The 72,089-nt window shown below is 41.0% G+C and overlaps 1 protein-coding gene, 1 long non-coding RNA gene and 1 pseudogene across 3 annotated transcripts; 1 reads left to right on the forward strand and 2 right to left on the reverse strand.

Moving 5' to 3' along the window:
- The first annotated feature begins 10,961 nt into the window (after positions 1-10,961).
- MYB (MYB proto-oncogene, transcription factor) lies at positions 10,962-45,970 on the forward strand. 2 transcript variants are annotated; one of them, XM_045499715.1, is made up of 16 exons: positions 10,976-11,112; positions 15,878-15,995; positions 17,998-18,069; positions 19,525-19,617; positions 19,869-20,089; positions 21,817-22,051; positions 23,314-23,394; positions 23,859-23,963; positions 25,495-25,749; positions 26,898-27,260; positions 28,786-28,928; positions 30,165-30,279; positions 30,372-30,497; positions 31,353-31,463; positions 33,421-33,528; positions 44,584-45,970. In XM_045499715.1, the coding sequence occupies exons 1-16, from the start codon at positions 11,090-11,092 to the stop codon at positions 44,698-44,700; spliced, it is 2,286 nt and encodes a 761-aa protein (XP_045355671.1). In that variant the 5' UTR covers positions 10,976-11,089; the 3' UTR covers positions 44,701-45,970. The 2 variants fall into 2 exon arrangements, with proteins under 2 accessions (XP_045355672.1, XP_045355671.1); XM_045499716.1 differs by lacking the exon at positions 26,898-27,260 and having other exon boundaries at positions 10,962-11,112.
- A 13,068-nt stretch (positions 45,971-59,038) lies between these two features.
- Positions 59,039-59,570, reverse strand: LOC123609824 (annotated as a pseudogene).
- An 8,985-nt stretch (positions 59,571-68,555) lies between these two features.
- On the reverse strand, positions 68,556-71,717 carry LOC123609826. Its single transcript, XR_006717977.1, has 3 exons — positions 71,170-71,717; positions 70,295-70,416; positions 68,556-69,384 (listed from the first exon to the last, which is right to left on the reverse strand). It is a non-coding gene; the product is annotated as an uncharacterized LOC123609826 (long non-coding RNA).
- Positions 71,718-72,089: the final 372 nt, after the last annotated feature.

Genomic DNA, 72,089 nt, shown 5'->3' on the forward strand with positions numbered 1-72,089 from the left:
CATTGGGGTACAAGTGCCCCTATAATGCTAAGGGTTTTGATTATTAACCTGGAGGTAGGTTGTTTTTAGGGTAAAGGAGACATCAGCAGAGGCTGTAGGGGAGGCATGTGTAGTCTGAAAACAGTTTGCAGATGACCCTCATAGTGTGGTCCAGAGCCGCTGCTCAAAGCAGGATCTTAAGCCAAGGATCACGATGGCCAGGTCTGCGTTTACAAAGTTTTCTGCCTGACAACTGGGAGGAGAATGGCTTTGAAGGAAGTTCACTCAACATCAGGGAGTCGATAAATGTCTGAACTGCAGTGGTGGTAGAAGGGATTAAAAAAGAGAAATTATTTGGATAAATATCAAAGAGTCAACTTAGCAGCACAAACTCAAAATTGTTTGATTGTATCTCGGGGCACAGGAAATTTAAGGTGACTTCCAAATCCCTGGTTTGACCCGCTTGAAGGACAGCTCTGCCATTCACTGAGAGAGAACACCGCCCATCCGAACTTGTCTAATTTCAAAACTTTGCCTGGCATGCTCTTCTGAATGAGTCAGTCTATGCAAAACCTGTTGACAGGCTTCAAAAGGATCCAATAAATCCATAACATGGCACAAGACTGTATACACCAGCACACGGGAACCGTATCGGGTTTTGGGATCAATAAAAATCTGTTCCCGTGTTACATTTTCAAAGAAACCTATTGACTATGAAATGCTTTGGGGATTTGAATGCACATTATCATCACCAAAGTTCTGCTATTCACATACCTAAAGGCAGCTCTAAGAACATTGCAATGAGATTTTTTAAAAATGTTAAACCTTAGTAACACCTACTTCTTATATATTCATATACCACATTGCTAATTAGAAAGTATAATAATCTAAAGATAAAAAAGCATCTTCGTTCTCAAAGCAGTTTGCATATGTATTGCCTTTTAATTGTTCTATTAGGATATCATTAACTCTCTGTTATTTAACAGAAAGAAAAAGCTCCAACAGGGCTTTCAGAAATGAAACTGTATGTAATCTAGACTAAAAACAGAAATTAAAACTTTTATGGGAGAACTTTGATGTACCTGATATTTTTCAAACCAAACACTGCTTTTCAGTTACAAAAGTTCTCTCAGTCAGGCTCTACCCTAGAACAGGACCAGATAGGCCTCCCGGGGCTCCCACAGAACTATCACTTTGAAAGTTTTTAAAAATTATTTTTTAATGTTTATTTTATTTTTGAGGCAGAGGGGCAGACAGAGAGGGGGAGACAGAATCTGATGCAGACTCCAGGCTCTGAGCTGTCAGCACAGACCCTGACATGGGGCTCGAACCCATGAACCTTGAGATTATGACCTGAGCTGAACTCTCAACTGACTGAACCACCCAGTTTTTCAAAATTTTAATCCAAAGGATTATAAATAATTTGACATAGTTTTTCTAAAGGATCTTTTCTTTACAAAAAAGTAAAATGTTTTGCTTAATGCAAATATTTAAACCAAATTAAAATAATTCTGGGAACTGATTTTTTCATAAGTCAATTAACTATTTTTGTTTGCTTCCTAGAACTATTACTAACACTGAAAAGTAAATGAAAATTTGTAATCTTTATAGATGTCACAACATTGTCATACTGGCTTTACACTTTTACAAACTTCTTTTATATTTCTACCAATACATTTAAATGGAAAGAGAAGAGTCGCGGTATATTTCATCCTAACAGGTGGACATTTTAAATTATGTAGTTCACTTGCTGTGAAGGGCCAAAGAAAAGTAATAACTACCCTAAAGCTATTTCTTTCTTCCTGCTCTGGTAGAGCTAAGAACTTCATTTCCTTAGAATGCGGGTTCAGATGACAGAGAAGGAGAAAGACAGGGAGGGAGAGAAAGAAGAAGGAAAGAAAGAAAGAAAGAAAGAAAGAAAGAAAGAAAGAAAGAAAGAAAGAAAGAAAGAAAGAAAGAAAAGAGGGAGGGAAGAAGGAAGGAAGGAAGGAAGAAGGAAAGGAAAGAAAGAAAGGAAGAGGGAGGGGGAAGAAAGGAAGAGAGGAGGGAAGGAGGAAGTAAAGGGAGAAAGAAATAGGAAAGATATACCAGTGATTAGAAAAGATGCCAGTTCTTACCAAATGGTTTTTACAAAGATTAAGAAAGCTTCTCATATTTGCTGGAATTGAGCTCTCATTCATTTTATGACTAGTTTCAAAATGGATGGCTACTTGAGGTAAAGAAATAGAATTTAATATTGTAAAAAAAATATTTAAAGTAAATAAATAGAGATAAACTTACAATGATAGAGCAGGAGAAGAAGGAACAAGATCCAGAAAAATGATATATGGGGAAAAAAAGAAAAACAGACTTTGAAAGAAAACAGCCCCAGAGGCAAGTTGCCAAAAGGACAATAATGTTCACAAATATTAGAAATAAAGCACTACTAGGGCTCCTGGGTGGCTCAGTCGGTTAAGCGTCCGACTCCAGCTCAGATCATGGTCTCATGGCTCATGGGTTCGAGCCCCGTGTGGGACTCTGTGCTGATAGCTCAGAGCCTGGAGCCTGCTTCAGATTCTGTGTCTCCCTCTCTCTCTGCCCCTCCCCTGCTCACACTCTGTCTCTCTGTCTCTCTCAAAAATAAACATTAAAAAAAATTAAAAGAAGAAACAAAGCACTACCATTAAGATTAAAATGTTGGTGTTGATATAATTTGTAAGGTTATCAACCTTTGCCTGAGGACAGAATTGAATCCATGTGAGGGATTCGCAACTTGAGAAAACTTACAAGAACATCAAAGTGTAAGAATGAAAAGTCAGAGGCTACCATAGAGCTGGGGAAAGCAGTCAGGATTTGGAATAAAAATCTGGGTTTAAACAATCCCAGCTCTTCAATGTATTATCTGTGTGGCCTTGGGCCAATCACCTCACCTCTCTCAACTTCAGCTACCCTCACCCAAAACTGGAAAAAAATAATATCTAGGGGGGAAAAAACCCAAAAAAACACATGCAGAAAGACAAGAACTGCCATAAGAATTAAATGAGGTAATGTATGGCAAAGCTTGTTACAAACTCTAAAACCCAAATGCAAGGCATTAAGTATATTTTAGACACACACACACACACACACACACACACACACACCAGCTCCTACTAATTCCTCATCCATTGTTATGAGCATCGCAAACATTTATATGCATACATGTGCTCAAGACCCTGCAGTAGGAACTGAACATGTAGAAAGATAGAAGGTACTGTCTCTCCCCTCTGGTCTTGTTTATAATCAAGACTCAAGATGAGATGAGTCACATTATAGAAATTAAAGACAGATAAATAAAGCAAATAAATAACAAAGGGAGGTAATATAGGCCATATGCTCAACACAAGGCAGGAAAGGTGGGCATCAACACAACTCACAGGTGGGAGCAGTGATTGTGGAGCAGAGAAGCCTAGGAGAAGTTCAGAAGGAAGGCCGGGCTTCAGCGGGGCCTGAAGGATGGGGGGCGCTTAAGTAAGCAAAGAGGAGGAAGGAAAGCGTTGCAGTCAGGAGGCATGGTGTAAGCAAAGGCCCTGAGATTGCCAATGGCTTTTTGGGGAGGAAGCAGAGTGAACAGAGAGCATGGTAGAAGACAAGGCTAGAAGGTAGCTTGTGTTGTAAAGCAGAAAGACATTCAGCCAGTGCGCCCCAGTCAAGCTATACAGGTTGCCTGTGGCTACGAGCATTGTGATTGGTTGGTCTGTGAGCCATCCCAATTATTAAACACCATCAGCCCTGGGGGTGAGGCTGTGTAGGCACAGAAGCCAAAGCAAGCTCAAGACAGAAAATGCCAAGTTAAGGAGTTCAGATCTGATCTTTCCAACATCGGGGGCCAGGGAAGGATTTTTAAATATATGACTAAATCGCCAAAAGGGGTTACAGTGAGCTTGTGGGGAGTGAGGTGAGAGTAGGTCTGTTGGGGAGAAGGAGCTCAGAGAGGAGAACATTAGTGAAGGGGCGTCCGTGCTAGTTTATGCTGAAGTCATGATAATCTAGAAGGGGGTGGTGACAACCAGCATGGAAATGAGGCCCTGAATGTGCAAGATTTCTTGAGCAAAGGCCCTCTTCTGTCTGCAAGCCCATGCCTAGCACAGTGCCCAACACCGAGTAAATACTCTCCATGTGTTTACCAAAAGAAAAGAAAAGAACTGTGGAAACACTGTAAAGTATATAGAGGTAAAATGGGAGGCCCAAGTATTTTAGGGAGAAACAGAGTGTTAAGGACTGGAAGTACTTTTTTTTTTTTTTAATTTCAGAGACAGAAAGAGCGTGAGCTGGGGAGAGGGGCAGAGGGAGAGATAAAATATTAAGCAGGTTCCACACTCAGCACAGAGCCCACTTGGGGACAGACCCCACCACCCTCGGATCATGACCGGAGCTGAAATCAAGAGTCCGTGGCTCAACCAACTGAGCCACCCAGGCGCCCCTGGAAATAGTTTGAAGCTTGCTACTTCAATCTCCACATTTGGGAAGTTTGGAATAGGAGGCCCAGAAAGGTTGTGTTCTGCCTGTACATCCAAGGAACCTGGCTTGGATACATTGTTACTTAGTTACTCCAGTAAGCCTGTAGGTGTTACACTGTTTTGTTGGTGTTTTTGTTAAGATTTCTATTAATAAAAGCTTGCTATTTTGTTGACTGACTTTGAAATCTGCTGTTTTACTTTTATAACATATGTGGGGGAAGTGTAGAGAAGGAGGAGGAATTGGCTAAAACAGTTGTGAGAAGATACGGGAGAAAAATGACTTCTTTAAACTGGTTTTTAGGACTTTTCCTCAAAGCTTGGAACTTGGGAAAAAAGTTACCAATTTCCTAAAGCAGAAGGAGGTAAGGCCTTCATCCCTCTCATCCGCATTTTTCAAACTCGGGTTCACTTCCCATAAGCAGGGCACCAAAACAAGGCAGGGTCCATGACCAAAATGTATTTAGAATTGGATAGGATGGGATGGGATGAGATGGAATAGAATAGAATAGAATAGAATAGAATAGAATAGAATAGAATAGAATAGAATAGAATAGAATAGATCAGATTGCATGGTTGGTAGAATGAGGTGAATATTGTTTTAGGAAACTTTTTTCGTTCTAAGTGGCAATGTGTGTGTGTGTGTGTGTGTGTGTGTGTGTGTGTGTGTGTGTTGGGATGTTAAATGGGTTTCTGTGAGTCGAAGTCAAAAATGTTTGAAAGCCACTGCCCAATAAATATTTTTTCTCAAAGTAAACGAAAACCTTCTATAATCGGTTGACAAAATACAGAATTCTATCAAAAGAAGAAAAGACAAAAACATTTATTGATGCATGTCTAAAAATAAGGAATTTTCCAACAGGTCTCTGCATCTAGTCCCCTACACTCAGTCTCAACCTCATTTTTTAACTTCTCCAAAGACTTTCCCTTGGCCATCTCTCTATACAAATTCACATTAGCAAATCCATCATACAGTGCAACAATTGCCTTCATGCAGATAGCTCTTAAATATAGGATGTATCCAGTGTCGCCCTGGTAAATGTTTAACAACAGGTTTTCTGGGGGTTGAGGAGTCCTTACTTGTAGCATTTTCTTTTTGTGGTATAAATACTCCAACCATAGCCAATCCCAGCTCCCATGTGACTTTGCTGAACACAAAATTGGGAAGATATGCACATTAGTATACGTTACATAGTATTTCCATCCTGCATACGTAATAGAGAAACTAACCTCCAGAGCATACACGCTAGTGAATGTAGGAAAATAATTAGGAGATTATGAGTTTTGAATATTTATTACCTTTTGAAATACAATATATTCATGGGCGCCTGGGTGGCTCAGTCGGTGAAGCATCCAGTTCTTGATTTTGGCTCAGTTCATGATCTCACAGTTTGTGGGTTCTAGCCCTGCATCAGGCTCTGCACTGACAGCATGGATCCTCCTTGGGATTCTCTCTCTCTCTCTACTCTTTTCCTTCTCATGCTTTCTCTCTCTCTCTTTCTCTCTCTCCTCTATTCCTTCTCATGCTTTCTCTCTCTCTTTCTCTCTCTCTTTCAAAATGAATACATAAAAATTAAAAAAGAAATACAGTATATTTAATTGTAGGTTTATAAAATTTAATTAGTAATCATGTCTGTGTCTAAGAGCTGGCTCACAGAATTTTGCCTGAGCTCGCCGGCAGGCCCTGGTCCCACACTCTCTGCCACCTGCTGAACAATTATAGCTGAATCTCTTCCATGAGAAACCTCAAACTTAACATACTGAAATCTAAACTCACTTTCCTCTTTGAATCTCCATAATGCACACTTCTCTTCCCCTCTCGACTTCCCTATTTCTGTGAATGCTGCCTCCAATAGCCACCCAATCAGTTGCTAAGTTTTGAAGGTTCTGCCTGTGCAATGATCTTCTGATCTGCCCCCTCCTTTTCTTTCCAGTTAGGGTTCCTGTCCTAGTCCGGACCAATTAACTGAACTCTTCCCCTTCATCTTCTTCTGACTACAGTCTATCTGATCATAGTACTAGATTAATCCTCCAATGGCACAGCTCTCAAAATGTAGCTCTTCCATTCAAAGCATGCATACTCTAATCTGACCTTCAAAGCTCTCAGTGCCCCAGGTGATCTGGACAGCTCCTTGTTCCCTGTACTTGGAATATGCCTTGTGATTCCTGATTGCGTGCTTTCGCTGACAGTTTTCTCTTCCTCTGGAATGCCCTTCCCTCATCATCGAAAAGCTTGTATCTTTTATTCAAGACTCAGTTCAGATGGCAATGAAAGTACGCAGGTTGTTTGTCAGAGGAATATATAAGTTTATGAGAATCTGGAGGGTGGAAACGCCCAGGGAAGTGCCAAACCCAGAAATCATTTAAAGATAAAAGTGTATTTGGGCACTATTTAATATAGATGCCCTATGAAACAAATTGCACTAAAGTAGCACCCCCCTGTTGTTATTACGCGAAGCTTTGCTGTGAGCAGACGTGAGGTTTTTTTCTCAAACCTATGGATTTCAATTATACATGCTGCAGCTGTCATTCATTAAGTGAGACGATCAAGAATTGTCTGCATTTTAACCATTTGGTGTTTGCTGTAATTATTTCCCTCTTAGTGCTCTAAAGGAAAACGTGTTGAGACCGTGAGGAAAGGGGGGAGGTGGAGACATGGAGCCCCAGAAGCCTGGACTGTCACTACCATTGATAAGCCTCATTCCTCTTTGGGACACTGACCACAGCTGCTAAAGATCCACCACAGGCTCAGGATTTCTCAGCAGTCAGAAGCAAAAAAAAAAAAGCTGAAATGTATACCTATTACCCATCTTTCTTCCTTCAGCCATTCCCAGATGTCTAGTGTAAAACAAAATGCTTTAAATGCTTGCTTTCTCGAGGAGCAGCATCCTAATGATGGTCAGCAAGTGGTAAATGATTCTTTCAAGTTTCAGATCTGAAGCTGAAGTTTAGCAGTAAAGGAAGAAAGAATAGGCTGCCACAGCCCTGCGGTCACTGGCACCAACTTTCTCATGGACTTAAATTATTCTGGATTAGAGAGGGACTGAATCCTTAGCCCAGGAGAGGTGAAAGAGAATGAGGTGGAAGAAGGTGGTGAGAAACATCTGGCAAAGGTAAAGGCGTATTGAACCTCCTGTCCTCTCTCTTGATTTTGATCCAAGACTGTCAATGAGTAGTCTAGAAACCACTTCTGGGGGTGCTGGGTGGCTCAGTCCATTAAGTGTCAGACTTCAGCTCAGGTCATGATCTCACGGTTTGTGAGTCTGGGCCCCAAATCAGCTGTCATCCCAGAGCCTGCTTTGGATCCTCTGTCCTCTTCTCTTTCTGTCCCTCCCCTGCTTGTTCTCTCTCTCTCTCTCTCTCTCTCTCTCTCTCTCTCTCTCAAAAGTAAAGAAACATTAAAAATTAAAAAAAAAAAACAAAAAAGAAAGAAACCACTCTTATGAAAATCACTTGGGTTTCATAACCACTTGGGTACTTGTTTAAAGTGCAGATTCCTAGGCCCTCCCTCAGACCTAGCCGCTAGGGGAACTGCCTAGGACTGAATACTTTTCATGGGAACACTGAGGGTTTCTAATACACACTAGAGATTAAAGATCACTGTTCTAGTGTTGGCCAAGTATGGCCTGCAGGCTGGATATGGCCTTCAAGCTAAACACGATTTGACATTTTCAAAAAATTGTAAAAGAAAGAGGAGGAGGAAGAAGAGGAGGAGGGGGAAAGAAAAGAAGAACACACAACATAGCCCACAAAGTCTAAAATATTTACTTTCTGGTCTTTTGCAGAAAAGTTTGCTGAGCTCGGTCTAACGCAATGCAAATACAAGGCTGTAAATGAATTTAGCCCTATCCCAGCTCAGCCACAGCTAAAACAACTGATGTAGCAGATCTTAAAAAAAAAAAAAAAAAAAAAAATTAAGAGTGATGAAATATATAAAGTTCTCATCTAAAACTGCATTTGTAATCATTATAAGTAGAGGGAGGAAATGTATACTTGTAGTGAACATTCCATAATGGCTCTGAAAATATATTTTCATCTATATGAGAGTTTATGATAACTCTATTTGACTCTAGCCTTCCATATACTTACCAGGTGGCAATATATGCCAAATTAGCCTATTAAGAATCATTGCAGGTATACTCTTTATTGGCCTACGCTTGTCTTATGGTACACCTATGAGTAAAAAAATGTACGTCCCCAAATGTCTAGGGAATGAAAATATAATAAACTCTCAAAACATATAGAAAAATGATGCACAGGGGCGCCTGGGTGGCTCAGTTGGTTAAGTGTCCCACTTCGGGTCAGGTCACGATCTCACAGTTCCTGGGTTCGAGCCCCACCCCCTCCTTTCTGGCTCTGTGCTGACAGCTCAGAGCCTGGAGCCTGCTTTGGATTCTGCGGCTTCCTCCCTCTGCCCCTCCCCAGCTCATGCTCTGTCTTTCTCTGTCTCTCGAAAAGAAGTAAATGTTAAAATAAATAAATAAATACATAAATAAAAATTTTTTGAAAAGGAAAATGATGCACAAAGTGAACAAACGGAATAAAATTGAATTTGATACCTTTCTCCTAAAAGGAGTTTAAGAATCACAGAGCAATTGCACCTCCTCAGAATCTTGGGAAACAGGTTATGAACTCATTTGGAGAAGTGTTCTTTTACTCTGTGCCAAAGAGGCTCAGCTTTTGGGAATCAGATTCATAAAGTAATCCCAAAGACACAATGCAATTCCTTTCCGAATGATTTCCATATGTTTGTTCTAATTTTTTATTTTTATTTTTGATGTGTAGAAAGAAACTTTACTATAGAATCTACAAATAAATATTCGCTTTAAAAATATATTAACTTGCACCTGACTTGTCTTTCAGAATTGTGAGCTATCTCACAATAATATTGTTTCATTGTTATTTATTTTTCTCACCAAGAAAGTAATGTTAAAACCTTGCTAGGAACTAACATTTTCTGATAAGGATTTAAACTATATTACAATTTTTAAGAAACAAAGTTTAAAACACCAGATAAAGTATTGAAACCTAGCATGCTTCACCATTTAATAAAATTATGACTCATTTCTGTAAAAAACTGCTTTTTTAGTAAGAAAAATGCTTTCTGAGCTAAGTTTAAACTGCCGGGGCACATGGGACACCCACAAACCCAGTCAGCAGAAGTCTCAAACTTCTATAAGATTAAAGGAAAAATAAATTAGTGTGTACAGAGAATGAAAAAAAAAAAAAAATCCCCAATGGTACGAGTCTATAAACGGAAGTAAAACTAAAACTCCCCTAAAATCCCCCAACCATCAATCCTTATAAATTCAGCACTCATCTTCTCCCTTGATTTCTTCAGGAGTCCCTAGTGAAATGCACACAAAAGTCCTCAGTGATTTTGATCTCGGAAAACAGAGTCCCCAAACTACGCTAAGCATGGCTGCCGACCTCCGTGTCCCAAACCGCTTAACTTTTAAAACCACGCAAGCACACGTGGGGCTTCCTGAGTTCTGCTAGGGTTGGGCGGTTTGGAACCCCGTGGATTTTGCAGGTGTGTAATCCAGGGCGCGCTGTACAGGTGGTGCGGGGGGGGGGGGGGTGCGGGCAGAGGTGTGTGGTGGGCGCCGCCGGGGCCGGGCAGGGTGGGTGGGGCCGGGCGTGTGCCCGGGTGAGAGTGAAGTGCTAGTGACAATACGGAGGTGGCGTGTGGGCTCCAAAGCTGGGAAAGAAGTAAAAGCTCCGCCCGGATGCCCCATATGGAGGGGTGATAGCCGCAGCCCCGCTCGTATTTAAGTGTCCTTTGTCACTAACAAGTTAAATTAGAGATGTTATCTTAAAAACCACACACACGCACACAGCCAAACGTCCTATGAAAATACATGCTCGTGTCCCCTACTACACGCCCCCCCCCCATTCCCCCATCTGCAAAGAACTGAGTTTTACACCCTGCCCCAAATCGAATCCCGAATGCGGGAGCGTCTCCCTCCCCCCGGCCCTCGCCGCCCCCACGGCAGTGAGTCAGAGCCCGGCGAGCTCGGGCGCTGGCGCCCGGAGCACGCCGAGTGGGGCGACGGTGGCGCGGCAGCCGAGGACGGAAGGCGGCAGGAGCGGGACGTAGCTCGGGCCCGCGCGGCCGGGGCCCGGGAGCGGGGTTTGCGCAAGAAAAGGCGCCTCGGCGGCCCCCGGCCGCCCCTCCCCGGCCCCGGGCTCCCCGCCCGCGCGCCTCCCCGGCCTCGCGGCGCGCCAGGCGCAGCGCGACGGCGCGAGAGCCGAGGGGAAGCGGCAGCCCCGCCGGCCCAGCAGCCCGGCGGGCGGCAGCCAAGGCGACCGCGGAGGCGGCGGGCAGGGCGCGTGCGCACTGCAGGGGCGCCAGATTTGGCGGGAGGGGGAGTGTCCAAAGCTCTTTGTTTGATGGCATCTCTGTTTACAGAGTTTACATTTTAATATCAACCTGTTTCCTCCTCCTCCTTCTCCTCCTCCTCCTCCGCGACCTCCTCCTCCTCCTCCTCCTCTCTCTCCTGAGAAACTTCGCCCCGGCGGTGCGGAACGCCGCTGCGCAGCCGGGGAGGGACGCAGGCAGGCGGCGGGCAGCGGGAGGCGGCAGCCCCGTGCGGTTCCCGCGGCTCCCAGCTGCGCCCCGCGCCCGCCGCGCCATGGCCCGGAGACCCCGACACAGGTAACGGGGAGCCCGGGCGGGCGGCCGCGGGCGGGGGCGCGCGGCGCACCGGGTGCTCGGAGAGCAGGTGGGAATGAGTTCCCGGACCTCCTGCGGGGCTGTCAGATCCTGCGAGGACCTAGAACCTCTGCCTCGGCAGAAGCCGCTCGTGCAACTGATGAATGGGAGAACCTATTCGGGAAATATGTCAGGGCGTCAGGAAGCATGCCCTGAGGCTCATTTTGCAAGTTGCACGGGGACCCATTTCTGTCTAGGGGGCAAAAAAGCAGCACGTTCCAGCCTGGGGCAGAGCGGTGCCCACCCAACCCCGGGGAGCCCACTAGGTCCCTGGCTTGATGCCGCGGGCGTCGGCGAGCTAGTCGCTGCGTAATTGCTTGATGCATTGCGTTATGTTTGGACTTGGAAGTGCAGAGCATATGGCAGATATAGGGAAAATGCCGGATTGTTTAGTAGCTGCAGGTAGTTCCTTTAAATTTCATTCATTCTTTATGGAGGCGAAGCAGAGCGGCAGCTGACAGGCGGCTGGAAAGATTTTGGGGAGGAAAAGGGTCGCTACATTTGCAAACTGCTTTAAGCCAAGGTTTTGAAGGCTCTAATCATTGTACTCTGGCAGGCTTTTACTTCTTATGCAAACACTTTACACGCACACGCGTCCGCGCCGCACATGTCCCCGCACTTGGGGAGGCTCGCCGGGACGATGGGTGAAGTCCGCTAACAGTGAGGCCGCGCGGAGGGGAAGAGGGAGAGGAGGAGGAGGAGGGAAATACTCGTCCGAACTGTCAGTCGCCGGCACTCCCGCTTCCCTGGTCTCTAGGGGGACTGGACGCGCCGGAGCTCCCTGCGAGCCGCCGGGTGCGCGGACAAGCTCAGCGGCCGTCGCGGTTGCCACTCAACGGGGAAGGAAGGAGGCGGGCAGCACCCAAGGCCGCTGCCGCGCAACCGGGACGCAATCCCCGCGGCCTCTTCGCTGGGGCTAGAGGTCCGGGCGCGGCGCGCACACGTGGACGCGGCTGAGGTTGCCGCGCCTCCCCACGCCCTGCTCCCGCCGTCTTAGGTCTCCGGGGCAGACGAGGGGTGATGGGCCGACCCTCGCTCTGAGCTTCTTGGTGTTAGACCCTGGGGGCAAAGCAAATCCAACCTCTTTTCCTTCGGGTTGTTTGTTTTTCTGGTACTTATTTGTTTTTGAACCGGCTGTCGCTCGTCCCCGCGCAGCGCTGGGAAGTTGCAAACAGCGTGGGTGTGGGCCCTGCCCCAGCACCCTCGGGTCGAGTCTGGCCAGGCGGGAAGCAGCGCCTAGGCATGGCTGGGCGCGGGAGAAAATGGGAGGCCACCTGGAGGGCCCCTGGGCTCCCTACGCCTCGCCTAAGGCCCCGCCACGCGGGGCGGGGGTGCTGCCCTTGAAGTGGTTTCTCCTTCGCCTTTGGGACTTAACAGCGGAACAGCCAAGGCACCTATATTTTTTCTTTTCTTTTTTTCTTTCTGAGAGCAGAAACTAGGAGTAGGAGAAGAAGGAAGCTGGGAAGGGGTGCTGGGAGGAGGCGCGGTGGAGGCTCCGCGCCCCGCGATCTCGGCTGGGCGGGTGGGGCGGGGCCGCGCAGGTTCCTTGCAGCTCCCAGGTAGCGGAGAAGGGTGGCGGCCTGGAGGGGCGGGAGCCTTGAACCTGCCTGAGGGGAAGAGAAACCCGGCTGCGGGCTCGAAGCCGTTTCTTGCAGGGCGAGCGTCAACTCGGCAGGGATTATTAACCAGGTCAGCGAAATGAGTCTGAACCCCTTTTCTAGAATCACAGTAGCGGCCACAAGGCACTTCCTTCCACTCCCCTCCCTCTTCCCAACCCCCAACACTTCTTTTCTTTTTCGTTTCTTTGCACGGTTTGTTTCCTTGACAGAATGTAATATTCATAGTTGTACTCTTGTAACCACACCAGGTCTAGCAGGTGGGGAGTCAAGTGCATCAAGCCTGAAATCAGCCTTTGAAAGTGCTCTGACTGTTGGGTCTGAGCAGATAAAGGAAAAGTTATTTCAAGTCCTTAGTAGAAATTAACCGTGCTACTTAGCCTACCAGGACAATTTAGAGCAAGGACATCGCATGCAGAGCTGAAAAGCCAGCCCGGGTTCCCAACCTGCTGATGGACCCAGGAGCGGACTGTGGGCCGCCCCGGGTTCTCCCTGCTGCCCTTGTGGCTTCTTCAGGACCTACGGAAGTTCCACACCACATTTTCCCCCAGGACTTCGGTTTTGCACATCTCTGCCTCTGTGCTGAATTTGTAAGAAGCAGGGAATATCTGAAATCATCATTTATTAGCACTGGAAAGTACCTTCCTAATAGAATCCAAGTCCTTAGGTATAGGCGAGGAACTGAGGTCCTGAGAGAGAGGAAGTGATTTGTCCGAGTCATGCAGGGAGGTGGAGGCAGAACTGGGACTGGCACCGTTGCCTCCAGACCCCTGGTCCTGTTTGATGCCTACCCGCTCTCACCTGACATTGGCTGCCCCCTATGGGCGGCGGTATTTGTTGCTTGTTCCTGAGAGGTGAGCTGTTTCCAAGAGAAAGATGCCCAATTACTAGTTTGGAAAATGTAGTTCTCACCTCTGAAAATGTGATCTCCAGATTTAACCAAACCTAACACTTTAAAGTAGATGGATTACCCTGGTTTTCCTGGTATTCCTGATATTTTATAAGGGGGCCACTTCATTTGGGGGCTTTTCAAGGAGTTCCCTATGACCCTTTTGAAAGATGCTGACCTACAGCTCTGGGAAAATATTTTTTTTTTCATCTTCTGCTGCTGGTGGGATTTTTTAAAGGGAAACTATTGCATTTATTAATCAGAGACTGTTTAGAGCCTCTTGTTGACAGTGGGGAACAGGAGTAGACTCTTGTTTAAAAGAATAGACACTAAATAAAAATTGACTATAGATTATAAACACAGCTCTCTTTTGTAGTGGCATTTGGAGTTTGGATCACAGCCTACTTGTCACCATGCATCCTAGACTTTCAGATTGTTTCTCAAAATGATAGTTTTAAATTATGAGAACCTCACAGTCAGGATTTTTGGAAAGCACTTTTGCTTGACTTGTAAGGGTATATATTATATACCTGTATTATATATGTATAATACCTGTAAGGTATTATATTATATACCTGTATTCTATATGTATGAATTATACATATTCTGTATATATCGTGCACTTGTATTATATCTATACTTGTAAGTTAGTTTGCGAAGGCAAAACCTGATATAAATATAAATTTCCTTTTTAAAAATAATAATTTGCATCATAATGCTGCTTTATATCATCATTTTTATCGTTCTCAGTTTGGTGGATTTCTCAATATTACAATGGAAAATTTTACTGAAGTTTCTTTTTTTTTTTTTTTTTTAATTTTTTTTTTTTTTCAACGTTTATTTATTTTTGGGACAGAGAGAGACAGAGCATGAACGGGGGAGGGGCAGAGAGAGAGGGAGACACAGAATCAGAAACAGGCTCCAGGCTCTGAGCCGTCAGCCCAGAGCCCGACTCGGGGCTCAAACTCACGGACCGTGAGATCGTGACCTGGCTGAAGTCGGACGCTTAACCGACTGCGCCACCCAGGCGCCCCTGAAGTTTCTAGGATAGTATAATTTAAGATATTTAGGATATGTGTGTATTACATTAATTTCTTAAGTAAGATACAATTTAAGATAGCATGTCATACGTTGTATAAGTAAAATTATAGGTAAAAGTAAACTGTAACTTTTGCTGGCTGTAACATTACTGCCATCTATTTAGTATATGATTAATAAACCTGAAGTGTAGAATTATTTCAAAAGTCATCAAAACTCATAATTTTGTCTACTAGGTAAAAGAAAAGCTCTCTTCAAAACACTAATGCATTCTTTTTAAAGCCATCTGGGGGAATCCCTCAGTTTTGAATCAGGTATATCTTAAGAGGTTTCAAATACCATTCAGTCAGAAATAGAAAAAAAACAAAACAAAACAAAAAAGTCAGTAAGAGTCTGACTACCAAGTGGCCTAATTATTCATTTAGTTACTTAGGAAACAATATTGTAATCACGGCCACAGGTTGGGTCAACTGTGCTGGAGTTTGGGGCTGTTGGATATTTTAATGCTTTTTGGATATTTTAATATTTTAATGGATATTTTAATTTTATGAAACCGTCTGATCACTTGATGGCCTTATCCTTCCTCAGGTTTTTTAAATCCTTTCCTCTTACATTCTCTTAATCTTCTAATCTTTAAGGGATGACTATAATTGTATTGTTGGGTGTATTACTTCTTGAATTTTTTTTTTCTCCCAATAAAACACCAGTACCACTGGAGTAGCATGATTGAGTTGTTTATTTTATTGGAGAAATATTATTTAAGTGATGTGGTGCATGCCAAAGATTTTGAGTGTGTACTTATGTGAAGGACATAGGCTCTTGTTTCTTTGATTGTCCTTAACATTAAGTTTTAAACTTAAACCTCCATTGGTTGGAAGGTTGCCAAATGTGTAACTTGTCACTGGGCTGACAGTCACAGCAGGTTTAAACATGCAGAGCAATAAGAAAGTTCCAGGTCCTTTGCCGTATCTGTGGATACCAATAACAGCAGAACCAGTTTACAATACTAGAGCAACAGAATGAAGAAAGCAATCTTGTTGTGCGAGTTTTCAAACTTTTATCTTCGTAACCTTTGAAAAGATTGAGTTTTCGTGTAAGTTTTGTAATCCAATAGTTTTAAGTCTTCTGGTTTCAGTCCCCGTCTGCCCATTTTTTATTTCTGCAGCATATACAGCAGTGACGAGGATGACGAAGACATTGAGATGTGTGATCATGACTATGATGGACTGCTTCCCAAGTCTGGAAAGCGTCACTTGGGGAAAACTAGGTGGACCAGGGAAGAGGTAAATAATCATGTTATCAACACATGGGATAAACCTAGAGTGTGTCAATTTATGAAGAAAATGTTACAGCTAAACTACAGGTGCTCAAACTCATTAGCATGCTGAACTCGCAGCACTCCCCCACGCGTGCGCCATACAATCCTCTTCCAAACTCTTTGTAGTTCTTTGAATTTCCCGTCCTCAGTGTATGTTTCATCTGTGTTTCTCTCTACCTTTTCTGCTCTTGCCCTTCTGCACAACTCCTTACTCCTTCTTCATCATCTGTGAAGACATCACCTCTTCCGTGAGGCCATCACTGGCTTCCCCAGGCAGGTTAGACGCATCCTCCAGGCATTGGCTACACATTCGTCCTCACTGCTGCTGTAACGTGTGCCTCCCCCAGTAGGCTGACTACAAACCTACCGAGGGCAGGGCTAAACGTCTGTTCGTTTCCGTGTTCCCTGAGCCCAGAATTGCTTGATACAAAGTGGGATGGTAGTAAGTATTCTCTGTACAAGTGAATGAATTGCTATGTCCAAAAACAAAACAAAAGTATGAAACATAATACTCCTATCTTGTCATAATGGATTATACATGAATGTCTGTTCTAACAGTGTGCAATGATGGATGGAGATGTGTCTTCTTTCCACCTTTCTCTTTCCGCTAGCTTATCAAAAGCTTGATCTTTGTAGAAATGGGAAAATACTTAAGGAGCAAAATTATTAATGTATGGGGAAAGTTACTTTTTCTTTAAAGTTTTCAAAAACTTTTGCGACTGATTGCAGAGGATTTTATGTTAGATTAAATGGTATTGATTCTTCTTCAGTTTCATTCCACCCCACTTCACTCACCAGAGCCCCAGTTGAGAGGCTCTGGCAGGATTGCTAGGGAGGTCCCTAGGAAATGCATCGTTTACCTATGGAGGTTGTGCTCTCAGATGATCCTGAGAGCTATAGAAGTTCTGTTGTTAACACTGGTTTCCTAATCCCTGTGTCTGTGTCCTTCTCGGGACTCACAGTGTGTGTGAAAGTTACCTTTGCAGAAAGGTGGGGGTTCTTTTTTACTTGAAGGAACATGCTTAGGAAGACACTTGTGAACTGAAAGATTTCTCCCTGACGTGTGGTGTCTTCTGTGTTCTAATAAGTTTGGCCTCATTTAAATTATGACTATGTTGGGGCGCCTGGGTGGCGCAGTCGGTTAAGCGTCCGACTTCATCCAGGTCACGATCTCGCAGTCCGTGAGTTCGAGCCCCGCGTCAGGCTCTGGGCTGATGGCTCAGAGCCTGGAGCCTGTTTCCGATTCTGTGTATCCCTCTCTCTCTGCGCCTCCCCCGTTCATGCTCTGTCTCTCTCTGTCGCAAAAATAAATAAACGTTGAAAAAAAAATTAAAAAAAAAAAAATAAATAAATTATGACTATGTTGATACAAAAATGCAATTACTTTCTTACATTATAAATACCTTCAAATGTAATTAAAAAGTGATCTTCTGTTGTTTGCGTGAAAGAGGTTGAACTAAGGAGATGTTAAAATAGAAATTGAACTGGTTCTTACTCAAGATCCTATTTGTTGCCATAGTTGAATATCTATTGACTCTAACATTTGGGTTCATAACTTTCTCCTATCAAGTAAAACTTTGAACAGTTATCATATACTAGACATTCAGTGAGCCAGGCATTGTACTAAATGTTTCGCGTAGCTACTTCACGTAATCCCCAAATAACTACCTCGACATCAGCATTGCTACTGCGTAGATGACAGTATTGAGGCCCAAAAAAGTCAAATGATATCCCCAAGTGTATGTAACTAGTCAGTAGCTTAAAGTCAAGTTTTAAACTTTGGTCTGTTTGACTCTAAATAAATCTATGCTCTAAACCAGTATATTAGATTAATATCTGTTGTATTTGGATATTTTTGAGTTTTTTTTTCCTAGATTGGATTATTGGATTGGTTCCCTTTTACTCTAATTAGAGCAAAGTTATACAGTAAATGAATGATATCCTAGGATTAACTTTAAATGTCTTAGGATGAAAAACTGAAGAAGCTGGTGGAACAGAATGGAACGGATGACTGGAAAGTTATTGCCAATTATCTCCCGGTGAGTTTGTAATTTTTTCTTCTATGAGAGGAAATCTTCTCCCCATGACTTAAATAAGATATTCAGAGAGAGGGTATTAAGACATTACACATTTGCTCATATACAAGAATCAGGGGGAGAACTGCCTCAACCATAACTTATGGTTTATATTTTAATCTTTGTATTTATTTGGGTGATATAAATTAGCATTTTGATGACTTGTGTACATTAGGATGACTGAACTCATGGTATTTCCAAGTTAGCTTTTTTTGAATTTCCTGTTTATTTCAGTAGCCATACTTTTGGTACCCTGGCTGAAAATTTTGGACTCCATTTTGATTTATTCCACTTCCCATCCCCTACGTCTAAGCAGTGACTGAGGAATCTGAAATTCCTTTGTCAGTCAGTCCCTTGTCTCCATCCTCCTTGTTGCTCTACAGAATTGCCCCCTTCCCTCTTCTCTGGACAATTATGGTGGCTTCCTAACTGGCTTTTCTATTTGTAGCTTTCCACTTTTATCATCCACCCCAACCACTGTTGGCAGATGGAGCCTCCTAAGATGCAGCTGTATCCTTTCAAAATCAACAGCAGTAACATATATAGTCTCACAAATTACGTACACTGCCTAGACCTGGCACATAGGGACCCTTCCACACGGCTCCAGCATACAGCTCCGGTTCACTTTCCTACTTCCTCTCTGTCAGCAGGTTTGGTTGAATTAATTTCTGCTTTACCCCCTTTGGGCTTTTGTCCTTGGTGATGCCACCTCCTAGAATGTTCCATCCATCCTTCAAAGTCCCTATCAAGAGCTTTTGCAGACACCTCCTAAGGAAACATAATTTCTGCTCCTGAGGAAAAGCTTCTGCTCTCAGCCCAATATAATTTTGCTTTGGTTTCTTCTTGCATATGAATCAAATTCTGCCTTCTATTAGTTAGTTACATATCTGTCTTTTTTTTTTCTTATAAGATTATACTCTCTTATAAGATTATACTCTCTCATCCTATCTTTATTGATTTTTGTTCTGCAGTATTAATACTTGAGGCCCTAAACTGAAGTGCATCTCTTAGTTTGAATGGGAGGCAAACTTTAATCATTTAGAGTAGGTTTCCATGGAAGCCCAACCTTCATGTGGAATCGCTAACAAGTCTTAGTTCATAGAGGCACTTCCACATGCTGAAGTTAAGGTTGAGTTAAATCGACAGCCATGTGTACAATATGAGGGTCCTTCAGTTCGCATGGCAGTATTATTTCACTTAACAGGTAGAGCTTCTAATTTTAGATCCAATTTTGATATATTCTTTGTATGTTTGTTAGCTGTAAGCAATGAGGGATAGGTAGGCTCTCCAAACATGCCCTAAAATGTTCCTGAACATGTTTCCTGTATATTGTCTGTGTATGATTCATATAATAACCAAGTCTTCGTGTGCTTATCGCATCATATCTATATGACAGTGCATACTTTATTATTTGTCTAGAATCGAACAGATGTGCAGTGCCAGCACCGATGGCAGAAAGTACTAAACCCTGAGCTCATCAAGGGGCCCTGGACCAAAGAAGAAGATCAGAGAGTAAGTTCTTTCCTCATTGGTGTGCGAATCACAGTTAAGAATATTCCCCAGACATCTTAATTAAATGTTTCCCAACTTGAAGAAACAGGTAAAGTGTACAAACAGGAAGCAGAGGACTCTATTCCCATATTTCCAATGAATGAAAGCAGAGTTTTAGACCCTTTCTAAAGATCTTGTAACACTGAAGAATGATTACACTGAGTCATTATATAACATTAAAACATAGGTTATTTTTGTGTGTTTATCTGAAGGTGATAGAGCTTGTACAGAAATACGGTCCGAAACGTTGGTCTGTTATTGCCAAGCACTTAAAAGGGAGAATTGGAAAACAATGTAGGGAGAGGTGGCATAACCATTTGAATCCAGAAGTTAAGAAAACCTCCTGGACAGAAGAGGAAGACAGAATTATTTACCAGGCACACAAGAGACTGGGGAACAGATGGGCAGAAATCGCAAAGCTACTGCCTGGACGGTAATAATATGTCAAAAAATATATTGATTGGGAAGAATGAGGGAGTGGGTATTGAACATTTTGTTTTAAATGTATAGCGAGTGAATTACATTCCCATGATTGTAAATGTTTCATTAGATATGCCAGATCCATAGGTTTTAAAACTGGAGGAGCTCTTAGAGTTTATCTGGTTGGGGACTTCCAGAATCCATCCAACAGTCAACTTTGGGCCGAGTCATTGAACTCTCCTCAGCTTCAGTTGCCCCATTTGCAAAATAAATAATAGCCTACTTCACAGGGCCAATGTTTGTATCGAATAAAATGATTGTCAAAGCACTTTGTAAACTATAGAACTCTAAACACAGAGAAGCAAACTGAGGGTAGACATTTTGTCTCTGGTCTGAGTTCATACAGCTGGTTAAGTGACCAGAAGGATCTCAGCTATCATTTTCCTGATACCAACATTCATTTCATTATACCACTTGGCTTAGTTTTTTTCTTTTAAAGAAAGAAATAAGAGTATTTCTAGAATTATCCTACTGCTTCCAGGTTTTTAAATAATGTCAGTGTTATGGTTTCTTTTAATGAACAAGGCACAAAAAATGACCTCATCGTGAAGGATATCTCTAGAAGCTCATTTTTGTCGCACTCTCCCCACTTGAACAGTTTATGACACATTTTCTTTAATTTGGAAGATACTCTTCATTATAAATCTTATATAAACAATGTAAGAAAATATTTAATAAATTATATTCTTACGCAGCAGAATTGGAGAAAGGGACCTTCAAAGAAGGCCATGGCTCTGATGGTTTATGTAGCATTCTTGGGTGATGGTCCAGAGCACCGCCTCCCTCATGGCTCCCTATCAGCTTACAGGATCCAAGATATTGAGGAAAGAAGGCGTTTTCTCCCATCTGGCCTGAGAATATGCTGTTGATTCTTGTAAAAATTTAAGGGGCAACTGAACTTCCTCTTTCTTTAGCATACATGCCCCCACCCCCATCAAAATAGTAAAAGGGAGGCCTAAAACTTTTTTTTTTTTTTTTTTTTTTTTTTTGAATTGAGAAACTTTTCCTGAGAACTGTAAGACTTTAGTGAAAATGCTTTTCAGTTTGAACTGATATGGGGACGTAGCATCTTTCCCCTTCTGGATCCCATTTTCCATTGTCACCTCTGGTTATAGAACAATTTGAGATGGCCGTCAAAAGGTGGGAGTTTCTTTTTTTCTTTTTCCTTTTTTTTTTTTTTTTTTACTCAAAATTTCTGACTAGTGCTATTCGAGACAAAGAGTGGACAGTGAGGCAGTGGCAACATCATTATCATTCACCAAACTTTACTGTGTGCCTGTTGGGGTGTGTAGGCCCTACTAAGCCAGTAATTTTCCAGAATAGTTGGATCTTTAAGTTGTATTAGAGTCTTGTACCGTGAACACTCAGAATAAACAGGAAGGGTTTGTATCGAAAATTCTCTTTTATCAAGGAAACAAAATAGTTACAAAATTTAAAGATTTCTCGAAAGCCACATTTATTCCATCTTGTGTAATGAAGGAAAATCTGTGGATTTTCAATTAGATAATAGAGGCAGCATGACTTTCAGAGGTCGGGAAGACTAAAACAATTTAAAAGAAAACACAAAAAACAAAAGACCCAAAGAAGAGGTCTCTGTGGGAAACAGTTTTCTGTCAATTAACTCTAATCTGAATTAAAATGTTTTTTTGTAAAATTCTTACATGATATATTTCTGTGCAGAACTGATAATGCTATCAAGAACCACTGGAATTCTACAATGCGTCGGAAGGTCGAGCAGGAAGGTTATCTGCAAGAGTCTTCTAAAGCCAGCCCGCCAACAGTGGCCACAAGTTTTCAGAAGAACAGTCATTTGATGGGTTTTGCTCATGCCCCACCTTCAGCTCATCTCCCTCCAGCTGGCCAGACTTCAGTTAACAATGATTATTCCTATTACCACATTTCTGAAGCGCAAAACGTAAGCCATTTCTGAGAATTTGGTTTACTGAAAGAGATGGTTATGTTAGCCCCAGGTAACAGTAATACCTCGCAGTCGCTGACTTTTCAAAGACCTTCCACAAAGGTGATCACCCCGCTTCAGAGCCTCAAGGTAGATAGGGGGAGGTATCCTTAACCCTGGTGTATGCTGGGAAGCCAGGATGTTAAGTAATCTGCAGAGGCGCACAGCTCATAGGGCAGACTGCAGTCCAGGCTTTTGGATTCCAACTGAAGTGCTTCAGATCAGATTAGCTTTTGAATGTAAATTCACTTAACAAGTTCCTGCCGGAGAAGAATGGGGTCATGAAGATGCATTTGTGGGCTTTTGTTTTTCTCTTCCAAAATGAAAAGTGAATGTCATATTAAATTTAAAGCAGAGATCCTTTGACACTGAAATGCAGCAATTTGATTCTGTAAAGTTTGATTCTGGTAGTGATCGATCTAGCAGAAAAGTCTTAATTTGCTCCTTCCACGTGTGTTTACCTTCTCACTCCGAGTCAGGTGCAGTTTTGTGACACCACTCTCTGATGTCTTCTTTCGTCCTCCTTTGGATCAGTGTGATGCCTTCCTGATTGCCAGACATTTATATTTAGGGAAAGAAATGTCCAGAATGGGTGGGGAAAGAAAAATACGAAGCATAAAGAATAAAATCAGTGAACTTGAATCTTACAACTAACGGTAATAGATGGTGAAACTTAGCCAAGAATATGGAGCCCGTGTGCAAGTTATATTCAAATCATATTCCTGAATAGTTTTTATTCTTCTCTGTCTGTTCTATCATTCATTTGACTACAGACTTTCCAGAAAAGTCTCAGATGAGTGAACCATCATAAGCAGTTCTGTGCTCTTTACTATAACTAATAGTTATTCCAAGAAAAATATTTCTATTATAAACAACTAAGTCATCAGTTTTTCCCATTACAGCTTCTTTCATACATTCATGAATATATTTTAGGTTACATTTTTCATTGTGTTATTCTCTAATTAAGGGATACTTTTTGTCAAGATCAACGAGCACTCCAAATCTCTTTACGTTGCTTAAGCTATTTATTTGGCTATTTTTAAAGGCCCGGCTAAAATTTCAAACTAGAGGGTTTTTTGTTGTGTTTCTTTTTTCCTCTGTGCATGTGTGAATTTTATTAGTACAGTATTTTTTTTCTCAATCCTAGAGGAAGCCAATTCCCCTAAAGCGTATGTGACCATGAATGACTCGGCCTTTGTTTGTCTGCCTTTTTGATCTAGGTCTCCAGTCATGTCCCATATCCTGTAGCGTTACATGTAAATATAGTCAATGTCCCTCAGCCAGCTGCTGCAGCCATTCAGGTAAGATCATGTGAAGACCATTTCGTAAAGAAACCCTTTGGCTGTTCAAAACAACTTTTTCAAGACATGCTTTATTTCTTTCATGTAAATACTTATTTTCGCTTGACTGACTGATGTAAAAAAAAAAAAAAAAAGGGAGTAGCAGAGGGGTGGGTAGAGTTCTGGCCAGCAAGCTACCAATCTTCGCTTCTAGAGTTAAACCTGCTCAGGAATTCTCTGATTCTCTGATGTCATAAGTTGAACCAGCTCATCAGTCAGCACCCACTTGAGCCTCAGATTTCACATCGCTCCCTTAGGTGTGGAATGACACTCACAGAGCTTTGTGCCACATTTCGTTGGTGCCAGTCTCACGCTGAGGCTCATTGGGCTGTATGGCCCCTCATGACTGCGGGCCACAGCCATTGTATCTGCAGTAGCTTCAATCAGGCCCTTCTCTGTTTTTCTTCCTTTACTTTTAATTTCAGAGACACTATAATGATGAAGACCCTGAGAAAGAAAAGCGAATAAAGGAATTAGAATTGCTCCTAATGTCGACTGAGAATGAGCTCAAAGGACAGCAGGCGCTACCGGTAAGAATGCAACCAGGTGCTTGAATGTGGGGAGAACTTCACCCTGGTGCCCTCCTGTCTCTTTTCCCTTCTCTTCTGAGTGTTACACTAATCAAGACTGTAGATCCATTAATAGTGTTTCAAAAAAATTTTTTAATGTTTATTTATTTTTGAGAGAGAGACAGAGAGTGAGTGGAGGAGGGGCAGGGAGAAAGAAAGAGACACAGAACCTGAAGCAGGCTCCAGGTTCTGAGTTGTCAACACAGAACCCAACATGGGGCTGGAACCCACGAACCACTAGATCATGACCTGAGCTGAAGTCAGAGGCTTAACCCACTGAGCTGCCTAGATGCCCATTCATTAACACTGTTTGAACAGAAGTTGCTTGTAATAAAATGCAGTCGGTATCACCATGTGTGTTGACTAAATTAAAAGTAGCCCTTTTGAGTGGCAATAGAAACACGATATCCACTTGTGATTGTCACCATCAATCTTCCTGTTTTTCCAGGACTGTTACTAATTCAAAGACTGACTAACAGATATAAATGAATGAAAATCTGCTTTTATTTACAAAGTTATGTATCTGTATGATACCTACTCATTTGATTTTTTCTTTTATTATTCTTAACCTACATTTTCATACTTTCTAATTTCACATATGATTTGAAGCATGTTCAGTATATACCTGTGAAAAAGATACACATCCTCTCTCTGTCAATAACACGGCTGCTCTCTTCTGTTTGCATGCATGAAAGCCGTGTGGACCATTACTGAATTTTGACATCTTTTTGGCGATTGGCTGCAAACTGAGAAATCAGCGTGTACTTTGTGACAGATTTAGTTCAGCAACAAAGAGAATAAAAGAGATGTGATACCCAGTGGGTATTCTTAGGAATACATGTCTTTGGGGTTAAATCATAAGATGATTATGTGCATATGTTAGTTCGACCACTTTTTAACTCTAGTTCATGTTTTGCAATTTCTCTTGTTGCATGGTCATGCCGAAAGGAGACTTCTGTTAATTTGCCCTTCTGCTTTCCTAACCACGTTGATTTGACAGCCCTTCACTGCATCAGTGCAATCTGTAACATTAAAAAGGGATAGAAGCAATGAGAACGTATGCAGAGAAAAGTAACTCTAACTCTTGAGTCCTCTGACCTTTTTGTAGGTTAGAATGAGAACAGGACAATTCTTAGTTCAGAGCAACCATGAGTGGTCCTTTTGGAGATGATGTTAAAGTAGACTTTTAAGATGGACCATGGGAGAGTGGCACTTGAGGACACAGTCTCTCTGTTGGCAGTTTTAGCAAAATGATGACAGTGAGGGTGTTCATATAGGTGACAGACTATGCCACTATTAAAAAGCAGGGTCTTGCATCGATAAAAGGAAACATCTTGACGACTGTTTCATAGGCGCAAGTTTTGGATGATGCAACTACTTTTATCTTTCCTCCAACAGCATCTGATACCTTGTGCAACTTCATTGCTAAGTTCCTTCTCCCTTTCTTCTCCCTACTCTTTCTTTATTCCCCCACCCCCCTCCCCCTCCTTAGACGCAGAACCACACATGCAGCTACCCCGGGTGGCACAGCACCACCATCGCTGACCACACCAGACCTCATGGAGACAGTGCACCTGTTTCCTGTTTGGAAGAACACCACTCCACTCCCTCTCTGCCTGTGGATCCTGGCTCCCTACCTGAAGAAAGTGCCTCTCCAGCAAGGTGCATGATCGTCCACCAAGGCACCATTCTGGATAATGTTAAGAACCTCTTAGAATTTGCAGAAACACTTCAATTTATAGATTCTGTAAGTAGAATTGTTAAGGCAAGTGAATGTTTTTGATGGTGAATTAGGAAACCCAGTTCTTAAATTATTACCATTTTCTATGGCAAATAACATGTTATTAGCATGTATGAATGTAAAAGTATGATTTTAGCCTTTGTGTCTGTTTTTTCAAAGATCTGATTTCATAGGCTATGCAGATAAAAGGTGGCTTTTCACGCATTTCCTTCAAAATGCATACTTTTTAAAATAGTAAAGTTGATGACCTATAAGTAGATCTCGGGTTATGGAGTACTGTTTGAGTTATTTTTAACATATTTACTTTGTTACTTTTTTGTGTTTCTTTAGAATTGTGCTTTGCTTTTGTTTTTAAGTTTTGTTTTCTAATTTTTTGAAGTTGATTTGTTTATTTTGAGAGAGAGAGAGAGAGAGAGAGAGAGTAGGGGAGGGGCAGAGAGAGAGGAAGAGAGAGAGTCCCAAGCAGACTCCATGCTGTCAGCACAGAACCCGATGCAGGGCTTGAACTCACGAACCATGAGATCATGACCTGAGCCAAAACCAAGAGTCGGATGCTTAACCGAATGAGCCACCCAGGCGCCCCTAGAATTGTGCTTTGCTTTTGGATCGCACATTAAGAATTATGTTTACTTAGACCTTTAAGCAGTCGTTCCGTGTATTTGAGTGGTAGCGAGTTCCTTGCTGGTACATGGCTCTCTTCACAAAACATTGATGATTGATTACCAGCCCCAACTGGTTCACTGAGATAAACCATCTTCAGTGAAACAAACATGAGGTTAGCACCTAAAAAGCAAATGTTCAGTTCATTTCCTTTGTTGCCCAGTTGGTTAAAAAGCACTTACCTGCATATCCATCAAACGGGATGAACGTTGCCAAAATGTGCCATCTAGAAGAGGTTTTCTCTTTGCTTCGGATTGCATGCAAATGAGAGAATACCTGGAGGTCCCCGCAGCACACGCGTAGGACCAGCCTGGAGGCCGCATGGTAGACCTGCCGTGCGGTGTGCTGGAACGGCTGTTAATCCTGATGCTATTTCTCAAGAGGGCCAGGTGTTTTCTCTGCATTCGGTGTTCTTTCTCAGTGCTGTGTTTCAGGTGATGGCACATATCATGCACACACTGTCTCAGAGTTCTGTGCCTCCCACATTGTTTCAGGATTCTTCATCATGGTGTGATCTCAGCAGTTTTGAATTCTTTGAAGAAGCAGAGTTTTCACCTAGCCAACATCATGCAGGCAGAGCCCTAAAGCTTCAGCAAAGAGAGGGCAGTCTGAATAGACCTGCAGGAGAGCCTAGCACAAGGGTGAACGCTCTCAAGTTGAGTGAGGGTTCACTTGACCCGCTCAAGCCCTTACCTCCTTCGAGGCACGGCACAGTTCCACTGGTCATCCTTCGAAAAAAGCGCGGCCAGGCAAGCCCCTTAGCCACTGGAGGCTCTAGCTCCTTCCTATTTGCTGGCATCAGCAGCTCAACTCCCAAGCGTTCCCCTGTCAAAAGCCTACCCTTCTCCCCTTCACAGGTAGAGCATGATTTCTACACAGCTATTACTAATTTTCAACAGATACTCAAGCCTTCATAATCTAGAAACTAATCCTTTGGAACAAATGACTAATTACTGTTGCCCTCACTGATTTCGTTCCATTGTTGAATCTAGCTGTTGCTAAGTCATACTGCTTCCCAAAGTTTGAGCTGTCTGTAGGCTGACTGATCATTTTGTCATAATTCTCGCTCTTTCTTTTGGTGGTTTGAAACATGGTTAGCTGCATGGGACGTGTTTTTATTTCCTTCAACACTAGAGTTTAACATTTCGGTCCCTTCCTTTTCTCCCCTCCCTTCCCTCTCCTTAAAAACTTTAGTAGATTTTCTTCCTATTTGTTCACTTATTACTTTGTGATTCACTGACCCAGGGGAGGAGGGAACCAAACTATATTTGGAGAGCATTTGTTTGAGTCGCAACCCGAAACTTTAAAGGTTCCAATCCATCCTTATGTGGAAAAGTTTTGGAAAAGCATAAGGAACAAATGCTTAAGGAAAGCAACTTCCATTTTAATTTTAATTTCTCAACATTGGCTTTTTGAGTTGTGCCATAATATGTTATCAACCCAGTATTTGCCATAAATATCCGTCCATAGAATTTTTTTTAAGGCATGGAAATTATAATTCTTATCAGAGACTTGTATTCCTTAATTATGAGAATAATTGAAGTTAATGGTTAATTTGGCACTTTCAAACATTTTTCCAGTTATGTCTGTTGAATTTATTTTAAGGAGAGCTGTAAATATGAACAAATGAAGATCCACCAAAATAATTATCTTGTTTTTTGCTTGTATCTTCCAAATTGTGTTCTGAAGAATATTAGTTCTACAAGACTTTAATAGATGGTCCAGAAAAAATTGAAATATATAAGTTTGGGAAACCCTAAGTCAGAGTTAAAATTGGTCTCTTTACTACAGGACCTCTCAGAATTTTTAATGAATTGGTGTGCATTATGAATTTCAGGAGGAGATTATGATATATGTATGTATCCCAAATTTATTGTATCTTGGAACTTTTTGAGGAACACCTGCTATTTTCCCAGAATGATGGTGTTCTGAGAAACACAGCTTACTATCCAAGAATTTTCCACATAATGCAAATCTTCTATCATAATTCATGGATCATTAAAGAGAAAAAATAGCATGAAAGAAAAACAAGAATTACTTTCCAGAAAATCACCTTAGTGCTTATAATCTTAATAAAGAGTGCATCTCATTCTCTTTAATGGCAAGTGGCACTTATTGAAAATTTTTTCTTAGGATTTTGCAAGTTTTTCAGCAATGACCCTAGATTTTATTTCTTGGAAATTTCATTCTGAACCTCGGGTGCTCAAATGAAATAAAACAATACCCTGTCCAATGCTATGTGCTTGTTAACATCTTTATTATTTTACATAGTGGGTCAGTAAAACATACTTGCTAGTTTTCATGGTGTGGTTTTTAAGTTGGGCTGAATAAAGAATCACTGTTTAATCTAAGTAATTTTTTCCCCTTTCTTCCCATATTTAGTTCTTAAACACTTCTGGTAACCATGAAAACTTAGACTTGGAAATGCCTTCTTTAACTTCTACCCCTCTCAATGGTCACAAATTGACTGTTACAACACCATTTCATAGAGACCAGACTGTGAAAACTCAAAAGGAAAATACTATGTAAGTCCTTGGTTCAAGAATAAAATTATTTCCCCTTATTTACCTATATTTAATTAATGGAATACAGTCCCCAATGTCTGATCCATTTGCATGTACATAATTTTACTGATCTACCTGTAATGTACATAATCATGTATATTCCCACATTGAATATATCTGTCTTGCACATGTTACAACTACCTAGAGGTGGCGAGTCAGAGGATAAACTAGATTACTTTTTGTAGCTCACTTCAAAATGTTCTATACATACAGAGGTAGTCCTTATAATTTTTCTGTTCAGTTTTTCTGTTTGCTCAGTAAGGCTTTTCTTTCTTCACCGAAGACAAGATTTTCAACCTCCTTTGCTCTCTGATTACAAAATTCAGAATAACAGTGGTATGGTTCTGTACTTAGTTCATATTTTTTTAATCTTTTTTTTTTTTTTTTTTTAATTTTTTTTTTTTCAACGTTTATTTATTTTTGGGACAGAGAGAGACAGAGCATGAATGGGGGAGGGGCAGAGAGAGAGGGAGACACAGAATCGGAAACAGGCTCCAGGCTCTGAGCCATCAGCCCAGAGCCTGATGCGGGGCTCGAACTCACGGACCGCGAGATCGTGACCTGGCTGAAGTCGGACGCTTACCCGACTGCGCCACCCAGGCGCCCCCATATTTTTTTAATCTTATGTTTCCTTTTCGAAATTTATCTGTTGGTAGGACTGCTTCTAAAATCCCCAGGGATATTATATGATCAGAAGCCAAGGAGTGATGCCTCCCACATATTCAATAAAGGGCTTAACCAATTCAAAGAAATGGCAGAGAACATCAATAAAAAAATTCAGTCTTACTATTTCCTGTTACAATAAGTACATTTTAAAAGGTGGTTTTCTATGTCTTCTGTGATGAGCCTATTTTAATGAATAGATAAAATTTATTTGTAAATGACATCAAACCTTTACCATGTTTATGGCCATTAGAAAGACCTAGAGGCACTCTGTGTATCTTCAGAACCACTAAAGAAAGATGAAGAATATTTTAATGCTCTTAGTCTTGGGAATATAATACTTTTAAATATTTGGAAATATGTGATGTATATGTTATCTTTTTGTTAACAGTACACATATGATTAATTCACATATCCAATTGCATATCAATTATAGGGCTTATTCAGTATAAAAATATTATATTTAATAGGTAGAATCATGTAAAAGGGCTTATGTTCTTTCATATTGAACCAACCCTTGTTTTCCCTTTAAAGTTTTAGAACTCCAGCTATCAAAAGGTCAATCCTAGAAAGCTCTCCAAGAACTCCTACACCGTTCAAACATGCACTTGCAGCTCAAGAAATTAAATATGGTCCTCTGAAGATGCTAGTAAGTTTTGGCCAAGTTCTTGAGGTTAGCTGGTGTATTAATTACAGACAGAAATTTGCCTCTGATGCAAACATACCTGCTCTTCCTTGCAGCCTCAGACACCATCTCATCTAGTAGAAGACCTACAGGATGTGATCAAGCAGGAATCTGATGAATCTGGAATTGTTGCTGAGTTTCAAGAAAATGGGCCACCTTTACTGAAGAAGATCAAACAAGAGGTAAACATGAGATCCTTGGGATCAAGAAGGAACAAGATGTGAATCCTGCTCCCTCTGTTCCTTGTGGGCACGGAACGTTCCTTTATACGTCTGGCATCAGTACTGGGTAGCAGCACTGCTTTTCATACAAGGTTTGCCTGCAAGATGCGGTTAAGAGGTACTGCTAGACTGTGGGCATGTAACCTTTCATTTGGGAAGCCAAGCCACTTCTATCTACTTCATGTGTGAGCAGAAAACATGTTAGAGAGGATAAAGCAGAGAGAGGGAAGCAGCTTTTTACTGTACTGTTTTATCACTGATACACAGATGGATAGATAAATAATACACCGACTTTTAATTTTCAGATGTCATGGAGAATTGAAATTTATATTAAAACAATAGTATCTAACTTCCAGCATAAAAGAAAAACGCTGTAACTTGCAGGGATCCAAGTCTTAGCTTGGTGGCAAGAAGCATTTCCAGCAGGTAGATACCGTGCCTCTTGAATTTATTTTCATATTAGGATTAATATTTAAGAGACTGGCCAGAAATTTACTCTTTTTTTTAGCTTTATTGAGATATAATTGACAAAATTGTAAGACATTTAAAGTATACAACATGATGATTTGATATATGTATACATTGTGGAAGGATCACTGAGTCAATGGACATATCCATCACCTCACATGTTTATCTTTAACTTCTGCTCTCTTAGCAAATTTCAGTTCTACGGTACAATATTAGCCATGACAGTTCCCATGTTACACATTAGATCCTCAGATATTGCTCATCTTACAGAAATTTACCAATGAGTGCCAATGTTCCATGGGAAGTTCTAGTTCTAGAAACAACAAAGCACTTCCTGTTTGCTTTCAGGTGGAATCTCCAACGGATAAAGCAGGAAACTTCTTCTGCTCCAACCACTGGGAAGGGGAGAGTCTGAACACTCAGCTGTTCACACAGGCATCGCCTGTGGTGGATGTGCCAGTAAGTACACGCCCATGTTATGAGATGTTGGTGCCTCGCAGAATTCTCCATGTGGCATGTGAGGCTACTGTGGTTTTAGCACTATTTAATGCATCATATTTCTGAACATTCTCCATTACATGTTTATTTCCTTATGATTCCTCATGATCATTAATGTTGAATGTAGAAATTTTGTTTCTGTGTTGGAAATTCTTTTTCATCGCAGATTGTTTTCATTATTTATTTTCTTATGATTTGAGAGTCTTTGCCACTTAAAAAAATCCGTTGCGTGAAAATATGTATTTCCGTGAAAACAGAATGTTAATCTTTGCATTTTCTTCTCCTTTGTTTATCTGTCTCCCAAATGTAGTATTTTCTCCTTGTTACATAGTCTCCTGTTTGGTTTTGTGCAGCATCTAACATAATGCCCGTCAGCATCTATAGTAGATGCCCTTTATTGTTCCTATTATTGCATTACTTTGGTTGCCACCATTTTTTAAGATAAACTTTATTTTTTAGAGAAGTTTTGGGTTCATGGCAAAGTTGAGCAGAAGATAGAGATTTTCCACATACCCCTGTCCCCACACGTGCATAACCTTCTCCATTATCAACATTCTCCGCTAGAGTGGGACGTTTGTTACACTTGATGAACCAGCACTGCTGACCCTTTATCTCCCAGAGTTCATAGTTTATATTAGGGTTTGCTGTTGGTGCTGTACATTCTGTGGGTTCGGACAAATTTATGCCATGTATCCACCATTATAGTTTCGTACAGAGTAGCTTCACTGTCCTAAAATTTCTCTGTGGTTCACGTATTCATCCCTCCATCACTCCCCCACTCCCTCGCCAACCCCTGGAAGCCACTGATCTTTTTACTATCTCTATAGTCTTGCCTTTTCCAAGACTTCATATAGTTAAAATCAAACAGTGTGGAGCCTTTTCACATTGGCTCCTTTCATTTAGTAATACGCAGTTTCCTCCATGTCTTGTCGTGGCTTGAGAGCTCCTTTCTTTTTAGCACTTAGTTACCACTAAGTAATTTTTTTTTAAGTGTTAAACTTTTTAAAAATTTTTAAATAATGCATGGCTGTCCTTCATGGAGAATCAGAGCTAATAACAATTGCTGATATTTATTCAGAATATACTAAGTGGTAGGTACTCTTCTAAACGCTTTAGATGCATTACTTCATTTAAGCCCCACAACAGCCCTGCAAGGTTGGTAACATTATCATTACCATTATACCAACTGGACAGGCACAGGAAGGCTTAGTCACTTACTTAAGACTACATAGCTAATAAGTGATGGTTCAGAGTTAGAACTCAGAAAGTCTAGTTCTAAATTGCATAGTTTAAAAAAAATTATTTATGCTTTGAAATAGAGAGAGAGAGCAGGTGCATGAGTGGGGGAGGGGAAGAGAGAGGGGAAGAGAGGATCCAATGTAGGCCGCGCACTGCCAGGGAGGAGCCGAATGCAGGGGTAAAACTCACAAACTGTGAGATTGTGACCCGACCTGAAACCAAGAGTCAGACGCTTAACCGACTGAGCCACCCAGGCACCCCTAAACTCCACACTTTTAACCATCATACTATACTGCCATTAATTGATAACTCTAAAATATTTCCATACCAATGTATAAAATAAATAGCTCTCTAACTAGAGCTTAGTAGATCTTTCATTTTCAAAAGTATGGATTTACCGATTCCTTTAGCAGGTATTTTCTGAGTGCCCATCTCCCACCTAGAACTATATTAGGACCCAAAGCTTTTTGTTGTAGTGGTGTTTGCCACGATGGGCTTAGGGTGAGTACTAGCTAAGGCCTTCTCGGAGCTCAGTGAGAAGAGAATTTCTGGCAGATTCCTGCCTTTGTTCCTGCTCATACGTATCACTTCATAATAATCTCCTGTCTATGGTGTCAGAATGTGTCGGCTCTCATATTCTCCACTCTCATTTAAATTTCAAATTGTTCTTTCCCTTTAGAATATTCTTACAAGTTCCGTTTTAATGACGCCAGTATCAGAAGACGAAGACAATGTTCTCAAAGCATTTACAGTACCTAAAAACAGGTCCCTGGCGAGTCCCTTGCAGGTAATTACTATTCCAACATTGGTGTCTTAAAAGCCATTCACTGAAACACTGTCATCTTGAAGGTTTTTTTTTTTAAGACTTTAGATACAGATATAGATATAGCTTTTAAACAACTCTTGATGTCTAAAAATCTCCTAAAATTCTCTGTTGCCACTCATCTGAGACATACTAGAACATTTTATTAGAGCAGGTTTCCAAAGCATGATGAAGTGACACATTTCTTACTGTGACTGAGGGCAAGATCATGGGTTACATGTCTGTCAATATTTCTCTCTTCTCTCTTAAATAGTTTATACAAAGTTTATTGGTATAGTTTTCTTTTTATTTCCAACTTTTTATTTTTTACACTCAGTAAGCCATCAAAACTCAGGCACTGTTCGAATTTTGAATGAAGTTTGAAATTAGCTGGTTGGAAAAGAATTACAATGTATTTGACTATCAGAATAAGAAAGTCAGCTGCCAATGTTGTGTGGCTAATCTGCAGTTGACCATCTGCTGCTGGGTTTTAATATCAAAAGAGATTTCCCTTGTAACTCTGAAGTACGTGTATGTTGATGAAATACAGCAAATTCCAGATTAATCCTGAGCCAAATGTAAATAAGAATGCAAATTTACTCCCCTAAATTATTTAAAGCGGTTCCCAACATTAAATAGCCCGATATCCAGCCACCTGCAGAGCTCACCTCCCCCAACACCCCTTTGAGCTACACCCAGAGAAACTTCATAAACCCTGGAGCATAAAGAGAACCTGGAGTCTGAAGGGGAAAGTGCTGTTTGTACTAAGAGTTAAAGGCACTGAACTAGGTTGGCTTGCTTTGAGAACTGCTCTCTTTTCTTTTCTTTTTTTTTTTCTTTTTCTTTTCTTTTTTAAGGGCTTCCCCATCATTGTGGTAGGCTTTCTCTCTGCAAATTGTGAGAATCTTAAAACTTCCCCATTTTAAGTATTTTTGATATCTGGCATTATAGTTTTTAACTAATGCAAATGTAGCCGGAAGGGCTATAGGCAGGCACATCTTGTTTCTTTATTCAATGAGGTTGCTTTCCTGTTGCTTCTATCTGGTCCAGCTACTTTGGTGAGAGGTGATGGTTGACTGGAGTGTAGGACACAGAAGAGGGAAAGCCAGTGCCTGGGGTGGGGGATTCTGGAGTGTTCTTGAGTTAGTCAGGGTTGGTTAGGCCACCTGTGGAAAGACTCAGAGTATCACCAAGAATTGGGACAGGAGGAAGAGAATGAATTCCACCAAGGCCGAAGGGAGACACAGAAAGCAGATTAGAAGCATGTCAAGGCAAGGGTCAGCTCCTTCAAAATTTTACCTTGCATTGATCCTGGCTCCAAAAAGGCCATGCTTTCTTTGTTTTTCTTTCCTTCTTCCTTTCCTAAAAACTTGGCCCTTGGTTTCCAGAACACAGAATTTGATTATTGCTGTTAGTACAGTAAGCTAGAGTAAACCTTACATATATTTTATAACCTAGTTTGGGATTCAACCTATGTAAGTTGTCTAATTTTTTATCTTAAAACTTTTAGTGCTATTGCATTTCATAAAAATGATCAGTATGGAACTTTATTCTCAGCATATTTATATATTACTTAATGGAAATAGTAGTTATCTTTGAAACTCAAAATTAAGTAGTAGCCCTGTTTTATTAATCTATATTTTCTACCATATAAAGAAGTCATATTTGGTATTCTACAGATTCTAATATCTGTATATTGGGATTAAGCCATTCACATACATCATGCTGTGAAGGCAATACTCGTCAATTCCATTAAATGGAATAATTGAGATCCAAAAATTAATTTTAGAGTCAGTGCTTCTGTCTGTACTATAGGGCTTATTGATTTACACTGCTTAAATATATCTTACTAATCTGCTACAATAGATAACTAATTCATTTTAAGAAATCCTCATTAAATGAATTAATAGTATACACACACCACATATTTCCACTGTTTTGTGTCATGGAGATCTAGCTTCTTAGGTCATAGAAGTATGTGATTTCTAAAATGTTTTAAATTCTGTGATAAATATTGGAAAATTGATCAAGTGAATCTAAATATTTAAACAGATGCTGTTTATATTTCATAAAATCCTGATTCAACAATATTTACATAGGTTTTTATGTGATTTGTTAATTTTGTTTAGAAGTTTTAATTTATCATGTATTTCCATTGGTAATTCAATTTGGCCTAATCAGGCAGACTTCTCATTTCTCATGAAATTTCTCATACTCTCACGAACAGTACTATTGAACAGATGCATTTCTTACGTGATCTGGCTATTCAACTTAAGAGTACTTAAGTAACCTATCACTTTTGTACTTCGTACTTAAATCAAATGTTGAATGGGATTTTAGCCATTCTAGATATTTTTATCATAGTGCTTTTAATTAAAACAACTAAAGATGATTCATAAAATATTTTTAAATTTTGATACTTCTTTTTTTTTAATGTTTATTTATTAATTTATTTAGAGAGTAGGGGCGGGGCGGGGCAGAGAGAGAGAGAGAGAGAGAGAGAGAGAAAGAGAAAATCCCAAGCAGGCTCTGCACTGTCAGCACAGAGCCCAACCTGGGGCTCAAACTCATGAACTATGAGATCACGACCTGAGCTGAAATCAGGAGTTGAACACTTAACTGACTGAGCCACTCAGGTGCGCCCAAAATTTGATACTTCTAAAATATAAAATACCTGCCACTTGTACAGGGCAGTTGGATTGTCTATCCATCCAATAGTCTAAATAACTTAGGTATAAGAACAGTTTACTGAAGACTAGTAATTCTGTGTTCTGTCATTTCAGTGTTAATCATCCCTGGCTTAATTATGACAATCACGCTTTAGACAGAGCAATTACTATTTTTGAGGCCAATATACTGGAGCTGCACAATTCTAGCTTCTGATGTACATAGAAATGCACATGCTTATACATAAATATGTGTAAATTACATTTAATATTTTAAAACTACAAATGCAAGAAGCTATGAATTGGCATTATATTTTGACAAATTTCAAACATACATAGAAGTATAGAAAATATTCTGTGATTTAGATTTAACAATTATTTACATTTTGCCATATTTACTTCATCTATTTTTATGAGGCATGTTAAAACTCCAGACAGTATGACATTTATTCACATATGTACTTCCAGATGTATCTCCAAAAATAAAGTTGTTTTCATATATAACTGTCATCACACATTGTTATTTATAATAATTCTTTAATATTCTAATTCTCAGTCTGTATTTAAGTTTCTCCATTAATTCAAAAAAGAATCCTTTTATTATCTGGTCAGATTGAAACAATTTCACATATTGCATTTTTAAAAAATGTCTATTTATTCTGAGGGGAGAGAGGGCAGAGAGAGAGAGAGGAAGAGAGAATCCCAAGCAGACTGCATGCTGTCAGCTCAGTCTCACAAACCGTGAGATCATGACCTGAGCCAAAATCAAGACTTGGACACTTAATAACTGACCCTACCCAGGCGCCCCATTCACATTGCTTTTTGTCTCTTAAATCTCTTTTAATCTCAGACCAATGCTGTCCAATAGAACTTCTGCAGTGATTTAAATGCCCAGTATGCTCCTGTCCAATGTGATAGCCAGAATTTTCCATTTTATTTAATTTATTCAGCTTTAACTTAATAGTCACATGCGATAGCCTGTCCAATGTGATAGCCAGAATTTTCAGTTTTATTTAATTTATTCTGTTTTTACTTAATAGGCACATTTCCTTCCTCTTTTCCTGGAATTAACCATTTCCCCAATTAACCATTTCCACAATGATCCTTTCCGTGGGAAACGGTACATAGAGACCAAAATCAGGGTGCTAAATACATCCATGTGTTATGTGGGTTTTCTTTGAGAAATAATGAATTTTAGTAACTCAGAACTCTGAGTTACAGTTAAATTATAAGGCTTACGTAGAGGCTATATTGGCCATTATGCACAAATAATGTTCTATTTGTTTTTAAAATGATATATGCTAATCTCTTTCCAAAAGGAATTTGTAGCAGCTGCACAATCTTAAAATTGTTGGATGTCTTCTTCTTGTTTCAAAGGTGCTTTAATTTTAAATTGTAACAGTAAACAGGGATTCTTATAATAAAAATGTTCTGAGACATTTTTGATATTTGTGTCTTTCATGTAGCTCAAAATATGTTGAGATTTTCACATTGGGCCATTGTACCATTTTTCCTATGTTGTGTAGGGGTAGAGGATGGAGTCTAGAAAATTATCAGATTATCAAGTTTAGGGAAATAAAATCCAGCTTAGAAAACTTGCAGTTTGGGACAGGAAAGAGATTCATGGTGGAACACGATTCTGAAGTTACCCTGAGAGAGCCTGAGGCAGACGCACACATCCACACACACCCACACAAAGCTCCCTCCTCTGCAAGGAGAAAAGCGCTGCCTATTTTCTTCAGCATGCTTTCCATTTGCTTTCCATTTTGAAATAAATACATTATGCTAATAAACATTTCTTGAGGTAGACATTTCCATTGGCAGATTCGAAACTGTACTTAAGTTATAAGCCTACTGAACTTCTGTATTTTTCTCTTAAATTATAATTTCCTTTTATTCCTATTTAAGACCCGAGTGTAAAAGATGTATTCGTATGCTCTCTTTACTCACTCACTTTCCTCTTTTTTGTAACCACAGAATGACAGCCTTAAATTTTAATTTCCTGACTTGGCTTGTCATGGCCTTACTTTTGTAAAACAGTGAGTTTAATTTAAGTGAATTTCTTAAGCTATTATTATTTAAACACATTTGCACAACATCAGAGAATCTTAAAATATTATTGCAAGCAAACGAAACTCACTTTTTCAATTCCATGTGGTTTTGACTGCTCCTATCTTTATGTGAATTGTTAATGAAAAAATTTTTTTAAATAGGGCAAACCCTTTTGGTATGATCAGCATTGCTGAAGAGCACAATAAACTAACACGCAGGCAAGAGAAATCTGGGTTCTACTCTAGAGTCCACCATTTTCAGATTGCATGATCTTAATTCATTAACCTCTTCAGGACAACACGTTCTCATCTATAAATTGAGGACTGTAGTATAGTATGTCCTCCTCTCATCATACAAGGCTGGTAGGAAGCGGAAATGGATATAATATTGGTTTCAAAATGGCAGCACAGTTGTCCATGTACATTGGTGGTATCTATTATTAGGCAAAAGCTGTGCGCAGTCTCTCAGAAAGGAGGCCTCATCTTTGGCCAAGTCTTCTTGCCCTGTGGTGTGCTATTTCCTCTAGCACGTTCTTTCTCATTCCTTGACACACTCTCAGAAGTGTGTCAGTGGGTCACCCAAAGAGATAGCTGACTCAACTGATGCCTGAAATAAAGGTAGTCAGATATCTGATGGAGATGAAACATCTGGTTGATTGGTTTTCTCTATTTTTCTGCTACTTGTGTTGGCATGTCAACAGACATGGAAACCATCTGTCTACATGTGACATCTGTCTTTCTGGGCATTTCTTAATGGAGTGTGCTGTTGTTGACCTGCTTTCCTGGATACCCCTGGACTCATTTGGTTCTCCCTTTGGGCCACTTTTTTCCACCTGCCCCAGCAAGAATTCACGTAGCCATTGGTAGTATTTCAGCGACCTGCTTTCAATATATGTTATAAATTAAGCAAGTTTGCTGTGTACAGCTTTTGGGTCGTAATAGGAAAGGCCGAATGAGGGAAGAAAATATATCAAGGTCAAATTCAGAGTGCTCTGCCCCAGACATTACAAGATGTAGATTTTTTGTTTGGTTCGCCTTGGAAAACGCTATGATACTGACTCTTCCATGGGACAGCAAAGATAGAATTGCTTTAGAGAAATTTGGCACTCGTCTTAATCTTAATAGTCTGAACTAATGTATCACTAAGGAAAGAACTATTTTCTCCAAAAATTGTGACATCCTAGGTTATGCGACATAAACTGTGTGTAAAGTCTGTAAACATGTGAGATGAAGAGACCCTCGGAGACATCTAGGACAAACTCCGGACTGGGGAAAAGTCTGTCCACATTAGCAATAGTTAACTTAGGCTTGGGTGGGAGGTAGAGGCACTGGTGGATAGGGTAACCTCCAATCACCGTCTGGACCTTTAATTCTCTAGTTTTTAAGGCTCTTTTCTATGACAAGTTGAAAATCCCGAAATTGGGGGCATTCCACTGTTTTGTGCAGACATAGGGAAGCGGTCGTGCATGAGAAAAGTTGGGTAGCCATAGACCTTGCCTTACATTTCTTCTCAGGTTTATCTCTGACTTTTAAGATACAGCAGCTTTCAAGATTTTTGCATTATCTCTTATAATTGATACATCTTTAGAAGATGCTCTTTGGGGAATGAATTCTGACTTTTAGAATTTTAGTCCAGAGTAAGCGTTTTCTTCAGGTGAGTTAAATAGAATAATCAGATAATTTTTATCCTTATTCTTTAGGACACCATTCATATCTGTTTATTATTTAAAAACAGACCAAAAGAAAAATCCAGTGCCATCTCACGAGTTGCTTTGGTTTTACAAAATCATTTTTTATGACTTATGCAAATTTTTTATTAGGTCTGCAAATTGTAAAACGCATACCTTGCCAAGGTTTTTGACATGAGCAGCTATTGTGTGAAGCTGCAATATAATATAATAATAACAGCAGTTGTTCAGCATGATAAAAAAAAAAAAACTATATTCCAAATGAAAATGTGAAGATAATCTAATTCTGACAGAACACCACCTGTGGACATGGTCTTGACTCATTTTATTTCTTCTGTTTTCCACAAAGGATCCCAGTATTTGTTTAAAGTGCCCTAGCAGGATATCCCCTTTAAAGCTTTGACAGTCTGTTTGCAGTTCACTTCTGCCCAGGAGCAATTAAAGGCACATTACAGGATAAACAAGGTGACTGTCAGGTGAGAGGAGGAGAATGTTCCCTAGGATTATTAATGTTGAAATGAATTAGGGTAGAGTGACAGGTCTGCATTCACATAAGAATTCATGGACAGAAATCCTTAATTCTTATCAGTTCTTTAGTGTAAATGAAACTAAAATTTAGGAAGGAATAGAGAGGCACAAAGATAACAGATGACAGTATTAAAAAATATTCTTCTAGCACAAAGACATTTAATCCCCCTTTGTCAGAACTGTTCTGTCTGCTTGAAAAGTTGGCCAATGGCCCCAGGGTTTCAAGGTAAGGAGAGAGAAGGAAATAGCAAAAGAGGAGGCCCCTGTCATTTCAGCTGTTGGACCTGAACACTTCTTTTCATACCTGAGTCCTTGACCTTCTGCTCTGCCTCAACTCTCACCCTATAGGTCTGTGTCTGTTCTGACTGGATTTTTCTTCATTGTTGCAAGGAGTACTCACAGAGTGCAGAGAAGGAGCTGGCACACAATGACTACTGGGTCCTGGCATTTGTCCACGCTGGGAGGTTCAGGTCTTCCAAGGGGCTTGCCCTCCTGAGACTCTGAGCTCCAAGGCTCATATGCCCCCGGGATGGTCCATTTTCTGGAATTCGATTTGTTTCTTGGAAAAATCCATTCTTGGCTTAGGAAAAGTTGACTGTTTGAAAAGCTTCCTCAAAAGACTAATTAAAAATGTATGATTTACAAAAAAATACTGATCTTGTGTTGAATATCTGGCCCTGGAGAAAGAAGCAAACATGAATAAAGTGGTGGGCCATGTGGGCCATCCAGTAAGAACACGGTCAAATTTCAAGTTGAGAATATATGAAACTGATAATACTCAGTATTCAGTTCTCCTGAACAGATTCTGGGGATCCTGCATTAACTTAAGTACTGTATGGCCAAGGATCAGAATTTGACTTTTACCAAGAGACATGGTATTGTATTCACACGAGATTGTTTGCACATAGTATTTTAAGATACTTGATTTACACATTTCAAAAATTAAGTTTGCATTAATTGAAGCACCACTAAAGTAGAAGAATTCTTAACCAGAGGAAAATAGAAACGTTTGTCCTTTCTTCTCATTTTTTTCTCCAACCTCAACTTACATTCTCCTTTCCACTCCATTCATTCGCATGTGTTCTCTCAAAATATGTATTTTTGGGTTTTGTATGTATCTTTATGTAATTTGGATTTGCATATAAGATATTAGTATATGAAGATACTTCCTTCTGCTGTTTCTTTACTTGTTTTTTAATTTATTTTTTTACTTGGGGGGTGGGGGTAGGGGCAGAGGGAGAGAGAATCCCAAGCAGGCTCCACGCTCAGTATGGGGGCCCAACACAGAGCTTGATCTCACAACCCTGGGATCATGACCCGAGCTGAAATCAAGAGTTGGATGCTCAACCGACTGAGCCACCCAGGCGCCCCTTTACTCACCTGTTTTTTTAGATCCATGCACTTTGTTCTGTGTGCATCATCGGTTCTGAGCACTGCACAGTACTTCATGTAGACATCTGCCATATTTACCTGTTCACTCTTGAGTAGTGATATGTCACAGTGCTACAGGGACTCCAGATGCAAGCTCAGTAATTGAAACGGTAGCATCAGCTTTTTCCTTTTTTTAATTGGGTGTCATGTGTCAATTGGGTGTTTCAGTGCTGCACCGAAAATTTAGCAAAAACACGTAGGCAGCCAACTCAACTGAAATATGAACTCTGCATGGGCAGATATACACTAGAGAAATAGGTACCTTTAGTCCACTTGCTTGAACCTAGAGAAACATCATTTATTCAGAACTATTTCAAAGACCCTGGTGATTTTGTCTAGGAAAAGATTAAATGTGACCCAGTGGCAGAAGTCTGCTCCAAAAAAAACACCTGTCATCTTTGTGATACACAGCTCCAGGAAAATATTATAATAATCCATCTTGCTATGTAGTATTTCAAGTTATGTGTTGAACCTCTGAGCCTTCAGAGCAAACATATGTAAACTTGGACAACTTTGCCTTGGTGGTGAGACAGCATGGCAGACTGGGCAGAAGCCGGGAAAGCCGGTTTGCGTCCTCTGAAAGCTCACAATTTAGAAACGTGGCACTGTAAGCCTTATGTCACTGCAACTTTGTTCCAGCCACTAGGCTGGGAAACCCCATCACCAGACAAATACCACATTCATTCAGAATTACTCCTGTTTGCTACAAAGTCTGATGACTTCGACTCCCCCTGCCCATCTGAATGCTTCTTCCTGCAATCCCAAATCCACTGAGCCGCCCCCACTGTTTTCCACTGTGGGGGATGCTCATGGAAGCAGCATCTTACCCTCAGTAGGGACTTGCTTCATCACTTCTTAGCTGGGTGTCCTTGAGGATGTTGCCTAAATTCTCTCTTCCTTTAAAATTGGCCGGTGTGTAGAACAGGTGCACTGACTCCCACCTGTGCCCCAGGTATTTTGTGTAAGAATTAAATGAGATAAAACCTGTGAGACACTGGGCAGCATGGGTGGCACTTGCTAAATGTTGCACTTGACCCACTATATCTCTTTCTGTCTCGCAGTCCCTCCCACAAGCAATGTACAAATTGCAGCTTCCTGGTTCTTTTGTGCTCTCTCTCCACCCAGGTACACTCCTCCTTTCTCACTGGTCCATATAAATCCGCCTTTTCTCGGGGCGCCTGGGTGACTCAGTCGGTTAAGCATCCGACTCTTGATCTGAGCTCAGGTCGTGATCTCACGGTTCCTGGGATCGAGCCCCACGTCGGGCTCTGCGCTGACAGCACGGAACCTGTTTGGGATTCTCTCTTTCCCTCTCTCTCTGTCCCTCCCCAACTGGCGTTCTCTCTCTCGCTCGCTCAAAATAAATAAACTTTAAAACGTGAATGAATGAATCTGCCTTTTCTTGCCATTTCCCAGGCAATTCCTCGTGGTGCCACCCTCTCTTCACCTGGGCGGGCACCACCACCGTCTCACCCTGCCCATTACTACTCCTCCTGTTCCACACCTGTTCACTCTGTCCCCTAAAGGACACTCTAGAGGGCAGAGAGGCCTTTCCTGTCTTCTTTTGTCCCATGGAAGAATCGCTCTTAGATGTCAATTCCAGGAATAGTTGCGCTTTGACTAAACCGCTGGTTTAGTTTTGAGCTTAGGGACCCCAAATCTTACATCTGCTTGAGTTTCTGTTTACCTCTGCGTTGACGGCTGGACAGCTCAGAGACCAGCTTGAGGCTTACACCCAGCTGGTGCGCTGTACCTCATGACAAGTGTTTTACGTACAAATCTCACCCAGATCATCATGTTATTTATTTTTTCCCCCGTTTCCCTGTGACCCTGCCTTGCCCACTGTTTAAACCCTGTTGTCTTATATTTATATTGTAATTATTCTAAATCCTTTTGGGAGCTACGTAGAGCATAAATAGCACATATTTCAGTGGGAAGCAGTATGGAGGGAAGGCAAGAGCCAGGGCTGTGCAGAAGACAAACCTGGGTGCGGAGCCTCTCCACTCCTCACCCTCAGCGAGGCTTTGGAGGGTTATCTCCACCCTGGGTTTCCATTTCCTGCCTGACTGAAGACAGAACGTACCTCCCCCTCAGGGGGGTGGTGCTGTGTAACTGAGATCATGACCGTGAAGTGCCGAACACTGGCTGCCTATTAGATACGAGTTCCATCTGTACCTTCCAGTGTGTCTATCCTGGTGAACAGATATTTCTAAATTAATTGATACTTAATTGGTATCTACAAAATAGATACCATGTTTAGTAGGTGTTAATTGATTCCAGCACCTCCAGGAGCTTCTTCACTCAGAGGACTGAAGCACTCACCAGTTTGCTTCATGAGATACATTAGGTACCTGGGGGAATTATGCTCCTTTCTGTCTCCAGCGTTGGAAAATCACCCAACAGACAAAAGTGGGAAGTGTGCAGCCGTAGCTTATGGTATCGTTTGAAGTGGGGTTTTCTCTTAGCAATAAATGATTTCTGGCCCTTAATAGCACGTCCGAATGCTGGGGGGCAGAGGGTTAAGATTTTATCTGACAAAGGCTCCCTGGTAACTGCTCTTGCCATCCCGAGGTCAGAATTCTCTACGCTGGTTCTGCTGGGATCGGGAATCCTTTGTGGGCGCAAGTATGGGCTTCCTGTCTGACCTTGCCATTGCCCTCTTTTCCCCCCCATTAGCCTTGTAGCGGTGCCTGGGAGACCGCATCCTGTGGAAAGACAGAAGATCAGATGACGGCTTCTGGTCAAGCTCGTAAATATGTGAATGCCTTCTCAACCCGGACTCTGGTCATGTGAGACGTTTCCAGACAAGCATTATGGTTTTCAGAACACTTCAAAAGTTGACTTGGGATGATATATCATTCCTTCACATGAAACTTTTCATGAATGGGAGAAGAACCTATTTTTGTTGTGGTACAACAGTTGAGAGCAGCACCAAGTGCATTTAGGTGGATGAAATCTTATGGGATTTCACCCAACTAAAAGGATTTTTTTAAATAAATAAATAAATAAATAAATAAATAAATAACAGTCTTACCTAAATTATTAGGTAATGAATTGTAGTCAGTTGTTAATATCTTAATGCAGATTTTTTTAAACATAAAATGATTTATCTGTATTTTAGAGGATCCCACAGACCAGTATTTTTTTCCTGTGATGGGGTTTTTGAAATTTTTACACAAAAAAAAAGGTACTCCAATATTTCACTTTTCTCGATCACTAAACACAATGCATTACTATAAATGTTGACTTAATACCATGGGATTATTAATCAAGATTGTAAATGCTCATTTATGGTTAATAACATTGGAGGTACATTTATTGTACTAAACCATTTTATGAGTTTTTGTTGTTGTTGTTGTCAGCTTGCTTTAAAAATTATTACTGTGTGAAATAGTTTTATAAAAAATTATATTTTTATTCAGTAATTTAATTTTGTAAATGCCAAATGAAAAATGTGTTTTGCTGCTATGGTCTTAGCCTGTAGACGTGCTGCTAGTATCAGAGGGGCAGTAGAGCTTTGGACGGAAAGAAAAGAAACCTGGTGTTAGGTAATTGACTATGCACTAGTATTTCAGACTTGTTAATTTTTTATATATATATATGTACTTTTTTTTCCTTTTGTAATACCTTGGAAAACTGGTTTGGGAGATTTTGCATTTGTTGATGTCATTGGTTTTTTTTTTTTTTTTTTTTTGGTTATTTGTTTTTTTTTTATTTTTTATTTTTTTTGGTTATTGTTGGTTTAGAAGAACTCGCATTGCACTTCTTTACTTCTTTTTTGGGAGATCTGTGTTGTTGATGTTCTGTGTTTTGTTTTGAGTTCAGCCTAACCATTCTTTAATTCAGGGGTTATGTGTTTGATCAGCGTCCCCCATGGTTTCCAAGTGTAAGGTCTCAGAACTGCCGCACAGAACCTGTGTTTGCAGCTGGGGTCGAGAGCCTGGGGTCTATAGCCAGTTGCTGCCTTAAGAACATTTGGTGCAAGATGGCCGGCACTGAACTTTGATATGACAGTGTACTTACTGCCTTGTAGAGAAATAAAGCTGTGCCCTTATTTTACTTACTTCTGGCTTCTCTCTTGTGATGTGGACGATAGTTACACTTTTAAGGAAATGGAGCGAACCCAAAGCACTTTCTTAGGTTAATAAATTGTGCACCATCTGAACCTCAAGTGAAGAAGCCAAGAAAGAAGAACAAGCAAACCAAGTTCAGTAGTTTAGAAAATCATCACGTGCAGAGTGACAGCTGGGAGGAATCTTGCAGAATGTATTAGTCAGGGTTCCAGCAGCATGTGCCCTGGGATAATGAGGACTGATACCACAGATGTGGGTGGGGATAGGAGGACCACGGGGTTGGTGCATGCACCTGGGTGGGTAGAGGCCTGAAGGACACCGCCACCTGGAGAGGGGCAGTCACGGAAAGCAGGAGCCCTAGAGAAGAGTCATGACCTTTGAAGACCTCACAGGGAGAGGGCCGAGGGCAATGCTTGACTTTACTTCCATCCCTTCCATCTCTGTCAAGGGTCCTCGTCCACAGAACCAACCAGAAGCTAGAAGGCAAGGGAGCACTTGGATGTAAGGTCAGTCAGCCTCTGAGGACAGAGCCCGAGAACATTGACCTGCTGGGGCAAGGGTAGGGCATTCCAGCCGAGTCACCCATTCGTTTCACCTCCCTGTGTTACAGATGAACCTCTGCTGGCCTCCCTCTCTGCTCACCCTTCTTTTTCCTGTGCTACAATAGCCCTCTCACCTGGACGTCTTACAATTTCCTCTAATCACTCTTGTCCAACTTAGACTTTGCATTCTCACCTGCACGATGCACTTGGTGTTCTAGAGCCAAGGATTTATTATCCCAATACCAGTCTTTAGGACTATTTAGGGAAAAAAAAGAAAGAGTAAAAAGACTGTTTAGTATTCTCCAATTGTCTTTTTTTTAACGTTTATTTTTTGGGAAGGCGCCTGGGTGGCTAAGTCAGTGGAACGTCCGACTTCGGCTCAGGTCATGATCTTGTGGTCCATGAGTTCAAGTCCTGCATCAGGCTCTGTGCTGCTTCAGATTCTGGGGAGCCTGCTTCAGATTCTGTATTTCCCTCTTTCTCTGCCCCTCCCCCATTTGTGCGCGCGCGCGCGCGCGCTCTCTCTCTTTCTCGAAAACGAATAAACATTTAAAAAACTTTTTAATTTAAAAAATTAAAAAAATAAATATTTATTTTTGAGAGAAAGGGCATGCAAGCGGGGGAGGGGCAGAGAGCGAGGGACAGAGGAGCCAAAGTGGGCTCTGCACGGACAGCAGCAAGCCGGACGCGGGGCTCGAACTCAAGAACACGAGATCCTGACCTGACTTGAAATCAGGTGCTTAGGCTTAACTGACTGAGCCAGCCAGGCGCCCCCTTTGTCTTTCTGAGAGGTAATAACACATCATCCCTAGCACAGTGTTTTTATATTCATGAACTCTCCGAGTATGTTCCAAGTGCTACTCTGCCCCTTACTGGCAGTTCAAAGTTGGACAGGTCACTGACCTTTCTGAGACTCTTTTATTCACCTGTGAGATGAGTTCATTCCTACAATGAAGTCTTGTTGAGTAACAGCTATACAAATATTTGTTGTTACATATGCTTTCTGGAATTAAGTAATGCATGCCATCTAGTGTGTCAAATGTTCATCTGACTGGTGATGTGCATTGCTGATTACAGAGTTAAATGCAGAGGTCATATTGTAACTATTAAATTAATGGCAAGAGTGAATTCAGCATTATGCAGAACTGAAACAAATATTTACCATTCTGAGGGGCACCTGGGTAGCTCAGTCGGTTCAACCTTGGCTCAGGTCTTGACCTCATGATTCGTGGGTTCGAGGCCTGTGTCGAGCTCTGTGCTGACAGCTCAGAGCCTGGAGCCTGTTTCAGGCTCCGTCTCCCTCTCTCTCTCTCTGCCCCTCCCCTGCTTGTGCTCCGTCTCTCTGTCTCTAAAATAAATAAACATTAAAAAAAAAAAAAAAGAAAAAAATTTTACCTTTCCGACAATTACATGACCTAGTAACTAGAAACTTAAAACTTGAACTAACGAAAAATAGTGCAGATTTAGGTTTTATGTACAAATACACTCGTATATCACCCATTTCATCAGCATCTCTAAGACATTTATTTGTCCTGGCTTTTTTGTTTTTAATCATCCTCCTTTCTAAAGCAGAGATTCAGGCAGTAAAATATATGGAAATAACATTTCTTACTACTCAAAGGAAAGGTTGTTCTTTTGAGTTCCTGTGTGTAAAGCTTGTGTCCACATGTGTACATCTGGAGAACAGGAGAGATGCTGAGAAAATTCTGATTTGTCTCCCAGCTGATAATGGGATTAATCGTTCAAGATGAGCCAGAAGTGCAGGGAAAATTTTCTTTGTTTCTTTAGAAATTATAAAATGCTAGAACTGGAAGCGACCTTAGCCATCTTAAGGGGCTTCCCCTGTTTGTCACACTTAGAGGCCAACCAGCTGATCTGAATTGAATTCAGACTCTGCCTTTTACCAGCTCTATGACTTTATGTAAGTTTTACTTTATCACCCCAAGCTTCATATTATTCATTGTATGTTTTACTTATATAGGACTTTCTTGTGTTAATAATTAGTGCACCAGCTGATACATCTCAATGTTGTTAGGTATTACGAAGATTATTGCATGACAGAGTAAATGCGTTCTTGCATCTTTGTAAAATGTTGCAGTGCCTAATGATTGGGTAAGTCACTGTAATGACTTATGATCAATCAGAGAAAAAAACATGTCGATTACCTAGCAATGGAGAAGGGAAAACCACTGAGGCCCATGTCTCTGTGTTAAATCTAGTCTTCATATTAAAACTAACTTTAAATCTAAGTTATATCCTCTCAAAATATTCCTAACCATTCTGAGATGCCACTAAAAATATGTTTCCCCTTCCTGTACAAATGTTTGTGGGAAATATGGGGGCATATTTTTCCTCAAACTTGTTCGTTTCTAACCTGAAAAAGAAAACCAATAGATAAAATATGATGTGCAGGTCTCTTACACTGCACTTAAAATACTTACACGTTTGTTGCTTGTTTGTTTTTTTTTCTCTAACCTTTGCCATTATAATTTTTTCCCCCTTATTCTCCATTTTTTAGACAGCAGAGTTAAAAGGAAGTCAACTAAATGCAAAGCTCTTTTTAGGGGCACCTGGCTGGCTCAGTCAGTAGAGCATGCAACTCTTGATCTCAGGGTTGTGAGTTCAAGCCCCATGTTGGGCATATGGATTACTTAAAAATAAAGGCATTTTTTCTAATTTTTTTAAATGTTTATTTATTTTTGAGAGAGAGAGACTGAGCATGAGCTGGGGAGGGACAAAGAGAGAGAGGGAGAGACAGAATATGAAGCAGGCTCCAGGCTCCGAGCTGTCGGCACAGAGCCCAATACAGGGCTCTAACTCATGAGCCGTGAGATCATGACCCAAGCTGAAGTCAGAAGCTTAACTGACTGAGCCACCCAGGCGCCCCCAAAATAAAATCTTTAAAAAAATAAAATGCAAATCCCTTTTTAAAAATAAAGTTGCCTTATATATAATTATATGTAGTAACTTTGGGAACTGCAGCAAGATGAAACTGAACTATACATTTTAAGGAAACTGTATTTTGGTAATAAATAGGCAAGAATTCTTTTTAATTGACATTTAATGTAAATATTCTTGCTGCTGACGTGGAAATTGGGGAGATTGATATTTGCCGTATAGACCATATTTATTCAGTTAGTACCTATTGCGTATTTGAGTTGGGGTTAGAGTTCAGAACATAGCTGAAAATCCCTGGACAATGGGAGCTTACATTCTGGAGGGAGACAGGAGTCAGTGGATAATTACGGTGGGGTTGTAACAAGAGTAAAAGAGACAAGAGAGCACTAAGTCTAGACTTGGAGGAGCAGCACAGCTTCCCACAGAACTGGCATCGAGCAGGACTGATAACACCAAGATAAAGCAGGGTAGGAATTGGAGGGGGCGTCAAGGTGAAGGTAGCATCTGAAATTTCCTGGAGGAAAAAGACCCAAATAAAATGACTTGTCTTACTTTACATGATGGCAAACTGCAAAAGGGGGACTCAGGCAATTCTACTACCTGAGGATATTCTCTGGTAAAGTCTTTTTCTCAGCTCAGAACATCAGTGAGAAAAGAGAAGCATCCGATCTCCCCACATCAAAGCCGTCCACAGAGCAGCACATGCCAAAGTCCTTTCCTTCCGCCTTAACATGGATGAGCACTCCCAGCTGCAATCAGGGGCCAGCCCTTCCATTTGGCCTCTGCAAGCTTGTATTCTTGTACTTTGTACCCTCCAGGGCCTCATCCTGCAGATAGGATCTTTCTCCTATATCATAATGTCTTCCTCTCTCCTGAATCACTCTTATCACATTAACATGGTCTACATCTCCCAGCAGTAATATCACCATGATACAGCCCCATTTATCTGTTATTCATGTCAGCAAAACTACTTAAGGGATCTTCTATGGTCATGGGCACCACTTCCTCATGTTGTCTTCTCCAGTGGTCCACATGGTATGAACTTTCATTGCCCCTATTCCACCATGTTTGCCCTTGTCAGTGTCACCAAAGGCCTCCATGTTTCCAAATCCTTTGGTCACTTACAGGCCTCATTTTACTTCAGCTATTGGCAGCCTTCTACAGAATTGACACTCCCACTTTCTTGAGCCACTTTCCTTTCTTGGCTCTAGGGTACCACTCTCCAGGTTTCCCTCCTTCCTCACTGGTTTCCTCTAGTTAAAGACCAAAAAGTCAACTAAGTTTAAAAATCTAATTGGTTTTATTCAAACAAATAGAAGGGAGCTCCAAGGAGTTGTGGAAAGTAGAAAGCTTCTATAGGCAGAAATGGGTGCAGGGGGCAGGGGCAGGTTGAGGGGTGGCAGCTGCAAGACAAAGAAGTTATTAGCAAACGTTTCAGGCAAGGTCATCTTCCCTCAAGGGGAGAGGCAGGAGGTCTCCTCAGACAGATAATGCAGATGACCTTACTGGTGTTGATCAAGAAATCCCAGACTGAATGGTTTAAAATTCCACTCCTGGGAGAGGTTGAACCGGCAATTAGGTTATTAAGTCTTGATCGGGCTTAGCATAAGTGACTCATTTTAGGTCTATTGTTTCTTTTCTTTTTTTCTTTTTTTTTTTTATTTTTGAGAGAGAGACCGAGCACAAGCAGGGGAGGAGCAGAGAGAGAGGGGGACACAGAATGTGAGGCAGGCTTCAGGCTCTGAGCTGTCAGTACAGAGCCTGAGGACACAAGGCTCGAACTCACAAACAGTGAGATCATGACCTGAGCCAAAGTCGGATGCTTAACCAACTGAGCCACCCAGGCGCCCCAAGCCCGTTTCTTTTTAACACAGTTTGATACTCTCCTCCTCTTGGCCAAGTGGTCCTTTCCTCCTTCCTCTCCATCATTCTTCCCAAGGGACTTTGTTACTGCTGTTGCTCTAAGTATCATCTTTATCTTTAGCCCTGACCCCCTTCCAGAATTCCAGATTCCTGTATTCTATTCCATATTAACATCCTCCCCACATAAACTTCTTAAATTTAGTATGAACAAAATGAAGCTCATAATCACTCATTGCTTCTATTTTTCTCATTTGAAATCATTCTCATTTGTAGTAATTAGCCCTCATTTCTTCCATTTCTCAAGCCAAAAAAACATTTTTAAATGTTTATTTTTTTTGAGAGACAGAGAGCAAGAGAGAATGCAAGCAGGGGAGGGGCAGAGAAAGAAAATCCCAAGCAGGCTCCACCTTGCAAGGCCCAACATGGGGCTCAAACTCACAAACCGTGAGATCATAATCTGGGCCAAAATCAAGAGCTGGATGCTTAACCGACTAAGCCATCCAGGCACGCCTCAGGCTAAAAATTTGAGCGTCATCCTTGATTTCTCCCTTTACCTTATCACCCCTCCTTACACCCAATTGCTCACAGTGACCTGAGTTCTATACCTTGAAATTATGCCACCTTAAATGTGCCACATTTCTTCATTGTCAGTAATGACATCGTTAGTAATGCCACAATGCATATTAAGTGCTCACGGTAGAAGGGAGAGGGAGGGAAGGGTCCTAGCAGAGGGAAAAATAGTGATGTCTGAGAGGTCAGAGTGAGGAAAAAATGAAAGGGAAACCTGGGGGACCAGGAAAGATATGTGGCCAGAGAGAGAAGCCTATAACCACTCTTCAAGAGTTTGAGTTGTGTCCTTAGAGATAAAGGGAATCATTGCATGTTGAGTGGCTTTAGACAGAGAAATAAGATGATTAATTTATACCTGACTTACATAAATAATTCTGTTCAAATCCCTTTTTTACAGATAGGATAAAATGAAACTTCAGTTTAGCAGAGCCAAATGATTGCAGGGACTAAATTTTATACTCAGCCAGTTGGGTTTTACATAGTACATTTCCTACTGTGTCTTAATTTCAAAGGAATGTGCTTTAATCCCAGAAAATCCTATTGAGAAATACCTTTTGCTCTGAAGTTAACAAAGACTAATTTCTTTTTTTTTTTTATTTTCATAAAGGCTATTTTCACATTTTATAGTATATAAAGAAACTAGTACAGGAAAATTTACATAAAACACTTTTTTCCTTTAAGAGCAGTATCTTTTCAACCAATAATCAATAATTTATCTAAATTATTGTCATTTTCCTTGTCATCTTCAAAAGCCAAATCTTCCATTGAATTTTTAACATATGGTGTAATTCTTGCCCAGTAAGGAACCCTGACAATATTTGTTCTGGAAGGTGTTCTCGGCTTACTTTATATTTATTGTATTTTACTCTGTAATCTAGAATACATTCATGTAGTCCAGTGATTTTCACACTTTTTTGGGCATCAGAAACACACTGTGAACTTGTGTGATTCTTGACCTTACTCTTGGGGATTCTGATTCATAAGTCAGGTGTTGACCGAGGAATATTTTCACAAGCTTCCAGGTAATTCTAATGCAGGTGGTCTGAGGGGACCACACTAGAAACCCTGTCTTAGGACAAACTTTTTTAGTCTCCCAAACCCTGTGCCTTCTTTATTACAATCCCCATGGATTTCAATTCCTGTGGAGCACATAATTCTTCATTAAAATGTACATTGGTCTATAGAATATGAGAAAAATATTAAGCCCATAACTATAAATAGAGTTTCTTAAATCCAGGGAATCATTGTATTACAGATATTGGTAATTAAGGCTGAACTTGGCTGTCAGATCCATCTTTTGTTTAAGTTTTACAATATGTGGCAAAGCATAATTTTACTCACAGTATGTCCAAATCTCTTTAAACATATGGCTCTATTGCATATGACCTATCAAAAGGGAATTAATAGCTCAAAAAGTTTAGTTCATTTACAAAATACAAAAATACCATTTCCATCCAGAAGTCCCTTGTTCTAAACCAGTCTTTAATCAACTTGCCAAATGCTTGTTCAAGTCACTTTACACCTCTCTACTTTGGAATTTCTATTTAAATGGAGGAAGTGTTTAATCTTGTATATAGTTACAAAGCACACAGAGGTTCTCAGATCAAAGACAAATAAAATTCAAAGAAAGCTTCAGTAGCTCAAAGACATTGAAATCCTAAGGACAGAATAGTGAGGTTTTCCTGCTGGAAAGCATCCTCTGAAATGAATTTGTAAATTGACAAATTATCCTTGACTGTGTTTGGGGGCAGATGTAAAGGACAGAGCTGGTGTTGGTTTTCAGTCAGTCACTTCGCTAAAGAATGTAAATCCATCCACCTCTAATTTAGTGGTCCCAGATACCTAATTATGGACAGACTCTTCACCTTCCCTTCTTTGGTTAGTTTCCAACTCAGTGAAGCAGGGACCAAGCGTATAGCCTGCCACACACTGGGATGGTACACGTTGGCTTGGGCAGTAGCCACATGACTTCACTTGGATCATACCTAATCCATTCCCCTCCCCAGTTGCAAATCTGCCCAAATGAGAAGACATTAGAAACATGTATCCTGGTTAAACGTAGTGAATGGAGGACATGAATTAATGCCACTCCATAGGGAAATTGCACCAAATGACAATGAAGGGGGAAGTAAGGAGCACAAATATAAAAGTCAAAGAGAATAGAAAAGACCAGGTACTATTACTTTTTTGGCAAGAACCTAAATTATTCACGTATTCTACAAATATTTATTGAGCACTTCCCATGCCAGGCAGAATTCAAAATTCTACAAATCTGATATATGTAATTTTCAAATTACTCACAGAGCAATATTGTGTTGGATGCCCCCCAAAAGTACCAAGAGAATGGTCTGTTTCAGATTTCCTATTTTATTAGCCATATTTCTTTAAGACTAAATGTCTTTATTCATGTTTTAACATTTCTGACATCAGGTGTGTCTTTAACATACTTTGATTTTTCTTTCTTTGAAAATTGGTATTAAGTCCATAGAGCCCTGTACTTGATGACACCATAAAATAAAGGAAGTGCTTGAAACTTAAAATCAGAAATATCTGAAAAGACTCCCTAATGTTTTAGGGGCACTTGGCTGCTTCAGTCAGTGGAGCATGTGACTTTTGATCTTGTGGGTCATGAATTCAAGCACCATGTTGGACATAGAGCTTACTTAAAAAAAAAAAGACTCCCTAACTTTTTACTTATGAATTTTTTCTGAAACCCACAGGGGTTCAGCCTTCACAAATTTTGACCACTTTTCCCAGGCAGATCAGAGCCACATGCTTGACCGTGGCTCATGGGTTGATGCATGTCTAAACCATTCCGGGGTGGGAATGTTCTTTTACTTTCAGTCTCTAACCCAATACCCAATGTGTGGAAGGTGCTTAATACATATTTGGAAAGTCCATGAAAGAATATGAGTTAGCATCCCTGCATCATTCATGACCTACCTGTGACAGTGATCAAACACTTCATCTCTCTAGGTCTGTGTTTGCTTAGCTATAAAGTGAGTTTGGATGGGGTGCCCAGGTGGCTCAGTTGGTTAAACATCCGACTCTTGATTTCAGCTCCTGTCATGATCTCAGGATTGTGGGATCGAGTCCCACATTGGGCTCCACACTCAGTGTGGAGCCTGTTTAAGATTCTTTCTTTCTCTCACTCTCACTCTCTCCCTCTCTCGCTCTCTCTCTCCCATTACCCCCTCCCCCAACTTACACACACTCTGTCTCTAAAATAAAATTTTAAAAAAGCTTAAAAAAATAAAATGAGTTTGGATGAGCTCAGCTATGGACAGACTCCTTCCTGCTCTAGCCATCTTCAAGTAAGTGAAGGCATTAAGCTGCTGCACATGGGAAACTACAGTGGTTTTAGAGGATTTATTTGACAAGTGTATTGTTCATGAAAGCAATGTACTTGATAACTGCTGTCTGGATTACGTCTCCTCCTAACGCATATGTTGAAGTCCTAACCCTCAATGCTTCAGAATGTGACTATATGTGGAATAAGGACCTATAAATGGGGGCATAAGGTAAAAATGGGGGTAATAAGGTAAAAATGGGGTCATATATATAACTGTGATGTCCTTGTATCCTTCTAAGAAAGGGAGATTAGGACACAGACGCACAGAGTGACCATGTGAAGACATAGGAAGAAGATGGCCATCTACAAATCAAGGACAGACGTCTTAAAAGAAACAAATGCTGCCAACAGCTGGATCTCAGGCTTCTAGCCTCCAAAATTATGAGAAAATAAATTGCTGTTGGTTAAGACACCCAGTATGGTACTTTTATATGATAGCCTTAGCAAACTGTACAATAACATTGGCTAATCACCAGTTGTACAAGAAGAGAAAAAAGTTTCTACAGTTTGGGGCTTCTCCCATCTCTGTTCCCAAACCTCCCAACTGCTGCTTAAATGGGAGTCCTTCTATTCCAAGGAACTCAGCAATGCTCTGTTGTGTCACCTAAAAGCCTCTTGATATAGGGAAGCCCTCTGTGTGTTTCATAGCTAATTTGTATAACTTCACTAGAGTCAGCTAACCAGCTGTATCATCATGCAAAAATCTTAAGTCTACTCTCTAGCACTCTTACTAAAAATCCATATCATGGAGCAGGGGGTGGCAAATTATGACCCCTGGCCGAATCTGGCCCACTGCCTGTTTTAATACATACAAGAACATAGCCACGCCTTTTCGTTTGCACATTGTGGCTGATTTCCCACTACCGTGGCAGAGTTGAACAGTTGCAAGAGAGGCCACATGGCCTGCAAAATCTAAAATATTTATTATCAGGCCCTTTACAGGAAAAGTCTGTGACCCTAGTCCTTGAGGAAAAGTAACCAAAAGTCACAATAGCAGTTCTATTTCTAGTGGTGAAGATAATGGATTGTGCTTTAGTTAGACTAATTGAGTTTCTGATTTCTCCATTTCCTGGGCCCTTTTGTTGGCTACATGCCATGACTGCTTTTGTTTGGGAGTTGAGAACATCTAGTAGGTTAAACTGTATACAACTGCCAACATTTGACAGATTTTGACCTACAAATATGGCAGCTTCATGTGACTCAGCCCAAGACTTCAGCCTCCTCCAGCATTCTCACTTTCCATTCCCCATTCCCTTTGTAGACTTCTAACTCCCTCAATGGTTCTCAACCTTGGCTACATACTCGATTCACCTGGAGAGCTTTTAAAACATTAATGCCTAGGCCATACACCGAACCAGTTGAAGCAGACTCTGGGGGAGGAGCCCAGCATTGGGTATTTTGGATGTGCCCCAGGTGATTCTAATGAGCAGTCAGGCTTGAGTATCCCTGAGCTACAAAGAGCTTTGACAATATCTCAGTGCTGGGTGTCATGGACTCCTTCTACCTAGACAGAAGAATGTGGGCAATTGTAATAAATGATTGGCATAGCCACTACTGCAAACCTAAGTCTGCATCAGTCAGCTGAAGAGCTTGTGAAATCCCAGATGGAAGGGCTCACCTTGAGAGTTTCTGATTCTGTAGGCCTGGGATAGGGTCCAAGAATTTGCATTTCTAACAAGGTCCCAGTTGATGTTGATGATACTGGCTCAGTATTTGCACTTTGAGAACCATTGTTCTATTAGTATCTTCCGTGGGCACAGTGCCTCACTCAGAGTAAGGCTTTCATGAATGTTTGTTGAACAGAAGTGAGAGAATTGTTGCAAAAGGGAGACCTAGTGACTTCTTTTTGCTAGAAGCTAGCCATATGGTAGTGAATGAGATAAGCAGCCTCTGTCTTCATGGAACTTATGTTCTAGGGAAAAACACAACACTTCAGGGATGACAAAGAAGATGAAAACAGTAATTTGAAAAGATATATGCAACCCTATGTTTATTGCAGTATTATTCACAATAGCCAAATTGTGGAAGCAACTCAAGTGTCCATCGACAGATGAATGGCTAAAGATGTTGTTATATGTACAATGGAATATTACTTAGCCATATAAAGAATGAAATCTTGCCATTTGCAACAACATGGAGGGATCTAGAGAGTATAATGCTAACCGAAATAAGTCAGTCAGAGAAAGACAAATACCATATATAGTATTATTCACTTATATGTGGAATTTAAGAAACAAAACAAATGAACAAAGAAAAAAAAAAGATACAAATGAAACAAACAGACTCTTAAATATAGAGAACAAATTGATGGTTACCAGAGGGGAGGTAGGTGTGGGATGAATGAAATAGGTGGAAAAAAAATGCCTGAAAAAAAAAAAAACACAACAAAACAGCTTCAAGGGTAAATATAACTATTACAAAGAAAAACATAGAATACTATTACAGCACATAGAACTCCCCTATTCTCATGGTTCCTGATCCTCTGAGAAGCCCCTTTTAAATTCGATGTTGCTAAATTTTATCATCACTAGGTTATCTGGAATCTAAGAATAGAATACTCATTTTGGATAATACATAGATGATGACGGGAGAGAGAGAGGGAGGCAGGGAGGGAGAGAAAGAGAAGGGTGAAGGAAAAGGCGGAGAGGGACAGGGAAGGGGAGGGGAGGGAGGGAGGGAGAGACAGAGACAGAGAGATAGAGAAAGAATTAGAATAGAAGAAAGCTGGTTGATAGATAGAAAAGCAAAAAGTGTGTTTGACCAGAAGTCAGAACTGTGTTCCTACTTTGGTCCTATTACCACCTGTATTAGTCAGCTTGGGCTTCCATAACAAAATACCACAGATTAGACAACCTAACAGAACTTTATTTTCTCACAGTCTGGCGATGAGAAGTCTGAGATTAAGGTGACACCTTGGTCAGGCGCTAATGAATGTTCTCTTCCTAGCCTGTAAATGGCCACCTTCTCACTGTGTCTTTACATGGCCTTTCTGTGGTGGCAAGAAATTCATCTACCTCTGCCTCTTCTCATAAGGCCACCAACTCTGTCAGGTTAGGACCCCATCCTTATGACCTCATTTAACCTTCATTACCTCCTAAAAACCCTGTCTCCAAATACAGTCACACTGGGGGTTAGGGTTTCAATATAGGAAATTTGAGGGGACATAATCCAGTTCATAGAAACCACTGCTTATAAACATAGGCTTACTTAATCAACTAAAAATTACATTGCCGCTAATATATCTAAGATCCTAACATTCACTAGCAGGAAGGACACGGAGGAGTGATTGAAGATTTTGTGGCTCATTCTTCTCCTCTCACACGCACATAGCTTTTGGAATGCTGGGACACCTCAGAATAAGGGCAGGTCTCCATTTTCAGTGATTTGAGCTGTGAAGGCTGCAAACACCAAGGGCGCATCTAGATTCGGGCCTCGTGGAAGACCAGACATCTGTCTGGAATATCGTGGCAGTTGTGATGGCCCAACTTCTCCAAGTAGTTTTCCATCCCAATGGCTCAGTTGCTATGCTCCTCCAGCCACTCTGGTTCTACAGTGCTTCCCACAACATGGGTTCCCTGCAAGCCCCTCGTTCACCTCTCCTACAATGGTTATAGCCTTACATCATCTCCATAACCAGTTAGGATGACACGAGTGTTTTCATCCTGGGCTTAATGTTTTAATCCTTTCCTACATCTACAATCCTTTTTTCTTTTTCTTTTTTTTTTTTTTTTTTTGCTTAGAATAATTACTTCAAGTTTTATTTAATAAAACAAATCAGTCCAATAGTTCCAAGATACAAAATTAACCAGTTATGAATGAAAACAGCACACAAATCAATCCTTCCTCAGGGGAACAGTCTCCTCCCTGGTGCCCTCATTGGTCGCAGTGCAGATTCTGAGTGCATCCCCAGTGTACATGTCCCTCTCAGCCACTGAAATGAAGACATCTTTCACAAGCCACGTGGCTCTGTCCAAGGACAGTGCTCCACATTCTGCATGTTCTTAAAACCAACCTGGTTGTCAAGCAGGGGCTGTAGCAAGGCCTCCAGCCTTGAAGGAGTCCCTCTGGTAGGACCCTACTGGGCCAAAGCTGTACACAGCTCCTTTCCTGTTTTCATCCAGTCCCCCGATGATGTTGTAAACATAATATGGAAAGAAGCGACTTGAATAGAGGATTGTAGACAGCATTGCAGCAATCGCCCCTGTAGTCATGGTCTTGTTATTGGAATGCTTCTACATCTTTAGTCTTACTTCGATAATCTTTGTAAGACAAAATCTTTGTAAGACAGTCTCCATGAAATCCGCTGCATCCAATGACCGTTTTGTCTGTTAATCTGTAACACTTGGAGCTGCCCCGCATTTTTCAAGCTGCGTTTTTAACGAAATCCATGAACAATGGACTACACCAGTGTGCCTGGCTCTTGATTTCGGGGTTGTGACTTTGAGCCCCACATGGGGGGTAGAGTTTACTTTTAAAAAATAATGTGCTACACCAATAAGAGACTTGGGTGGAGCAGAATTTTTCCTTGCTCTTCATACAGCAAGACAATTGCCTAAATTCCTCCAAAATTCTCTCTTTCCGCGCCTCTAATATCTCCCCTTTTACTGCTTTCTGGGTAAGTGGTAACATAGCGTAAACATCTGCTAATCCCCAAACACAGTGGTTGTGGTTTTAGCAATGAGAGGAAGAGTCACTGGGGTTTTACTTACTGGAGAAACTCCCAGCAGCCAGTCAAGCAGCCATAGAATTTCCCCCACCCAATTTATGAAAGCTAACAGTGTACATTGGAGTTCGTGGGGTTCCCAACACCATAAATTCCCAATCCATTGGCAAGAATGTTTTCCTTTGGTTCAATAGTTGTATCAAGTGAGTGGAACAAGGTATGAAGTACTATGTTCCCGGGGGACAGAAAATCAGTTATTGGCCTACGTGGACATTATGGTTTTAAAACAATAGAAGAGTATTTCCAGGGCCTCTTTTCCAGTCCTCCAAAGCTCATATTGACTTCTCTTACTCCTAATATCTAGCTGTATCACTCTTTTGGAGTTGCCTTGTCTCTTCCTTCCATCACTGCACATATTTTTCAGTTTTCTATGCTCAAGGGGCTTTACCCTTCATCTTGGACATCTGGGCTCTTTGGCAGAGGCACAAGGTGGTCTCCTGTCCTTCTATACCCCATGATTCCATGATTCCTTTCCATGTCTTTTATTTTTGTTTATATCACTATTGAGAGGGAAGTCTCAGGAGGAAAAAAAATAAAGAAAGAAGGCTCAAAATATGACTCAGAATTAGAGCTGCAGTAAAGGAACATTCTCTGGGCCAGCAGGCAGGAGTTGCATTCTTGCCAACCCTTCCTATCAGCAGGCAAGCAATGCCTCCATTCAGACCGTGTGAGTCACTTTGAAACTAATTGCAGTTGGTGCTTTTATTGGCATCCTTCCTTTGAAGTTGACTTTCAGATCATCAGTGGTTTTGTCTGTAGACCCTGGTGCCAAGGTGAAGTGACAAACTTTGCTCACAAAGCAATATTCTTAACAGCGTTTTACTCTGGGCTACCAAACTGTCCTGTTAAAAGTGAACACAGAAGAATTGATTGTGGATGGATAGGCATAGGTAGATGGATATGATAGAGCAAGTATTATGAATTATAGAATCTGGGCAGCAAGTGTATGGGTATTACTTTAAAACTCTTTCAACTTTCCTGGCCGTTTCAATAGTCACAAATAAAATGTTTGGGGGAAAGGAATACAACAACATCAGCAGTGAGGTTAGTAGTAGATTATAGACACTTGAAACCTGAGCTTGCAAGTAAGACTGTAGATCTTTGTATACTTTTTTTTAATTAAATGACTTATTGATAGTTAATTATTCCGTCCTCAATATTTTTCAAATTAAAGACATAGATATCATACAAGAAAGAAGGGATTAACACTTTGAATACCTTCCATGTAACATGCTATCAAATTCCAAACCACTAATCATTTATTAAGCCATGGATAAAAGCAAGGGTTTTGATGTCAGATGATAATGGGAACATACATTACACCAAATTATTTAATCTCTTTGAGCCTTAGTTTTCTCAAGTATAAAATGGACCAGGGATGGCGGTGGTGGTGAGGATATACACATCTTAAAGTTACAAGGTTCAAATGCTCTGTAAAGAATTAACTGCTCTGTAAAGGATAAAGTACCCTGTAAATGCTAGTTATAAAAAGAAACCAACTATGAGAATTAAAACAGAATATGTTATCCCAATGTTTCAGACAAGCCCCCCCCCCCCCCCGCCGCCACCCCGCCGCCCCAAATTTGGCCAATGTTATGGGAATAGTACCACGGAGCATTTTGAAAGGTTGGAGGTCCAAGAGACTCTCAATTAAACTCACCATTTTTCTTCTGAAGCACCTGAAACTCAGACTTTTCACTCTTAGAGGGGAAAAAATGGAAATAAAATATTGTGACCTTTACCTGTAGCTCTTAAGCAAATTACACAAAATCTGTATGTACCTGCCACAGAGACATAATTTGCATATAATCGAAACAAATGAAATGTCATGCTTGCAAAATTCCTATGAGAAGTCCTTGTCCCAGGTCACTGTTTATGTTGCTACCAAAGATCAGAGTGGGACCGGCCCTTCCAACCTGCCTCAGAGAGAAATGGAACTAGGATAATACGACAAAGCAACACAAAACTCAGTGTCTTAAAGTAACAGCCGTAAATTATTTGTGAACCTACACTTCTGCTGATCTCAGCTGGGTTTCCTCAAGCACCTGAAATCCAGCTCTGCTTCTGGATTTGGCCCCACGGGCTGCTGGGCTTGTTCACATGGTGGCTCAGCAGAGTCCCAAAAGAGCCAGTAGGTGGGCACAGCCTCTGGAGACCAGGGCTCAGAACAGGCATGATGTCACCTCTTTCACATTCTGTTGGTGAAAGCAAGTTACAAGCTCAGCCTAGAGTCAAGGGGAAGGGAAATAGGCTCCGCCTCTTGATGGGAAGAGCTACAAAGTCACATTGCAAAGGGAGAGGAATGATTGTAGCCATGTCTGAGAACAGTCTATCAAAGCAATCGCGGCCTGGATCACTTTTACTCTGGAAGATGCTACTAAAAGGGTCAGTACATCTTCCCCTTTAAAGCAGATGTGTAGTTGTGGACCAAATCCTCTTGTTTCAGGAATGCCCATTAAAAGGTGAGAGGCCAGAAACAAAGAGGTCTTGTGAGCTGTGAAAACAAATGCAATACTATCTGAATATTTTATAATTTTATTTTGGACAGAGGATAAAATAGCAATAATCTGTTGGTTAGTCTCTGAGTCTCTTGATGTCATGGTTTATCTTTAATCAAAAATAGATCTAGCTCAGAAAACAGTTATGCCTCCATTAACATGAAAGCATTTTCTACCGTTTCTGTGCACATTAACATGCAGGGTATAGAGGGCACTCCAAGAGAATCCGGATAAAAGGCTTTTCTCTAGGTGAAAGTGTGAAAGCCCTGGGATAGTTGGTCTCCACAGGCTTACCTCCTGAGCTGTATTCCCATCGAATGTTCCAGATTCCTTAGGTGGAAATCAGATTTCTCCCCTCTGACCACACAAAGCATTCTATTTTTATCTCTCTTTTGACACCTATAAATGTCTTAACATTACATTACATACATAGCTCATCTTCCTCACAAGATTGTTTTGTGTGTCACACCTTACTTTTATAGTCATTTTTGTGTCTCCGTTAGCATGTTATAAAGTACCTCATGGTTGGTGTCCATTCTGATTGCTTAGTAGCTATGCTGTGTCCTTGGTAAACACACACAAGAATCTGTGGACACTGAATCCATTATTATAGGGGATTATATACTCTGAAATATTCTCCTGTTGTAACTCGATTTCATGTATATTTCAAAACATGCTTTTCTAGAGTTTAGGTATTTTGAGAAAGAGAGTGTGAGCCAGGGAGAGGCAGAGAGAGGAAGAGAAAGAATCCCAGTCTCTATCAGCGCAGAGCCTGACGTGGGGCTTGAACTCACAAGCAGCAGCAGATCATGACCTGAGCCAAAATCAAAAGTCAGACACTTACCTGACTGACCCACACAGGCGCCCCTCAAAATATACTTTTTAAAGACTGTTTTAGCCTCGCAAAGAAGTAGAAGGAATCCCCATGCCCCCACCTCAACTCAAGGAAGACAACGAGGAAGCATAGCAGATGAAATCCAAACAATAAACAGCAAATAATTCCAAAAGTTGAAGTTGTCCTAGCAAAAATACTCACATCGGCTGTAACATGTGGAGGCTTCCACATTAATCCAAGGCCCCCGGAGGGGGACTCAAGTGCTTCTAACCTGGTAGTCGTGAAGGGCAGAACTCGAAAGATGGCCCCCACCCCCAAGATTACTGTGCCCTGGGTATTCAATCAATCACTAATGTAAGTGCTGCCATGAAAGAATTTTCCAGATGTAAGTAAAGTCCCAAGTCAGTGGGCTTAATAAATATTCTACTGCAGGCTTCACCCGGGTAGATACACCCTTTAAAAGCAGAGAAGTTTCTCCAAAAAGTAGCAGAAGAGGGAGTCAGAGAGATTCAAAGTGTGAGAGGGATTCAGACCATTGGTGGCTTTGAAAATGCTGGGGGGGGGGGGGGGGCTCACACAAGGACCAGAGAGAAGCCTCTAGAAGCTGAGAATCTTCCCCATCTGACAACCAACAAAGAAATGAGGACCTCAGTCCTAACCAGTTATAAGGATCTGAATTCTACCTACAGCTTAGGTGAGCTTGAAAGCAGATTCTTCCCCAGACTCTCCGGGTAAGGGCTCAGTCCAACCGACAACTTGACTTCAGCTTGCCGAGCCCTAAGCAGAGAATGCCATCAGGCCCTCCTGGACTGCTGGCTGCCTACCTGTGAGCTAATGGGAGTTGTTTGAAGTTTCCATGTTTGTGGTAGTGTGTTATACAGCAGCATTAAGACTATGCAGTTTTAAAGGTGTGATGTTTTAAAGAAGGGAGGAAATATAAGCAATCTATTCTTGAGAACTGGCTAGAAGGAAAACTGTCATCAGGCAAAATTGAGTTTCAAATTAAGGCATTAACTGAAATGGAGGCAGCATTCAAGTTTATCATGTGCCTGTCAAAATGAGAAGATGATAGGAATAATAGAAAGATCCTCACAAATACCAGGGGCCATTACAAATATCCAGGAAGGGGCTATTTCTCTTCCTTCCTTCCTTTTCCTTCCTTCCTTTCCTTCTTTCCTTCCTTCCTTCCTTCCTTCCTTCCTTCCTTCCCTTTCCTTCTTTCCTTCCCTTTCCTTCCTTCTTTCCTTTCCTTTTCTTCCTTCCTTCCTTTCTTTCTTTTCTTTCTCTTTCTTTCTTTCTTTCTTTCTTTTCTTCTTTCTTTCTTTCTTCCCTTCCATCCTTCCTCCTTTCCTTATTTCTTCTTTCTTTCTTCCTTTCCTTCTCTCTCTTTCAGAAAATCAAGGGATATGCAAATATGTTTACATTTCATAAAGACAGCTTTTCACAAAGCAAAAGATAACAACACAGTCAGGGGGAGGTAAAGCTTCCTAGGCCCCCAAAAGTTCCTCAAAGGACAAACGGCTACAACATGGAAGCTAATGCCATCTTGGAGCAAGGATGCTGCCAGGCATGAAGAACTCCTCTGTTCCCTCCTGGCACCCTCTCCTGCTTGACACTGGAAACCCCGCCTTCCTGCTTGTTTACCGGGGGCAAGGAACTGGTGCGACACAGTCCCAGAACATTCTGGAGTGTTTGCTGTGAGATGAAGGGATGTGAAGGCCATATCCCATAAGCACCTCTCAGTGGGTCCTGCTTCACGCTGGGCCGAGGCCCACACAGACACAGGGGTAAATTGATGGTGGGGGGGGGGGGCGGGGTGTCAGAGGGCTCAGAGAAAAGTGGACACATCTAGGACTAAAGCAATAAATGTGGGCTCTGTACTCATACAGTGCTGCCAATATGGGTCTGGTGGGATTAGGCCACTTCATCTTTTTGACATAATGTACTGTGTGTAGGGAGGACAGTGTATGTGCAGGACAGTGAGAAGTCGGGAACTCCCCCGGGGGGGCCTGAGAGAAATTTTTTTTTCATTTGGACACACATTTAGTCAGAAGAGGACTAAAAATACATAAAATCAGGTAGCTGAGTTGTGGAACCTATGTCACGATTCTATTGCTCCTGCGACAGTATAAATATTTTTCCCTAGTCAAGGAAATACTACCATCACTTAGGTATTTCTCATGGTAAGTCTGAATGATACCATCTTGCCCGGTGCCGTCTGCTTGTTTTCCTGAACTTTCTGTCCATGTGGACATTTGCACAGCTCCGAGTATGTACCCTGCTTGGCACATTTTTTTTTACTTCCTTATTTATTGACTTGATCAGCTGTGATTTCTATATTGGTACCTCTGTTTATCTGGTGGAAAAAGTCCAAAACAAAAGTCCTAGCTACTGTTTTTCTCAAATATTACCCAGAGATTACTCAGCGAGGCCCACACTCTTGCCAGGAAGAGTAGTAGACAGCCTGTGAATGTGTCCTCCTCGTACAATCAGAAGTGTATGAATAGGTTATATCTAAGCATAGAAACCATAAAGGATCCCTGAATGTGAACCTCTGAAATTAAGCACAAAGTTTTGAGTAACGGTGCTGTTTTCCATGGAGAGGGTGTTCAGTGCTTGAGAAAGCTCCTGTCTCAGCAATATTCGTTGGGAGTTGTTTGGATGCAAATGACAGGAACTGAATTTAACCATCAGAACCCACATTTTGTATCTCCCGCACACCTTGTAGGGGTCCTGACAGCCGGAGGTAGGAACGCAACACTTTGGGTGGTCTCTTCAGCTTTCTGGTGCGTCAGCTGCATTCTCTCCAGCCAACAACAGATGCAGATTCAGCTTTTTTTTTTTTTTTTTTTTTAAGTTATTTATTTTGAGAGAGAGAGAGAGAGAGCAAATTGGGGAAGGGCAGAGAGGGAGAGGGAGAGAGAGAGAATCCCAAGCAGGCTCAGCGCTGTCAGGGCAGAACCCGATGTGGGGCCCGAACCCAGGAACCTCGAGATCAGGACCCAACCTGAAATCAAGAAAAACACCAGGAGGAAGAACTAAGAGTTTGGTTATGCATCAATGGCCATATAATGTTTCTTTTCTGATTTATTATTGTTCAAATTTCAGAGAACATTTGTAAACAAAATATATTTCAACTCATAGCAATGTTTGAATAAAGATAGATTTATGGGGAACTGATCTGGCATCTTATTATCTGTTATCTTCATCTAAATTTCAGAAAATAGACTTTACCTGAAATTTGGTATTTTTTAAATTTATTTTTATTAAATTTTTTTAATGTTTATTTATTTTGAGAGAGAGAGTGTGAGCAGGGGAGCAGTAAAGAGAGAGGGAGACACAGAATCCATAGAAGGTTCGAGGCTGTGAGCTATCAGCACAGAGTCTGACACAGGGCTTGAACTCACAAACTGTGAGATCATGACCTGAGCTGAAGTCGGACGCTCAGCACACTGAGCCACCCATGCGCCCCTACCTGAAATTTCTTATTGGAAGTATCTTATTTCCTGAAAAATGGTGTTTATAGTTAGAGAATCACGGGTCTTTCTGATTAAAAACAATTTTAGGGATTCCTGGGTGGCTCAGTTGGTTAAGTGTCTGACTCTTGATTTCAGCTCAGGTCATGATCTCATGGTCCATGAGATCAAGCCCTGCATCGGGCTCCATGCTGAGCATGGGGTCTGCTTAAAATTCTCTCTCTCTCTCTCTGCCTCTTTCCCCCATCTGTGCTCTCTCTCTAAAAGAAAAAATAAATTTAAAAAATGTTTTTAAGTTGGAAAATAGTTAAAGGTAAATATTACGACTTATAGTTGATTCCACGAATACACATTTCCAAACCAAAACACTGCAGGATATCACAAAGTAAATGTTTCCTCAGCTTATTCAAAAACCTGTAATGAGGCAATTGTGATGCAATCTGACAATTTGTGGCCGATTCCTGCACAACACATCAGACACTATGTAAATCCGACAGATGCTTGGATGTCATTGACACAGTTTTCACAGGGTTATAAAAGCCTCTTTCTAGTTTATAAAATGCACGGCCAGACACAGATGACCCTGCTAACATAAAGGAAAATGCAATGCATTTATAGAAAACCAAGAGTTTGGTTATACATCAGTGGCCATATAATGATTTCTTTTCTGCTTTATTATTGCTTTCCTGGATTCTAGATTTCTTTTCTTTTCTTTTTTTAATGTTTATTTATTTGAGAAAGAGAGAGAGATAGTGAGTGGGGGTGGGACAGAGAGAGGGGGGCACCAAGGATCTGAAGTGGGCTCTGTGCTGACAGCAGACAGCCCAACTCAGGGCTCAAACTCATGAAACGTGAAATCATGACCTGAGCCAAAGTCAGACTCCACTGATTGAGCCACCCAGCCGCTCTGGTTCTTGATGTCTCAATATCCTTTCTGTCTTTCAAGACTAACTCTCTCCCTTTGGACCTGATTGTTGACATTTCCCCCAAATATGGATCTGGAATCCTTTCCTTGGCTATAATTTATGCTGGCAGGCTGTTCTGAGAAAAAGTCATGTAACCCAGTTCGGCTCCAGACAACTGTTGCTAAAATATCCCAGTCACCATATGTCATCTTATCCCAAGTAATAAAAGAAATAATTTCTCCGGTTTAAAGAAATACCGTCAAATCCCAACATGATGTATTTAAACCTGACAATACCATTTTAAATTTTATTTCAGAGAAGGAATAAGTAAAAAAATATGAAGGAATATTCGGGAAAGGAAAAAAAGTAGGAAGGAGAGCCAGCAATAATCCTGTAGCACTGGGTTGGGATAGCTTCATAGTGATAAGAACTTAATCTATCACAAAGGAGGTCTCACAAAATGACCAGGAAGGAAAGGGACAGTGGTTAGTGGTTAGAGATTGGTGCACAAAATCCATCTATACCTGTATCACACACTAGATAATATAATTTAAAAAACTAAATAGTTTATAGAGTGAGAATTGAATATCCAATATCTAAATTCTGGATTGTTTTATTAACCTTAGAAGTAAAGGATTGACGCACAAAACCAAAAGTCAACAGATTTAGGTAAAGAGACTTTGAAAACATTTACATCTGCAAAAGAAAAAAAAAAGAAAGAAAAAGTCTTCTTCAACTAAAGTAGAAAGGCATACAAAGGCTGTGAAAAGATGTATACAGCAAATATGATAAATACAGCAAATTCTTTTTTTTTTTTTTTAAGCAGTCTTCACATCCAATATGGGGCCCAAACTCACAACCCTGAGATCAAGAGTCGCATGCTCTACTGACTGAGCCAGCCAGGTGCCCCAAATATAGCAAATTTTTTTATTTTTTAAAGAATTCATTAAAAAATGCAGTAGATAAATGAATTAGCTGAATAACAGGAAACATAGTTAACAAAAATTTAAAATTAGCAACCTTGCTAAAAATAAAAATATACATAAAAATAGCAACAAGGATGTTTTTGGCAATTCAGACATCCCTCACACTGTTAGAAAAGGTTTAGGGGATTGGATGTACTCCTATACCCTCGCTGACAGTGTGAATGGCTGCAACTATTTTGGAAAACAAATTAGCATCACATATAAAGAATAATAAAAGCATTGTTTGCCTTGAGACGGTAATCCCACATCGGATAACTTGGTCAAAAAAAAAAAGCCAAAATAAATAAGAAGCCATAGGATTTATGATAAGAAAGGAAAGAAAGAAGGTGGGTAGGAAGTTAAGAAATTGGAATGAAGAAAGGAAGGAAGAAAAAATAAGGCATTAATTAAATTATGGCACAATGCAGCCATTTGAAACAAAGTGTACCCTACAAAAAGCAAGGAAAACACTTGCTATGTAACTAACGTTCAGTAAAAGAAAGCAGGACGTGTCCTTTTGCACACAGTGGGTTACCAAGCAAAAATGAGCATGTACACCATTAGGATTAGAAGAGAAATTTCAAAAGGGAAAATAGTTGGGATTTTGTTTCCATCTTCCACATGTTCCTACTGTCCTTAACGCTAATAATAAAGCATAGCTAATGCTCAGGAGACACATGATGCTTTCAGTCATGAATGCGTCCAGGCTGGCAGGTAGCCACATTCTTCATTGTTCATACAGAGGAGAGAGCAGCTTTGAATTGACCCTGGAAGTTTCTGGAATAGGAATAACAAAGAAAAGAATAGGAGAAAGTGAACTAAACTGCTTTATTTGCTTATTTATTTTAAGCCAGGGGATACCCAAGAGCATCCACTTTCCATATACACACGAGGAAAGACTATTCAGGTAAATGTTCATATTTTCACGCAAGCTTCAAAAAAAGCACTTGATAAAATCTCCCGAACTGGGTTTGAGTATTGAGTTACTTATTGGCACTTTGTTGTATTAATCACCACCATCAAATAATAAACTATTTATTGGTCACTCCATTGCACCTTCTGTTCCACTAGCCTCTATCTGTTAGGGGTGTACTCCACCCTAGTTACAAAGATACTTTTTCTAAGAAAATGGGAAGATCTGGCCTTTGGACTGGCTTTCTCCCCCTTCACATCCATCTTATACTTGTCTGATTGCTTTGGTTCCTGGGTTTGGTCAGAGGGGAGGGAAGCGAAAGGATTGACTCCCGGCTGCTGGTTTTTCCTACGAGTGTCAGGGAACAGGCTTTCCTTTTTAATGATTAATAACAACATGGTGGAATTTTTCTATTGTTCGGTTGTCATTTGTAGGCTTTCCATTGCTGTCATCCTGGCAGCCAAAAAAACCCCTCCAACAACCCAAGAAACCACTGCTCTGCTCTGGGATCAATGGGCAGCAGTGTTTCTGAGCTGACACCTTCAGGCGGAAGAGATGTCAGATTTACAACCATGCCCGCTTTGGCCTCCTCAGCTGTGAAAAGCTACAAGTGCCTGTTTCCTTTCAATACTTAAGCCTCAAACTACAACAAAAGAAAAAGATTTCTATTTCCTGCCTCCTACTCCTATAGTTACAAAACTGTCTTTTTGACAGGTTATTAAAATTTTTAACGTTGAGATGGGGGGAGTTGGTTTTTTTTTTTTAAGCACTCACGTTGATGGTTTTAGAGTATCTTGAAAGGCGAGGTGTGATTTAGCTTTCTGGGGTCAGCATTCGATTGCTTTGCTCAGCCTTGGTCTCCCAGAACGCAATGCCACCGGCCCTGGAAAGGAGCCCTGGAGAAAGCAATGGTTGTTGGTTAGCAAGGCGTTACTACAATAAGAATGTTATATACATAACTAACTATGGGCCTTAAAAATACTTCTAGTGCAGGGGCGCCTGGGTGGCTCAGTCGGTTAAGCGTCCAGCTTCCGCTCAGGTCATGATCTCGTCCTCTGTGAGTTCAGGCCCCCCACCCCGTGAGTTTTGGCCCTGCATCAGGCTCTGTGCTGACAGCTCTGAGCCTAGATAGAGCCTGTTTCAGATTCTGTCTCCCTCTCTCTCTCTGCCCCTCCCCCACTCATGCTCTGTCTGTCTCTGAAAAATGAATAAACCTTAAAAAAAATTTAAAAATACTTTTAGTGCAGATCTGGCTCATTTGCTATTCTATATTGTATATTGTATAGCTATTCTATGTTGTATAGCTGATGTGATTTGGTTCTTGGTCAAGAATTCACTATCTTACAGAAACTGATAGGAACAATAGACCGGAACAGGGCAAGAATCCTGACTGTCAGGACAGTTTTGTGGCCAGAATTGTTTAAAATCCATGTATATAATTAGTCACAAAGATGAGAAATTGTGTTTTATATGTAGAATATTGGATCTAATTCCTTGTCTGCATCACGGAGGCTGTCTCCTGGGTAAAAGTAGGTTTTTCACTATTTTAGTTGTTTTCCTATCTCACATGTAAACATTTCACAACACACCAGGTACTTCTAGGGGTGACTACAGGATGTGCCATGACATGATGTGTTGGTAGCTTTTACTGGTGGCTTTTTCAGCCAAGGATTCTTCATTGGAATCCTGATGATTGATATTCCGGCTTCACCGGCTCCAAACTCCTGGGCCTGTAGTCACTGTGGCCAAGCTCTCTCCACGAGGGAGAATCAGAGAAGAGGTCATGAATGACAGGAGTCCCCTGGATCTGCTCCACGTTAGGCCCCGTCTCTGATGGATTTATTTCCTTGTTGAGAAATAAAGTGTTATTCATTAATAATATATGATAATTAAACTAATGTTCTTATTTCATTGAGCTAGTTTTCAAAAGTAAACAGAGGTTACTTTGAGTTTGTGTTCCCTCAACATTTGTGTGGGACCCACTTGCAGGCAGAGTTCTATTTTGGTGACTGTGGGAAATCACCAAAAATGTGGAAAAACTGACCCCTGCACACGGAGTGACTCATGTAAATTTAAAAGGGTGGGGACTTTCAAGAGATCTTTTTGTCCAGGTTCCCTATTTCTAGGTATGTGTATAGTTGTGTTAATAAATAAGCAATAATAGGGGCACCTGGGTGGCTCAGTGGGTTAACCGTCTGACTTCAGCTCAGGTCATGATCTCAGGGTTCGAGCCTTGTGTGGGGCTCTGCAGTGACAGCCTAGAGCCAGGAGCCCGCTTCAGATTCTGTGTCTCCCTCTCTCTCTGCCTCTCCCCCGCTCACCTCTGTCTCTCTCTGTCTCTCAAAAATTAATAAATGTTAAAACAATTACAAAAAATAGCTCAGTTTGCTTATGTCTGTGGATTGGGGATGCTAGTGTCCTAGAGTGAATGAAGAGTGTGTGTGTGGGTGCGTGCGTGTGCGCACGCGCGCGCACGACATGTATAGCACTTGACCATGGGTCTATATAATTGCATCACATTTCGCAAAGGACCTTATCCTACCTTTCTCGCCTCTGGCATTAGAATTAC

Source organism: Leopardus geoffroyi, chromosome B2 (genome assembly GCF_018350155.1).
Source record: "Leopardus geoffroyi isolate Oge1 chromosome B2, O.geoffroyi_Oge1_pat1.0, whole genome shotgun sequence".
Taxonomy (NCBI): domain Eukaryota; kingdom Metazoa; phylum Chordata; class Mammalia; order Carnivora; family Felidae; genus Leopardus; species Leopardus geoffroyi.

Excerpts from the sequence above, each read along its gene's own strand:
- MYB (XM_045499715.1), top strand. The coding sequence starts at position 11,090 with ATGGCCCGGAGACCCCGACACAG. Across the intron at positions 11,113-15,877 it reads GCCCGGAGACCCCGACACAG|CATATACAGCAGTGACGAGG; the intron begins GTAACGGGGAGC and ends TTATTTCTGCAG. Across the intron at positions 18,070-19,524 it reads TTATTGCCAATTATCTCCCG|AATCGAACAGATGTGCAGTG; the intron begins GTGAGTTTGTAA and ends TTATTTGTCTAG.